The sequence below is a fragment of the Lathamus discolor genome, chromosome 4, assembly GCF_037157495.1.
Source record: "Lathamus discolor isolate bLatDis1 chromosome 4, bLatDis1.hap1, whole genome shotgun sequence".
In the NCBI taxonomy this organism is placed as follows: Eukaryota; Metazoa; Chordata; class Aves; order Psittaciformes; family Psittacidae; genus Lathamus; species Lathamus discolor.
In genome coordinates this window covers 47997341-48063205 of record NC_088887.1, presented here as the reverse complement: position 1 = coordinate 48063205, position 65865 = coordinate 47997341, and the positions used below count along the sequence as shown (strand labels likewise).

Here is a 65865-nt window from a genome sequence, read left to right as displayed (position 1 = left end):
CTCCCCGCCACGGCGGCGCCGCTGAGCTGTCCGCGTCTCCCTAACCCAGGGCAAAGGCAACAATGGCCACGAGGAAGGCGGAGCGAACCAAACGCGCCCCGCTCACCGGCCGCAGACACCACCGCGTGCCCGCCGCTCCGCCCCCCGGCCAGCGCTGGCGGGACTGCACCTCCCGGCGCCCCCCGCGGCAGGCCAGACTACAACTCCCGGCATGCCCTAGGAACGGGAACCGCGCGGTGCACGCCGGAAAGCGCAGTCCGCTGCTCCCGAGGGACCCCCGCGTGCTCCCGCCGGCTCCCGGGGGAGCAGTGGGCAGGGAGGGCGGTGACCTCTCACGTGAGGCTAGGGACCGCGCGGCGATTGGCTGCCGCGGGGACAAGGGGCGGGCAGGCAGGGAGAGCTTCCGGTGTGCCTTGGCTCTCTGCAGCTTGTTTGGATGCTGCCGTCACATCATGGCGACGCGCGGAGCGGAGGCAGCGCGCGGAGGAGGCAGCAGCAGCGGTGGCAGCGGCAGCAGCGCGCAGGGACGCAGCCGGCGCCAGAGCCACAGCGGAGAGGAGGAGGCGGTGGCGGTGGCGGTGACAGTAGCAGCGAGCGGCGGCCAGGAGGTGAGGCAGCGCGCAGCCGGGCATGGTGGGAGGGCGCTCCCGCTCCCCACCCGGCGGCTTGTGGTGCCTCGCTCCCCGCCTCCCCCGTCCCCACGCGGCCTCGGCGCCCTGCAAGCTCTTGGGGCTCGGGCAGGCCGTGCCCCCGCCGCTTCCATGGCTTTCGGGGGCCTGGCACGGGGCGGGCCAAGCTCCTCTCCGCTTCCCGCGGGACCGGACTCGCGTCGCTGCAGCCGCGCGTGTGTCTGAGGGTCGGCATTCTCTCGAGGAGTCGCGATCGCATTTCCCCGGCCGGGGGGTGGCTCCAGCCGCTCTCCATGTCCCCCTCCCGGGGGTCGAGGGGCGGTCCCTGCCTCGAGCGCGCGGCGGGCCTTTGGCGGGGGGAGGTGGGGGGAGGGCGGCACGTGGCGGGGCCCGGTTTGGGGGGGGGACGGGGACGGGGGGCGGGTCTGGGAGGCATTTGCCCGCCTGCCGTTGTCCCCTCACGGTGGTCCCGCTGGCTACAGGTGCCAGGCGCCGTGCCGGCAGTTGGCGCTTGCCAGTGCGGACCGTGTGGTTGAGGTGCGAGGCACGCTTGCCAGAGCGGAGGCTCTGCCTGCCTGCCGCGCGGTGTGTGTGTGGGGGGGGTGGAAGTGTTTCCTTATCTTTAGAAATAGGTAAAAAATGGTTCTTTCTCTCATTTTCTTTCTTCTACCGATGCGCCAAAAGCGACGGTGTTCTCGGTGGCTTTACAGTAATGTCTTGTTGCTTGTCCATATAGGAAAAACCTAAAATATGTGTGCAGCAAACAGCAAAGACTTAAAATGTGCTGTAGTTGAGCCGTGACATCACCAACACGCTGCCTGATGTGACAGAACTGCCACGGTCATCTCATGTCCCACTTCGTCATCTCACCCTGTGTCCTTACATAAATCCAAGTGTTTTTTTTTTTTGTGGGACCTTTCTTCTGTGCTATGAAGGGTAAAAATGTCCCATAAATAGTAACTTGGTGGTGGTGGTTGTTTATTTTGGCTCTTGGAGAGAGATTTAGGAGGCTCTGGAGCTAGTTTTTCCTCAAAGAAAAACCATCTCTTGTGCTGTGTTTTTTTTTTAAGCTCCTTACTGGGAAGTGGCTTGTGAGTAACTTTAGCATCTGCGATGAAAGCAGGTGCTGATGATTACAACTAAAATACAAATAAAATCCAAAACACACAAACAAACCAGCATCTCCACGCTAGTTCATATACCCGCAGTCGAATGGAATTGAGCATTTTAAAAAGGTGAAATGTGACAGGGAATATTAAGCAAATTTTACTTCTAATTTTTTTTTTTTTTCTGTGAGTTAAAAATCCTTAAGCAGTCTCTTGCAGTGTCCCTCCCCCTGCCTTGGTACAGGGGAGCTTCTTTATTTTTAGGTTCTTTATGACCTGTTTGCATTGTGAATTCGGAACTTGTCTATCCTGCTTTTTCCAGAAATGTAATGTGGATGACTAGAAAGCTATTAGGTTTATAGTGAAGAGGAAGTGAAGCCTCATTGGTGGAAGTGATTCATGCTATATAAAATATTTTCTTAATTAGCACCTGTCTCAGCCCCTTGCATTAAAAAAGGACTGATGAAATGTGTAGCACTTTGCCCTGTAAGTACCCTGAAAGTTTCCATTTAAGCTTTGGGTTCTTCCAATATTTTTTGGGGTTTTTTTTCCCCATAGAATTACAGGAATTATTTTTAATGTCTTAAGGGAAAGCAGGGAAGAGATGGTTTTAATTACTTTTTTCAGAGCACAGAGGAAAAAGAATGATACAAAAGAAAACTTTTTTTTTTCTTTTTTTTTCTCCTTTCATTTGAGGTTGCTTGAGCTATTTTTAAAAGCAGGAATCTCTTCTGCATCATGAGGTTGATGAAAGTCAGAGGAAGAAGCATGGAAGGGGTAACAGAAAAATAAGGACCAGAAGCAAAGGTCATGTAAGAATGTGCTTGAAACAATATTAGAGACTTACTCTTAGATGTAAGGCCAGCAGTGTTAATAGCGGTCTGTTAACATTGACCTTGTATTGACTTTTATAAAGATAAAATACAGATTTCCACAGTAGGTATTTCTTAATCGTCTTCCTGCTGTGTTGGGACTTACTTCCAAGCTTGCAATGCTTTGAAACTAATGATGAGCAGTACTGCAGGTGCCTCAGTCCAGTATTTTGAAAGTAGGTAAATGAGCACATAGAACATAATTTTTAATGTAATGACAGAACAAGGTGAAATGTTTGTTTGAAGTGACTTTCTGATCTCACAATTAAGATTGTAGTTTGGCCACCATGTTTTCAGAAAGGTATAATTAGACTGAATGATCATCTAGGTCAGTGAACACAATGTAGGGAAATATTTATTGCATGGAGAAATAATTTTAATAAGCTAGTCTTATGGTCACAAGCACCTGAATTATTGTGTCTAGACCAGTGGATGAAGGTGCACCTGCTGCAAATTCAAACCCAAATTCTGTGACATCCCAGAGTGCTACTTCTTATGGAGAAGACATGATTAACATTGCTACCAAGAATGACTGTTCTTTTAGCACAATAGTTATGTTAAATGAACTCTTCTTGAATATCTATATTGAGGAAAAGTATATCACACAAATGTTTTCAAAACTTTTCCTGCATTAGCATATGAGTAAATTACTGGGATGCAGGAAGCATAACATTTGCTATAAACCATAAACGTTTATGAGAAATTACATCTTGCTGTTACAGGTGTTCTTTGGTTCTGTTTGTTTGAATGCAGTTGGTCAGGTTAAGGGTTATAAGGCTTTTATGCCTGGTTACATGTGTGGTAGGTTTGAGGATGTACTCAGCTGAGTGATGTTATTTTAATGGACTTTTCTTGAGCCTGATGCTGAGCAGTGATTACATATTTGCTTATGTATTTAGGTTGTATTACCGTTGTGAAGATCTGTTTTGTGTACATACATTTGTTCTAAAACTTCCAGGATAGTATTTGAAAGTATTAGCAGTTCTGAAGGCTAAGGTTGTAAAAGTCTTCTCAAAGTGCAGGCCATCTGCTACTATGGGCACTGTAACAGATGTTTTGGCAGATTAATACCAGTACTTCTTTTTTTTTGTTAGGGTAACTTCCTAGCATATAGGAGAAAATAGATGTGGGTGTAGCACTGCTTATGGTTTTATTTTCAATAAGAGATACAGAGTTTCAGGAAAAGAGACTGACTATGTGTAGGCACAGGAGTATAAAATACAGGTACTTGAGTACATGTAGTAGCAATGATAAGTACAGTATATATCAGCACTGTTACTGTGTTATGGGCTCTTGTAGGTAAGAGAACAAAAAAGCAAGTCTTACTAATACTTTTTGGCTTGGTAAGGAAAGTTCTGCCAAAGTGTATGTTTTGTCCTTAATGTGCAATGCACGTTATTGAAGCAGAACTGCTTGAAGTAATGTTGGCTTAGACTCTTGTGATCATAGCCAGTTACATAAATAGGATACCTCTCTTGTACTCTCATCTTTTAGGTACTGAGAGTTTTCTTCATGCGCAACTTTTTTGATCTAGGTACAAGTTGAGAGAACATAGCAAAGGACTGAATGAAAACTTGGGGATGAGCAGGGGTGATGTTAGCAGTAATTTTCCTGCAGGGCATCCTGAAGTTGTTTGACTTATGACTGTCTTAAATAGCTTGAAGATGATACACTAATCCAGAAGTGTCAGCATCTTTTAATAGCTGGTTTAACAGCTGGGTTGATGGCAAGTATCTTGTTTTGTAATGGTAGAGTTTTGAACTTTTGTAAACAATTTTGTGATCTAAAAAAGTCACACGTTGCGTATACAACATACTTTGTCTCTCACTAGACATCTTTCTAGGTACATAACAATTCTGGCCCGTCAGATTATAGGCTTCCTATCATTAAAGTTGGTTAGAAGCAGCAGGTTGGAAGCCAGCTGGAAGGTGGGGAAGCATGGTAGCAACTAGAAAAGGTAGCGGTGATTTCAGTAGAAGGTCTTTGGCAGGGTGGTTTTGTTTCTATTCAGTCAGTACTGAATCAGCACTATTATACAATGTGCTGTTGGAAGTGCTGTGTTCTAGCTGGAATGTTGAACTGAGAAGTTCACTAGTCTGATGAGCACCCATTTGAAAAGATAGAGGTAATAGGTGGGGGTGTTCTAACCATTGTCTTAGTAAGGGGAGGTGAGGGGGGCAATTTCAGTGATAGAGAATGGCTTAGTACTTAACATTCTCTGTGTGACGTTTATTACTGCTGTATTCCAGCTTGAAGCTTTATACAGATCAAATCTGAACTACCTATAGTAAAGTGTTTAAGAATAATACTGAGTGTTGGAAGGCTGTTCAGACTTCTGGTTATGTGTTAAGATCTCAAGTGACAGCTAAGGGGGAAAATTCTTGGTTAGTCATAATTGGGAAGTCATCTAGCTATGAAGTGTTGTGGCTCTGGTCAGGCAATAGCAGACTTCTCTGTTTAAAACTACTTTCTAATCTAAGTTACTAAAATCCTAATGTATTTGTGTTGTGTCCCTACTCTTAGTTTTGCTAGAACTTACAGACCACAACTTGATAGAATTTAACTAGGTTTTTTAAGTTGGTTTTGGTATATTATCAGGGTTGCTATAGCTGCTGGTAGAACCAGTTCTTTAAATACAGTATTCTAGCCTGTGGTCACCAATTTTTTTTAATTGTATTTAAGATGAGAATATTTGATATTGTTACAAAATCTCTCTACTGCCACAGTGAGCTTTGGTTTTGCAGCGAGCGTGTTTGCTTGTCACTAAGCTTGGATTTCTTCCATTTTCACTGGAAAACCAAAAGAAGGTTGTCAAGTTTAATAGTTTTTTCCACTATTGCTATTATTTTCAAAGATATTTGAGATGTATGAGATGCTTGTACATGAATCTTTTTCTTCAGTTCAGTATTCTGGTAGGTTATTTCTGCCTGCTCTGTTAGACTTCAGAGAATGAGCATGAAGTTCTGAAAATCCTTGTTGGTTTTTTGACAAAGGATGGAGAATACTCAGAGTTAAGAGGTTGTTATTGTCATTACAGAATTGGACTGACACCTAATTTGACTGCTGCAAAAGCCCTGCTGAATTAATGAGGTGGTGGTGTTCACTCTGTGAAACTTCCAGGTGCTGTGGAATATGCATGCTAACTGCCAGCTCTGAATTGACAAGAGTTGAGGTTACTGTGATGGTTTGCTAGCAGAAGTGGGCATTTTGTGTCTTACTGTTCACATGTATGCCCTCACCAGTAATTGTTCGGGTTTTTTTGTTTGTTGTTGGGGTGGAGGTTTTGTGTTTTGGGGTTTTTTTTTCTGTGTTTTTTGCCAGAAATAGCAGAATTTTCTCAGATGAAAACCAGTGAAAAATTCTGTGTTGTTTAAATTTGAAGCAGTGCTTCTCATGACCATCATCTTGCTGACAGTGTTCTGGTACCTTAGTAGTCAGTATTAACTATTTAACTGGTGCTTTTTGTTTAGTTCCTTGTGCTCTGGCTGTGATTCGATTGACTTTTTATAGTGACTCTCGTTCTTTGGCTTCTTTCCAACCATCGTGCTAGCACTCTTAGTTGGCAGGATTGCCTATCACTGTGCTGTGAGCAGGACTGAGGTACCAAACTGGCTATGAACTGTTAGAACAAGCTGCATGAATGTTGTGGCTAGCACAAAAGAGGCGGGTATGAAAAAGGGGAATGAAGTGATAGCAAGAGAGCTGTTGCTGTTCAATGTGGATCCACAAACAGAGCCAGTCAGCCTTCTCAGCTGCCTGTTCAAGTTCCTGGCAATTTTGTGCTCTGCTTTCAAAAGTTTATGGGAGTCTGTTTATGGATTTCAGAAGGTCTGGAAATACTGTGCCAAACCAGAAATTTTTGAGTTTAGAGCAGACTTTCCCTACCTTTTGCCAGGCTTCTTAGGCACAAGTATTTGAACCAGAAATTCATGTCCTATGTAATAGAAAAAGTGCAAGTTTCAGCTGTTGTGTTGGTAGTGCAATTCTGCTCTGTTATTACATTGTGATCTGATACCTCTGATCTTTCCTGCCTTGTCAGTCTAATGTAACATCGTATCTCTGGCTTCTGTATGAATCGTGATTTTTGGAGATCTGTGCCATGTCTTCAAACATTGATATCTATGAAAAGGATAAGCAAGCTCTGTTGTTTTCACATTTCTTGTCGTTTTTTAAGAAGAATCTTGTTTGTTTAGCTGACCCTAAACTTGGGAGGGGTAAGCCTTTCCCATGCCAATGGAAGCCCCACAGTTTAAGACCAGACAGGAAAAAATATGCATCTTACAGCTCTAAAAAGTCAGCTGTTAAATCTTCAGTTTAGTTATTTTTTATAGCAGTTGTATTACTGCATTACCTTTGCAGGCATTTATCAAGTATTTTGTCTTGCATTACTGGAGAATAAAATTGGCAGTGTGTTTTTTTGTGGGTTTTTTTTTTTTTTTCCCCATAAACCACATGCATCACTTCCACACTTGTAAAAAGCTGTGAAAGTGAATCTTCCTTTATAAGTCAGAAGTGGCTCCTAAATGTGTATGCAGATTATTTGCAGTTAAAAAACTTACTGTCATTCATGAAAGATAGATACTATGTGAATTCCATCATTCTGAATAATGAATCTGCCTTGAGATAAGGTCTAAAACAAGGGACTTTTATTTGCATGTAGAGAACAGCTAAGCTGTCATAAAATTTTTTACAATATTAACACGCATTTGTTTAATGATTTTTAAATAATTCTTTGAAGCACGCTGAACAAATTTGGGGTTGAAATATATCTCACAATATAATATTAGTGTTGGCTGCGTTCTTTTGATGTTAGCTAATTCCTTTTGAAGAGGAAAGGAGTACATCTGTGCAGAATGCAAAACCCAGTACAAACTCCAGGTTTAGGATTGAGGACATTTTTAATATTAAAAATATAATATGAAATAAATTTGTGCTTAAACAACATATAAACATATTAACAACATATAAACATTCTGCATATAAACGGGTCTTGCTTTTATAATTTCTTGTGACTTTAAGAAAATTTACTTTCTGTTCACTGAAAACAAATCAATTAGAATGATCACTTTGGTAGTGAAGTGAGTTCAGCTCTGCTTATTATACTTTCACCCGTGGATGCATGTTGTATAGTAGAATTGCAAATGGACAGCAAAAAATACCACCCCCAAGTACTGCCTGGAGTCCCAGCCTCTATACTGTAACAAAACAAAAAAACCACCCAACCGTACACCCTTGAATTTCTCTTGTCAGCCTTAAATGTATCTAGAAATTGAGAATGTTGTTCTGATGGTTGAGAGAGGGGTCTGGTAGCTGCTAAGTAGTATATAGAGTGATATTATCAGGTGTTCTGCTCCAAAATACTGCAGTTCTAAAACTGATGTTTAACTTTTTGGTTAAATGATTAAACCTTTGAGTGTTTAGGAAATCTTTGGAGAGAAAGTTGTTCAATTGAGCAGAAATAATGTATTGTTAAAAATCACAGGCAGTAGGACTCCAAATCTGAAGCCAGTTAATACTTACTTTTTTTGATGACTTCATAGATGTAAATTTTAATATTTAAAAAATGGATGTGCTTCCAGTTGTGTTTATAATTCTTGTTAAAACAACAGATATTCTCCGGTCATGAGCTGACACTCTTATTTGGCATTCTGATTGAGGTAGGTTGAACTCTTACCCTAGGTGTGTTATCAGTGTATTTCTGTGTATTTCTTTAGACTTCGTAGTAGGTTAATTCCCTCCCTGCCTCTCCCTCTTTCTTGCAGTGTATCTCGGGTTATTTTAGAACTGGTATCTTCCACTTTTCTGGAACCAGTATGTAATAAAGTTGGTTTTAATAATGTTGTCCTCCTGTCTCAATTTATGTACCTTATTTCTCAGATAACAGTACCTAAAGCTAGTTAAACTCCTGCTGAGTTTTAGGTTTGGTATACTTAGTGTTGATTTGTGAGATTTTGAGAACTATGGTGGGAGAAGTGTTTGCATTTAAAATTGTGTGCTGAGATGATAGCCGGTTAGTTTTGGAGCTTTAAGAACAAATTTCCATGGGAACTTTTTATTTCTAGAGCATAAACATCTTTGCAATTACAAGGTATCAAATTTGTTTTGTAAAAGAGTGCTTAGTATTTTGGACTGTTGTATGCTGTTTTCTTCATCACTCTTTAGGCTTATTCTATCTACAGTTATTTATATACCTGCCTTAACAACAGCGAATACCAATTTGAATAAGGATGGGATTTTACTTTTACTTGTCCATGCAAAAGAAAGGTGAAAGTCTTCATTTTAAGTATAGTTGATTGATTGTTTACTTCTTGCTTTCCCTTCTGAAGTTGGCTGTTGGTGCCATGGAAGAAGTTGTTTCTCAGGAGATGGGAATGAATAACCAGGATCAGCTGGTGAAGAGCAAGTGTGATGAACTGTCTGACACGCCACTGCAGCATGCACAGTCCAACTGTTGTGGCCTGGAAAACACAGGTTCGTTGGAAGAAGCTGAGTGTATCACAAAGAACAGAAAGCACCCGGGGTCCACATGCTGCTCTCAAGAGTCTCGTGAGGAAACTCCTGGGAGAGAAGAAGCCCGTACTGATCCACCTGATGGCCAGCAAGATCCAGAGAGTGAAAAACACAAGGAGAAAACTCTGGGTATGTTCTCTTCAGCATTTTGATTTTTAAATGGCTTTAAAATTTTCATAAAATAGCTATGCATTTGCTCTGTCTTTGTCTCAGGTTTACTCTGTAGCCAAAACTTGTCATCTTTAACAAGATATTCTGAGAAAATGTGCACTTCTGCTTAAGAAAAGACAATTCTTAATGCATATGTAAGAATCCTTCAGCTGGTAATGCTATTTTAATAGGAACTTCAATAACAACAATAATAATAATGTGGTAATTACTAATCAGCTTTTTTAACATTCTGGTTGTTGGATTAACTTTTAAATTTGAGATTGTGGTGTTCAATGCTACCAAAACACTGCTGATATTTAAATTCCGGAACCTTATTAAAAACACTTGTGTGAATATCCTTTATTAGCAAAAAAAACTTAACCTTTCAAATTTTGCTCTTTTAGATTTTTCTTTTTATCTGTGCTATTAAAAATATATATACAAATATTTTTGTGGTTTTAAGGTTAAAGTAACTTTTACTTTTTGTAACTTTATCCAAGTTATGTAATGTCACATAGGCAAGACAAGTTCTTACTGTGATGGCTTTCCATTTGTCATCTGTTAGGATTATGCAGCTATCAAACCAGAGAACAACTTAATTCGTGCTAATTTCTCATGGATCTGTATTTTACTTTTCTAAAGGTAGGCTCTTTTCTGGTACTTTTTTCTTTTCTCAATATGGTGGTTTTCATCCAATTCATAGGAAAAGAAGTATTGTTATTAATGCAAGCCTTGAACACACTTTCTACACCAGAGGAAAAGCTGGCAGCTTTGTGCAAGAAGTATGCTGATCTGGTAAGTAATTTGTAAAGACAGCAAGAGTTATCCATGTGTTAATATTAACTATGGAATGCAAGAACTTCTAATACAGGACAGTAACAATTTTGAATATTTCACAGTGTTGGTAGGGGAAGAAAAAGCAAGCTCAGGCTTATTGTGGGTATTACTTCAGCCAAACTTGCGTGTAGTCATTTTGCTTCTACATGACTACCTAAATCCAAAGAAAAAATAAGTTATGATAACTTTTTGATAACTTGGCATTGAAGCGTAGCATTAGGATTAACAGAGAAGTTTAGAGTTTCTTTAGGGAGTAATTATTTTCTTAGTTTTTGTCTGTCAATAATGCTTTTGTGCTAGCATTTTATAATTTATACCCTTTAGGATAAAGGGAAAGAACATATTGGGATAATGAGATTTGGAGGAGCAGGGGAGGTTAGGTTTAGGTTTAATTTTGCTTTGTGCTTTCTGATTATGCAAAAGAATAGATAGAAAAGTAACATTTCTCCATTAACAAACCAAAAAGTCAAAAAGTTAGCAGTGATTGATCATAAAGTGCATTCCTATCCCTAGTAGGAGAAATGATAATTTATTTTCTAAATTAAATTATCATAAAACTGGGGACACACACACATGACTCATGAGTTCACTTTTCAGAATATCCCTGGAGACAAAATTGCTTGACTTGCTCATCTTGACAGGAACAAACAAGAATGGAAAGACTGGAAATACTCTGTGCATGCTTTCCCACCGTATTTGCAGTTACAAAATGAATGTAAAACAAGATAACTGAGGAGTTTGACAAAAGCATGAGATTTTTTCCTTCTGTAGATGTCAGGTGTATTATATACAAAGGTGGTTTTGAAAATGACGTAATGGCTGCACCGCACAGAGCATAGCTCTTCTGAAATAATTTTTTTTTTTTTTTCCTTTGAGATTAAGGATGTCTCCAGAGCTTTGAGGATGAGCTGGCAGGTAGTCTTTTTATTCGCAAAGGCAATACTAATTACTTAAGAATAGACATAGATTAGTTCTGTTTAGGAAATCCTAAATCCTCCTTGGAGATCTGTTACATTTTAGCTTTTTCTCTGGTCTCTCACATGCATGTTCTTGTTCATATGAGTTAATTTCCTTCAAAACCGGCAGCTTCTATGAGAAGTCACTTTCATTTAAAAGAGATACAATAATACTTTCATAGTGCAACTTAAGGATGAGGAGCCAACCTAAAAAAGGGGTTTGATACTGTGAGAGGAAAATGTGGTAAATCAGTTCTTATCAGCTGTTGCTTGTGCATGTGATGCCTTTTCTATTTGAGCGAGCAACTCCTATGTCAAATCACAGTGATGATGATGGCCTGCATGAGGGGCTAGGTTCGCATGAATTCCTTGCTTCTGTGGAAAAAAAAAAGATCTGCACCATCTTAATTTCGAGCTTTCTTGTTGAAGGCAATCAGGAGAGAAACATGTTGACATTGTTTTTTCCCCTTCCAGGAGAGGATCCATAGGTAGCATAAGCATTCACAGTCCATAGTTAGTCACCTTCCTGGAAAACCAGTTGCTTTCCCCAGAATGCTCAGAACTGTTGGTACTTTGGGTGGGAGGTTTTCCAGGTGTAGCAATAGCTGGTTTAGCTGAATGAGTCTTAGAGGTACTCTGTTTCCCTCAGAAAGTTTAGGTTGTGTTCCTTTTAAGTTGCATTCTTTTCTTCATTATAGCGGTGGTGAACCACTGGCACAGGTGTCAGCTTTAATGCCAGCAGAGGTTTGAACTGTTTATGACAGTGCACCTACAATGCTTTTTTTCTTTTTTTAAAGATTCATCATCTTTAAAGCTCACTGTCAGGTTTTTCAGTGGTGTCTCATGAAAAGGACTGTACAATAAAGGTAGGAATGCCTCTCTCCTGGCAAAAGATCTTCCACAATTTTTTTTTTTTTTTCCTAATTTGGAATCTATCAGGAGATCAATTTGTGATGCAGGAAGGTTTGCATCCATGGTGATAGGTCTCACGCTGGCATACTTTTACAGGCCTGAAGTTTCATAGGTATGCAAACAGCACAGCCACTTGAAGTGTTTTTTCTGGCCACCCAAGAAAAGGGCTTTTTATGTTTGAATATCAAAATATTCCCTTAACATTCCTTTTCTCCAAACTAGATTAAATATACATTTAATTTACTGTTGTCATGAGGTGCTTAGTGGTATTTATTCTTTCTTCTGTGCATCAGCATTATTTTGAGCTCTTTCAAAAAACCAGCACTGTATTATTATTCTGTCATGGTGATGTTCCTTGTTGTCAGCCTTCTTTTCCTGTGGTGTCCCAAGGCTGAGGCACTATCTAATAAGGAGCAGTGTTAAACTTAATATTGTTACCTTCTTTACAACAGAACAGACTAAATAATAAGGTTTCTTGGGGAGCCCAAAAATCCTGTGTAATGGAACTTACTTTCAACTAGATATTAATGCAAGAAAGTTCTATTCACTGGATATTCCTAGAATATATTTTGAAGTCAGCACCATATACATAGTTTAACGCTGTCATTTACAGTCTAAGGAGCCTAAAGAGGTACAACAAAAAATTTGCTTCAAATGGTTGAGACTACAGAACTTTTAAGTCATCAGAGTCTGAGCTGTGCAGCTTTAATAGTACTTGATTTGTCAGGACTGCTAGTTGTATCTGTTCCATTCTGAAATACCTTAGCATTTTACAGACTTGTATCAATTACTGCGTCCTCTGGTAGGAGCTCCTGCCGACAAGAAAGAACTGTGCACACATTTCTGTGGATTTTTGTTTCTGATACTAGAGAGAGACCTCTTGGATAAACAGCTGTGTGTACTTTGCAGATAAGACTGGAAAATGCCGTGACCTGTTGAAAAGCTAGTTTCAGTTGGTTTTTAATTGTATGTGCCACAACCTTCTTTCTCAGAGCTAGTTCTAACCTTGTGGCTGAATGCAGGTTAATGGCCCATCAGCAGGCCCATGGTCCCTTATCCTCAAAGGCTAAGTTGGAATTTGTACATTTCCATCTTCTGTCCTTACACATTTAGAATTGTCTGTAGGATGATGGAAGTTTCTTTTTAAGTGTCAACTTGAGTGTCTTAATGAAATTATTTTACTTTCTTTCATCTGAAATATGTAAAAGTTTGTTCAGTCTGCTCATCTAGAAGAATATAGTTTCACCTATGTTTATTTAATAAATATACTCTCTAATGTTAGTTGGAGGAGAGTCGAAATGTTCAAAAGCAGATGAAGATACTGCAGAAGAAGCAAGCACAAGTTGTGAAGGAGAAAGTCCACTTGCAGAGTGAGCATAGCAAGGCCATTTTGGCACGTAGCAAACTGGAATCTCTCTGCCGGGAGCTTCAGCGTCATAACAAGACTTTGAAGGTTAGTTTATATAAATTACAGTGCTAGTGGTGGTGGAAATCTGACTTTATTGGCTACTGCTTAAAATCAAGGCTGCTGCTTTTTCCTTACTACTTTGCTTATTATCTGTCCTCCAGAGGAAGAGTGTCATGTGACATAAGTGTCCCTGATTTTAAGGTAAAAAATGTAGGTATAGTTCAGCTTGCTTCCCCCCCCCCCCCCCCCATATTACTTGTAATTTTTGACATATTTGGTTCTGGGAGCAGTGCTGATGACTGCTGGGGAAAAAAATAGCACAACTGAAATGTAATGGCAGCATGAAATGGCATGGTATTAAAAAAGGCTTAATTCTGTCAGAATATAATGGATGGGAGTATAATGGAAGAGAGCCAAGATATTCTTATCTGTGATCACTGTAGGAAATCAATGCTGGTTTTAACATCTGGGTAGTTCTTACACTTGCAAAGGTATTAATGTAACATCTTGTAATACCAGCCTCTGTGTAATGTGCAGAGTGGTAAAGAAAAGATTCTTTAGAAGTTCTGGAGTTTCTCTATGTACGCACTTCATATGGGTAGTCAGCACGACATACTATGCCTTATATTAACTCTAGTACTCTAGAACTTGAACCTGTACAGAAGTTTATTACTATCATTGTTTCTGACTCAAAAATATGAAAAAGATCCATGGTTTAGCTTGAACACATTAATATTCTCTCACAAAAGGAAGAAAACATGCAGCAAGCACGTGAGGAAGAAGAAAGACGGAAAGAAGCAACTGCACACTTCCAGATTACACTGAATGAAATTCAGGCTCAACTGGAACAGCATGGTATACATAATGCCAAGCTCCGCCAGGAAAATATTGAACTGGGGGAAAAACTGAAGAAACTCATTGAGCAGTATGCACTGCGAGAAGAGGTGCTTACATTATGCTTCTAATGGAATACTGTTATAGTTCCTTGACTGTAAAGATCAGATAATTATGGGGGAGAAAACCCCATAATATTTTACAGCCATCATGTATATAAATTATTCCTTTTACTTCACTACTGTGAAAAATTAAGTAACTGTTGAGCCCACTATCTGTCTTTTCTGTCTGGTTTTGCATATCTAAATTCAAGATACATTGAAAAAAAAAAATATTTCCTGGTGAAAATGGTCAAACAGAAATAAGTAGTCTAGAGACAGGGAAATCTCTGTCTTTAGAGTTACTCAGAACTCAGCTGGGCCAGATGTGAGCAACCTGATCAGACATTGAAGCTGACTGGGGTTTGAGTGAACTAAAGCTTCCAAAGGTTATTTCCAACATAAGTATGCGTTTGAAGTTCTTCTAAATTATAAATTTACCAGCATAAGAGTTATTCTCTGTTTTACTTTGATTCATTATGGTTGGGGGTTTTTGGGAAGTTCCTTTGTGTATGTAGCTGCTCTTGTTGGCACAGAATCAAAGTAAGCTATCATGCTTTAAGACTATATTTGGACCAGTGATATGGAAATGACTATTACAAGACTAACTAAGCTAGCTTTAATTGGCAGTGGCATGTAAGCTAGCCAGTATAAGCTACAGTAGTGGAAAACAGGCAATTCTTGTCAAAGAGAGAACTGACCTTCAAGGAGTTCTACAGCTAAGATTAGTTTGCTAGTTTTTAACTGGCAGAGGAGATTTGGAATGTAGTTATTCAGTTGTTCTTTTTCTTGGGGATGGGGAGGTTGGTTGGTTTTAAACCTGGAACAGTTAGAAAGCTTTCTCTAGACTAGTTCCCACCTTCAGGAGATGACATGGGGAAGAGAAATGGTAGAAGGACACCTCATGCTACTTACAGATGTATGTAAGACTGCAAAATTCAGCGATTCGTGGAATTTCATCAGCTAAATAAACTGTTGTTGCAAACTTTGCTCGTTTTGAGCTTTTTTAACAATGAGGACCAGTGCTTCTAGAACTAACAACTACAGTAAGGATTAGCGATAATGCACCATCTTTAGAAGAAAGGATATAGACTACTTGTTACAGGACTTTTGAATGTTTGGTTTGAAGTGACTTACAGCATTGTACCTGTTTAATACAATATGCATCTGGCTTCTGTGAAAGACAAAAAAAGCGTAGTTACAATGCATGGACATAGAGGAGAAAAGGCGTGTAAAACAGTCTTTGCCTGTGTTTCTTTTGCATGAAACTTGTAAACAATATGCATTTCCCCATACATGTACATTTACCTTAATTGACCCGTGCACTGTTTATATTTGACTGATATGATTTCCTTTCTTTAGCATATTGATAAAGTGTTCAAACATAAAGAACTGCAGCAGCAACTTGTGGATGCCAAACTTCAGCAAACTACCCAACTTATTAAAGAAGCAGAGGAAAAACATCAGCGAGAAAGGGAGTTTGTAAGTGAATTCTCTGTAAAGATAAATAACAAAACCCACCAAAACATATTTTTCATGATTCGAAACAGATTCAGCAAATTCAGGGGACTGTCTATTGAAAGTTAGGATAGATTTCAACAGCAAGACTGAGATTTAAGTTTTGTGTATGTGTAATGCCTTCAATATTAATGTCTATATTTACAGGCAAGTAATGTTATTGTTTGCATTTTCTCAGCAAATGGGCTGGATATTACTTAGCTTTTTCTTTGACTGGGAAATGTCTTGAGCTGAAACACCAAAGGTGTACTCTTGTGGTTAAGAGTTGTAACTTCTGGTTTGATGCTATAAGAAATAACAAGTGCAGAATAAAGCGTAGGCTTTTTTGTCTGTCTCCAAAATTATGGCTGATGTTTTATTTACATGTTCATAATCAGCGATTTACTTGCAGTCTTCCAAGAAGTTTGCTTCAAATTAAAAAGTAATACTTAGGTGAAGTTGTGGTTTGTTTCGGGTTTGGGTTTTGGGTTTTTTTTTCCCCAATGTTCCTTATGTATCTGTAACTTCTAGACAAAGTCTTGCTTTTCCTGTATTATCTTAAAATTATCATCCAGTGTGGGGTTGTTCTATATTTTTAAAACATAATTTTGGAATCATATGCTGATGAAAATCTTTTCAAAGATGAACCTACAAAATGGTGTCAATTTGAAGCAAAATTGGTTTGAACTAGACTGTAAAGGCTATTGTAAAGGCAATATCAGTGACTGGAGAAATGGAGGTAGAAAATAACTGTTTTGTAACCTAATTTATAAATTGCATACAGTTTGTTAATGAACTACTCATAAATTTAGCAGTTTAAGCTTGTTGCAGAAATAGAAATGTTGACTTATGCTACCAATTAGAAAAATGTCTCAATAAAAATTTCTGTATGCCAGCACTCATGTTTTAAAAAAGCTCGAGTGAGAAAACATGGTTGAATGGCCATTAGGTGATGTTAATGTTTGTTTCTTTTTCATCATAAATGAAGCCATTCATAGGAGTACTTTCTTCATTATAAGGCTTTTTGCATTGTTGTTTGTTTGTTTTTTAGTTGCTAAAAGAAGCTACTGAGTCCAGACACAAATGTGAACAGATGAAGCAGCAGGAAGCTCAGCTGAAGCAGCAGGTATTTTTTTGGTTTTGTGGTTTGTTGGTTTTTTTTATGGAGTAGTCTTCAATACACTTGTTCTAAAAAGAAAACACCAAAGTATTTGTGACTGTAGTGAACACAATGCAACATACAGAAAAACTACGTGCTATCATTCATGCAGATATACATCATTCAGATGTTATACACTACTTGTGAAAATTATTTGTTGTTTTCTAATTGTCTTTAATTTCCAGTAGTTAACTCTTCAGTCGTGAAGTGTGAAATGTAAGTTGTAAAGACATTTTTGTACTTGCTGTTTAATACTTCTAGAGAGTACTGTAACTGGGAGGTGCTAAACATTGAATTGCTGGAATTAGTATACTCTTTAACTAATAGTGCTAGTATTACAAAGACCAGAATATATGAAAGTTTAACAATCTATTCATTGTGGTGGCTACTTCACCATCCTTTGGCTTCTCTGAAACTGTTGTTTTCAACAATTTTATTTTGCTGGAATGAATCATGTTTGGTTTTAATGTGTTTATATGTATGCATGTGTATATATGTACACACATAAAATGTACACACACACACGTGTATATATGTTTATATACAAATATATACATGTATCTAGAAAATTATATGCATATATATGTGTATATATATCTATGTATGTGTATAGATAGATACACACACATCTGTTCAGAACCAGGGAGGCCCTTGTGACTGTAGAGATTTTCACCCAGGCAGGTTTTAGAATTTATTCCTTACTGTTTCCATCTCATCCTGTTGTAGGGGACTGGGAGCAAGCAATGCCACATTTATCTCTGTAGTTACTCAGATTTAGTAACCTGAGTGTCTCTGTCCACGAAAACCTGCTATCTTCAGATTGTTTTCTTGCTATAAATTCTACAGCAAAATCTTCTCTGTTGAGTGGGGAAATAACCTCCGGTTTTTGCACTTTGGTTCTGGATCACCTGCAGTCGTTGTCCAAATGCAAGCTCAGCACGTAAGGCAGAGGGAAATAGTTGGTTCAGCACATACATACATAGCATCTGAGAAGCCGTAGCTATTCCTTTTACTGTATACCTCTTAATGCTTCAGTTTTGTGAGGCTTTGTATTAAGTCTCCTTGCAAGCTCTATTTCATTCCTTTTTCCATGCTTACTGTACCTAATTCTTTTCCAGGCTCTCTCAACAGTTCTATTTCAAGTGTGTGTGTGTATTTGTGCAGTTAAATGTAATCATATGCACACCTCTCCACTGAACTTCAATACATTAATATCCAAATTATCCTAAGTATTTTTTTGCCATGCTTAGTCTTTTATGATTTTTTTTTTTGGTAGTTGATTACCCTTTATTCAAAATGCCACTGCCTTTTTGTTACGCATTTTAATGGTAACAATGTGTATAGCTTGTAGTTCCCTGGGGCTGACAGATTTTTCTGTAGAATAAGATGAGCTAGAAGGTTCAGTTACAGTAACGACAGAGTCATCGTGTACTGTTGACAAGCCAAGCTAATTCTTGTTATGAAGTTGCCTCTAATACTAGAGCAAAATAAAATATTTGTGTTCTGAACGGTATTGTACTTTAATCCTCAATGTAAGAATTGAGAGAACTGGTTATTTTTCAGTTGGACTAGGAAGATGGTCATATATTCTTAGAACATCAAATCACACACTGATATTATAGGTTCTTTTAGTAAGAACCATAAGGTTTTGGGACCTGTTTTTTTTTAAAAACAGGTTATGTTAATGAATATATTTTCCAGTTCCTTCTTGATTATTGGCCTTGTGATGTAGGGCAAGAAAATTTTCTGTCATTGTAGATTAATATTCTTCACTTGTTAAAATGTAAGCATTTTCACTATTAAATTAATTCCTTGTCAGTACTCTCTACCCATTCTTTTTGTTCAGTGGGCAGATTTTGTAATTGTGAATGTGTATTTGATTTCTGGAATGAATCGTATTTATTTTGTCCTAGCCTTGGTTGTTACCTTTGGCTGGTTATGGAGAGGTTTTCTGAGTATGATTTCACTAACCATGTACTGAATTTCCTGTATCTGTCCAGATTTTTTAATTATTTCTTTTTCAGGAGGGAAGCAAAAATGATACAGTGATGAACTGTGATGTCTTCAAACATTTTAGTCCCCTTTCTACTTAAGAATATATTGCTGTTCTATAATCATAGAACTCTCCTTTATATGCAATTTCAATAGCAGGTTTTCAGACAAGTTCTGCATGCTTCTCAAATGGAAATCATAGGATAGTATAAAAAAATGTTTTAATCCTCTAATATTTTGAGTTTAATTTTGCCTTGCACTACATTTTTGTATTTGTATACAGCTGTTAGGATTAATGTTCCTGCCTCTTTTTCCAACAGCTTTCTCTTTACATGGATAAGTTTGAAGAATTCCAGACCACCATGGCAAAAAGTAATGAACTCTTTACAACCTTCAGGCAAGAAATGGAGAAGGTACTTACAGGATTACCTGGTTTCATAAAAAGTAATATAAACATGCGTGCTGTTACTGGGATGCATTTTAGATTTTATAACAGTGTTTGCCTTCTGAAAATATGTGAAATATTTTGACAGTTAATTTGGATCATAAGGTAGGGCTTAAGAATTTGTCATATTATGGAAGAGAAATGGTTTTGGAGGTTTTTTAATGGTTTTTAACACACATAATACCTAAATCCTAATTTGAGTGTTTTATTAAAGGCATAAAATACTTCTCAGGCTTCTTGGCTGTGCTTTTTTAAAACTTCTTTCCCTGGAGCTCTGTATTAGTTGTACTTGAAAGTTGCTAGTCTGCTTCTTCTAAGGATCAGTCTTGTTTTCTTTGAATGCAGAATTTGTATGTGCGGGGTTGATTTTTGATCAGAAAGACTTCCCTGTAAAATAGCTTGTTCAAACTGAACTTGGAAAGTAACAATAAGAAGTCATATTACTCATGTAAACCTACCTACATTGCAACACAAGCCACAAAATTAAGTCTTCTATTTGTCTCTTGCAGATGACAAAGAAGATTAAGAAACTGGAAAAGGAAACCATAGTGTGGCGTACAAAATGGGAAAATAACAACAAGGCTCTTCTGCAAATGGCTGAAGAGGTAACTACCATTTAAGCAGCAGTATGGCTAAACTAGAGTCTGTGTCCTGGAGAACTTCATACAATTTCTCAGTTTTAAAGAACTGAATATACTGCACAGTAGCTGCCTCTTGGTTTGTCTGCTGTATGGTTTCTATTCTGTAAATAGTACTGGTGGTCTTAGTACACAAAAAACCAAAAGCTGATTTATAAATCTAAACTCATGATGAAATCAGCCTTATCTTTTCTTGCTTACTGTTTAATCATGCAAGCTGAACAAATTTACTGTATTTTAATATGCCGAGCAAAGTTCAGTCAGTGCTGTGACAGAAATAAATTTTAAATATCCAAGACAGACATGAAGGCAATAACACATGTAAAGAATCAGTTACTTTTCTACACTGCTTCTGCTTTTGAGGTCATGAAATGCCATTACCTACCTAATTGTAGTCTAGTAAAAGAGAAGCGTGAAACAGTTTTCACAGAAACCGTAGGCGTACAGTTCTGTCTGCACTGTCTAAGGTCTAGTTTAAGTATATGAGGTATGATCTTGCTAGGCCGTGCTAAGTCCTATAGGTTTGCTATGGCACTGCTTATCTTTCTCTGTTCTTTTAAGGAGCTAGTTAAGAGAGCCAGGACTATGGTACCTGCTGACTTGGATTTTGGATTGTAGATTTTCCCCATTTATGCCCCACTGCTCCCTATAATTGCCATTATTTGGGTTGTAAATGCCTTGTATCAGGATCCTTACTGATACTCAGCCCTCACAATTAGCATTATGCTGTTATATAGGTATCAATTGCTTGTTGCTGAAGGTGTGTTTTGCCACTCCAGCTTAGACAAGCCATCTGTAGTGGTCAGGCATTCTAAGGAAATTTGCTCTGGAATTTGACCTACTGGATTAATTAGAACTTAATATTCAGGACTAAGTAGTAGTCAGTCATTTAACTTAAGGAAAAAATAAACAAAAACCAAAATCAGTGTGATCACAGCTTTCTGTCTTTTGTCCTTCAGAAAACAGTAAGAGATAAAGAATACAAGGGCTTTCAAATAAAACTGGAGCGCTTGGAAAAGCTATGCAGGGCTCTTCAGACAGAGAGGAATGAGCTGAATGAGAAGGTGGAAGTCCTGAAGGAGCAGGTTTCTCTCAGAGAAGCAGATGTGGATCTAGCTGTGCAGGTGTTGCAGTCCTGCACGCTCAATTCCCATGAGGAGCTGGGAACTCCGACCGACACAGAACCAGGAATCCAACCTGATGTGGAATCACTTGTGGCAAATAATTCCGCAAAGACTGTCTCAACAAGTCCTGTTCCTGGCACTGAATCTGTAGACTAAAATGAAGTGTAAACACTGTATTGAGAGATATATTTTGTGTATAACTTTCTCTGTTGGTGGTAACTATTTGGTTTTGTGGTGAAAATTTTCTTACTTTTTCTACCATATCTGTATTTTCTTAGAACTACTGGACTTACGTGGTACAGGAAGCTGCATAGCAGCTTTAAATAGCTTAAACTATAAATTTTCCACAACTGTGTTGCACATCTGCCTCATTTTTTTAAAAGAAAATATTTTTCCATAAAAGGATGCATGTGCATTTCCTCCCCACAACACAAATCACTGTCATGGAAGACCGTGTACAGATATAACATCGTTCTGGGGAAAATAGTGACAGCAGGTCACTTTTTGGTTTAAATAATAGCATTCTGGTTTTGTTCATTGATTTGCCACTCGATATACTAAAAAATACTGATTTCCCAATAAATTTATCTGCATTAGGGTGTCTAATGGCCAGTAAAAAAATGTCAGCTTTCCCCTCTAGTATGTTTTCATATATATGAATGGAAAACTAAAGGTCCAGGACATAGTAAAAGATGTTTAAAGGCTTTTACGTACTTTGTGGTATGAAAAAACAGCTTTGAAATACGTCAATTTGCAGCTGGTGAAACAGGGTGTACAACTTTGTGCAGACTTCTCAGGGTTGTGTTGTAAAGGCTGGTTTGAGCTATTTGCTCTATCTGTGAACGTGCTAAATATAAATACATGGAAAAAAATGCACAGCAATGTTACTGAGTGGGATTTTGCCGTTGTGTAGCCTATTCCACGGGTGTTAGTTCATGTTCTTCCCTCTTAGCTGCAGTGTGTCCATCACATGGTTAACCTGACTTGAGGAATCCATTGCTGCCTAGACAAATCTCCGGATTATCTGAAAGGCTGGAAAATAGACATCTACTGCTGGAGGCATGGAAGACACGAGTCTGTAGCATATAGGCTTTCTCTAACAGCCTTGTATGCAATGTATTTAAGTTAAGCATGTACTGGTTATAATTGAACAGGTAGATTCAAATACTTTTCTTGAAGTACAATATGGAATTTCTTGCACGCTCAACCTGAAAGCTGTACCAGTTAGCAGGGTGCCTTCCCAGTTAAGTTATCTGGTAAAGATGGTACTTCAAGTTCTTACCCTTAACATACCACAAGAGAAGCTCCCTTGTTAACCATAAAAAAAATTTCCTAGAAAAATTGATAGCCATATTTTGACTTTTGTCCTGAAAGAAACTAGGACCAACATTTAACTTCTGGCAAGGCAATGTGTGAAATAACTGCAAGCTACCCGTAACTTTAGTTCCCATGTATTTACTTTCTAGTTTTGGTTGCTGTAATTTTAGGAAATACGAACATGTGTAGCCTTTTCTGGTACTTAAAGTTCTTTGCACTTACTTGGGAGAGGTTTTCTGAATCCAGCACATCTCTTAATGAGCTTCCCACCCTCGTTGCCCGTGACCATTTAGTGGCTGAATTACTTGAATGTTCAAGGCTGCACTGAGCTCCTGATCCTTTCGCTGTAGTAATACACGTTGAGATATTGTAGCTGTCTCTGAGAGAGTAAGGTTATGTAAGGCCTAATAGATGTGTTTTAGCTCATACCACTAAGAGGAACTGTGCAAAACTGACACTTCTTAAATGGTGGAGCAAATGGGAAGCTGGCCATCTTCTAGATTTTTGCAAGGTTTGTGTTTGTGGTCCAAGCACAATGCAGGAATGAAAAGAAGGTAGCAGTGAGCAGTCAGTCACATTAGACTAGGAGCTTTGAAATGTTAATCATGCTAACCATATGGCATAAAAAAAGACTGGAAAGAAGTATTTCAGACTTGCTTTTCAAATTGCTTGCTTTACAGAATCAGACTGTTTAAAAACAAAAAAAAAAGTAGTTGTGAGAACTGGTTTTCAGCTAACACTAAGCATGAAGTAATTTTCCTGAGGAAAAGTGAAAATCTTTGTATCTGAAGCATCATACCCTTGGCAAGGTAGGACATACAGTTTTCTATTTTTACAATCTATTATTTGAACATTTGTATCTCTAACAATTCTTTCTATAGTGCTTGTTCTATATGGAGGCAAGAGTGATTTTTTGCACCCTGCTGCAAGAATATTTTAAAGGGCTTTTAGAGACACGACAGATGTATAGAACAGCAATACAAATATATTTGTTATTGACTTAATATGTGAATGAAGCAGAACACCCCAAGTGATGAAAGGCTTTTAAAACGGGGATACCCTTTTCTCTTTACTACCCTTAACATACCCATATCATATTGACTTATCTGGCCAAAGTGAGCTATACGTTGCTTCCTGAAACCAGTCAATAGTTCCATGCATTGCTTAGAGAATGTTGTTAAAAAAATAAATAAAAAACACAAATTCATCTAAGGATAAGCTCAGCGCTCTAACTGATCTGCCATACAGCAGGCTATTGCACTGCCAGTCTGTAGCCAAATGGGCTCCAGTAGGGTTTTTAAGTAAACTGGTATGAATGCCTTTCTCCCACTACCATAAACTGTTTAACCTGGGCTGTTAAACTGATGTGGCCAGAAATAAGTATGTCTAATTGTCAAAACTCTGGGGCCCAAATGACAGTTTCACCATGATTAAGCTGCAGAAAGCTAAATGGGATGTGATTCAAGACCCAAATGTGTGTATACGTACACAAGTAAGTTAGGGCTGTATCTCTAATGTTTTGTCCTTCCTTTCATTACACCTGGTTACGTTACAGTTCAATTCTCAGGTGTTGCAGAAAATCTACCTCTTTGGACTGTAGATGGAAATAACTGTGAAAAAAGTGATGCAGAAATCTAGTTTGTGCTAAACACACTGCTTTATTTTTACAACCCATGTCTGCTTTCATGAGGAAAAATGATAAATGAACAGGCAGTCTTTGTTTTGCTTTTCAAGAACATTTTGTAGAGATTTTTCACTAATGTGAATCTGAAATTTTATCTACTCAATTCTGTATAGATTAAGTAAATAAGTATGCTTAATATATTGGACTCCGAGTTTTTCTTTAACATCATATTCATGTCTTCTGACTGGATCTACTGAGCTCATTGTATTTGTTTGCAAAAAAAAAAAAAAAATCAGAAATGAAAATTAAAAGATGTTAAATTTGAGTTGAAGTGGATTGTTCAAGTGCAATGCCCTGAGAAGGTGCTGCCACAGGGTTGTGTTGGTGAGTGGGGTATTACTGGTGGAAACTGCACAAGCTGAGTACAGGAAGCAAGATGGGGGGCAGCTCAGGCCATGGAGGGCAGGTGCTCTGCTGGGCCTATAGCAGCTTGCTTTGATTTCTGTCTTCTGTCCCCAAAAATTTACCTATCATGGTTCAACTGCTGCAGTATGAGAAATACAGGGTTCTGTGTTAAAAATCAGGTTCTCTAGTAATGTCATCAGGTGCTCCCCATTCTGTCATGTGGCATGGGGTCCTCTTTGTTACTAATGCACAGTTCCCTCCTGGTTTCCTAATAATGCTAAGTGCTCTGTTTGCCACCTTTGGCATATTCCCTAACATTTGGCAACTTCCCCTAACTTACGAGAACATTTTTGGGGTTCAGTTTTCCTTTACATACACTTTTCCTCTAGGTAGCACATAGGATTGTTTAACAATACACTGTGATGTTCCCTGTGACTCTTTGAAGATGCTGGGGGGGGGGGAGAAGAGGGTTTATTTATATTTCTCAGCTTTTATAAAATGGGTATCTTCAAAGAAGTGAACAGTGTAGGTTCTACACCTGAGCCTTTGTCTATTGCTGTGTCAAGTACTGAAAATCCAAATGCATTGCCTGGTCTCCACTGCAGTCCTTGCTGTACTTGTTTGCTGCTCCAAATATTCCCTCGCATCCGAGACTTGTTTCCACAAAAGGCACTGCTTCTGCCCCTGCATAGAATTGTAGGATCATAGACTGGTTTGGAAGGGATCTTAAAGACCACCCAGTCGAACCCCCCTGCCATGGGCAGGGCCACCTTCCACTAGACCAGGCTGGTCCAAGACCTGTCCAGCCTGGCCTTGAGCACTGCCAGGGATGGGGCAGCCACAACTTCTCTATGCCCATCTCTACTATTTCTATCCTTTGTCATGGTACATACTGATGAATTCCAATCTGCTGTTAGTAGTGCCATGCATCTCCCCAGTCTTCCTAAATTCCTAATGAAAACTGGTCAGATTTGAAAGCTTTTCCTGGAGATAAATTTGGTTATGCATCACAGTTAATAGCTGGGAAATTTGCCTTTTTATTAGGTGCTAAGTCTCTTCTGTTCATGTACACACACACCTATACATTTGAGCAGTACTTAACTCTTCTTGTGAAGAGCAGCTCAGATGTGAGAACCTCTCTCACCACCTGCATTTCGGTCCAGCTACTGGAGTATCATCTCCCTGGCAGGTGGGCAAGTGTGTTTGGTGCTCATTAACAAGGTAGTTGTGTTTGCACCTTTAGTTAGTTAGTTAGGGTTTTTTACATTTACATTTTGAGTATCCACCTTTTTGCTCTTCTTCAGGCATGTCTTCTTAAGAGAAGGGTGTATTTTCTTCTATCAATCAGTCTAACTCAGACTCATCTAACTATGCTACTTGTTACTGACCTTGCTGACTGTGGGCACCCCATTTAGGCTTGAACTTAAGTGGTTTAAGAATATTGTGCTACCTGTGAAGACTTAACTTTGATTTCCTTTTAAACTGCTATCTTCTAGCTTTGAGGTTGCAGATTATTTTGGATTTCTTGCTCAAACACGGATCTGCAGTGTGCGTGTTGTGTGGACTGTGGTAGTTGACTCTTGAAGCAGGTTCCCTGCATAATTCAGGACTTTGCAAAGAATATGGCTCCTAAAGCTCTGACTTATGGAAATAATTTCTTACAGTATCTAAACATCTAAACACCCTGTTTGCTCAAGCTGAGGGGATGAGTTCAAGTCCTCATTCAAGTCTTTTTTAACTTCATTCTAACTACAGCCATGTAACAGATATTCCATACTGATGTAGTTCACTGTCACTTCCACCAGGTTTTTGCCTTGGTGTCAAGAGTCAAATTAATTACCTCAGTTCTGCAAAGTCCAAGATATGTTATGCTATTTAAGCCGTGTGATTTGGTGGGTTGGTTGGTTGGCTGGGGGGTTTTTCCCTACCACCAGTATTCATATAAAGCCATTTAATCTTTATCATGTTGCCTGTCTTATAAATCCTGCTCATCAGAGCTTTTGCTGGCTTTGATTGTGCTTCTGCTCTTTCCTGCCAGGAGGTTACTGACTTCTCCTTAAGCCTTTTATATGGCATATGTCTTTTATGCAGGCTTGAATTTTGAAGCAAAGAATCATTGCCTTTTAATAGAGGGGAAGAGTAATTACACAGCTCCCAAACATCAGGTCAGCACTTGTTACCCGTACTGGGCCATGCTTGGACTGGGGGAAGCTCTGGGTTTGAAATTCACAGGACAGAAGGTGATGTTGAGAGAATGAAGAATAATCTACCACAATGGGCTTTTTAGTGGCTGGAAAGCAAAAGGTCAAAGCAGGAGCTGACTAAGCACTTGTTCTCTGTAGAGAGTTTACACAGCCAACAAAGTGCGCTTTGTTCCGCTCTTTCAGTGCTGAAGTGAAAAGGTACAGTGTGCACACCAGTAATATAGTATGAGTAAGAGCATAACCGCATGGCTGTGTATCAAAAATTGCCTGGGATCAAACAGTTGACACTGTTAAGAGTCTCGCACACTGCAATAAAAAGGAAATGCAGTTCTTCACTCACAAGAAAGAAAAAACCCTGAAATCGCTTGTCTCACTGAAAACAATTGGAGTCAGTCCAGAGGAGGCCACGAAGATGACCGGAGGGCTGAAGAACCTCCTCTGTGGAGACAGGCTGAGACAGTTGGACTTGTTCAGCCTGAAAAAGAGAAGACTCCAGGGAAACCTTAGGCAGCTTCCAGTACTTAAAGGGGCCTATAAGAAATCTGGAGAGGGACTTTTCACAAGGGCGTGTAGTCATAGGACGAGGGGGAATGGCTTTAAACTGAAAGAGGGAAGATTTAGATTAGGCATTAGAAGTTTTTCGCTATGAGGGTGGTGAGGCACTGGCACAGGTTGCCCAGAAAAGCTGTGGCTGCCCCATCCCTGGCACTGTTCAAGCCCAGGTTGGACGAGGCTTGGAGCAACCTGGTCTAGTGGAAGGTGTCCCTGCCTGTGGCAGGGGGATTGGAACTGGATGATCGTTAAGGTTCCTTCAACCCAAACCAGTCTGTGATTCTATGAGAAGAAATGAAGGAATGTTACTCTCTCAGCTTTGTTGTTAAACAGCTATCAGTCTTCTAACATATTTCCGTATCAGTAAGTAACTTAACCACTTGCAGCTCCTCACAGAGATATTCTAGTTTTCAAGTTCACATTCAAAGGTTCTTAGAGAAGAAAATAGTGGGGAAAAGAAATTGTCATGCACACCAGTAATGTGCCTTGTCTTTATAGTGATGAACCAGCAGAGTATACTGCAGTGCTGGGAGCATGCTGCTCTCCAGCTACCCACCCCTCTTCTAAAATGCTCAAGTGGTCTGAAGAGATAGCGTAACTGAAGTTTTTATCATTCAACTTCAAAAAACACAGGTTCTGTTAAAATAAAATAGGTTTAAAATGTAGTTTGTAATTCCGCTGTCATTCGTATTATATTTCAGTACAAAGATGAAGGAATTTAGAGTTCCTTGGTGCAGGTTGAAAAGAGAGAGAGAAGACAGATACCCTTTACACTCAAAAATTGCATCAGATACATATGTGTTGAGCACAAATGAGGAAGTCACCCTAAATTGTCAATTTCTCACTTTAAATTACTTTCCCTAGTGTTTGTTATGCCGGCACTTCTGGAATTAGCTAATACAGAAGAGGTAGGTCTCAAAACTCTGCATACAGCTCCCTTTAAAAGAGAGTTCTGTAGGTGGAAAACCTGCTGGTTTTTCATCTCCCCAGCATGTACCAGCCTGCAGGAATAACTTAATGAATTAAGTATGCTCCGTAAGTATTGAGTAAGTACACCCAAAGTTATTCTCGTTTAATGCAATGAATAAATAACTTGCTGTAGCCATTGTCCAGATAATTTTTTACTTCAAATTCCATTGTATTTACTACTAGCAGCAGTATATAAGTGGTATCTACTTCCTATGGAGGTTACCCAATATTCATAGAATCATAGAATAGTGAGGGTTGGAAATAACTCCAAGATCATCTAGTTCCAACTCCCCTGCCATGGGCAGGGACACCTCACACTAAACCATCCCACACAAGGCTTTGTCAAACCTGGCCTTGAACACCGCCAGGGACGGAGCATTCACAGCCTCCCTGGGCAACCCATTCCAGTGCCTCACCAGCCTCACAGTAAAGAACTTCCTCCTTATATCCAATCTAAACGTCCCCTGTTTAAGCTATAACCTGTTACCCCTTGTCCTGTCACTACAGTCCCCAGCATCCTTATAGGCCCCCTTCAGATACTGGAAGGCTGCTATGAGGTCTCCACGCAGCCTTCTCTTCTCCAGGCTGAACAGCACCAACTTTCTCAGCCTGTCTTCATATGGGAGGTGATCCAGTCCCCTGATCATCCTCGTGGCCTCCTCTGGACTTGTTCCAACAGTTCCATGTCCTTTTTATGTTGAGGACACCAGAACTGCACACAATACTCCAAGCAAGGTCTCACGAGAGCAGAGTAGAGGGGCAGGATCACCTCTTTCGACCTGCTGGTCACGCTCCTTTTGGTGCAGCCCAGGACACATTTGGCTTTCTGGGCTGCGAGCGCACACTGAAGCTGGCTCATGTTCATTTTCTTATTAACCAGCACCGCTAAGTCCTCCGCAGGGCTGCTCTGAATCTCTTTGCCCAACCTGTAGCTGTGCCTGGGATTGCTCCGACCCAGGTGTAGGACCTTGCACTTGTCATGGTTGAACTTCATAAGGTTGGCATCAGCCCACCTCACAAGCGTGTGGAGGTCCCTCTGGATGGCATCCCTTCCCTCCAGCGTACCAACCAAACCACACAGCTTGGTGTCATTGGCAAACTTGCTGGGGACCCACTCAATCCCACTGTCCATGTCAGCAACTAAGACGTTGAAGAAGTCCGGTCCCAACACCAATTCCTGAGGGACACCACTCGTTACTGGTCTCCAGCCGGACATCGAGCCATTGACCACGAGTCTTTGTGTGCGGCATCCAGCCAGTTCTTTATCCACCGAGTGGTCCATCCATCAAATTGATGTCTCTCCAATTTAGAGACAAGGATGTCGTGTGGGACAGTGTCAAACACTTTGCACAAGTCCAGGTAGATGACGTCAACTGCTCTACCCATGTCCTTCAGTTCCATAGCCCCGTCATAGAAGGCCACCAAATTGGTCAGGCAGGATTTCCCCTTAGTGAAGCCATGCTGGCTGTCACCAAGCACCTTGTTGTTTTTCATGTGCCTTAGCATGCCTTCCGGGAGAATGTGCTCCAAGATTTTGCCAGGCACAGAGGTGAGACTGACTGGTCTGTAGTTCCCTGGGTCATCCATTTTCCCCTTCTTGAAAATGGGGGTTATATTTCCCTTTTTCCAGTTGTTGGGAACTTCACCTGACTGCTATGATTTTTCAAATATGATGGCCAGTGGCTTGGCAACTTCATTCACCAGCTCCTTCAGGACTCACGGATGGATTTCATAAGGTCCTATGGACTTCTGTACATTCAGGTTTGAACCAGTTCCTCTTCTACAGTGGGCCTAGGGTCTTCATTCTCACAGTCCCTTCATCTGCCTTCCAAGACTTGGGTGGTGCGGTCAGAGCCTTTGCTGGTGAAGACTGAGTCAAAGAAGTCATTAAGAACCTCAGCCTTCTCCAAATTCAGGACAGCCAGTTCTCCCGATAGCTTCTGGAGAGGACCCATGTTGTCCCTAGTCTGTCTTTTATTTGCAATGTACTTAAAGAATCCCTTCCTGTTATCCTTAACATCCCTGGCTAGGTTTAATTCTAACTGGGCCTCAGCCTTCCTAACCTGGTCCCTAGCTTCCCAGACAACATCCCTGTATTCTTCCCAGGCCACCTGTTCTTGCTTCCACCTTTTGTAAGCCTCTTTTTGCCTTTGAATTTTCCTCAGCAGCTCCTTATCCATCCAAGGAGGTCTCCTGGCCCTTCTGCTGCACTTCCTTCTAGTTGGGATGCAGCACTCCTGAGCTTGTAGCAGGAGATCCTTGAATATCAACCAACAGTCTTGGCCCCTCCTGCCCTCCAGGGCTATATCCCATGGAACGTTACTGAGCAGGTTCCTGGAGAGGCCAAAGTCTGCTCTCTTCAAGTCCAGGGCAGTGAGCTTGCTGCACGCTCTTCTCACTGTCATGGGGAATCTCAAATTTGACCATCTCGTGATCGCTGCATTCAAGGATGCCCTGGAGCGTCACATTTCCAACCAGCCCTTCCCTGTTGGTGAGCACAAGGTCAAGCATGGCACCTCTCCTTGTCGGCTCCTCTATTACTTGCAGAAGGAAGTTGTCTTCCACACAATTGAGAAACCTCCTGGATTGCTTGCGCCAGGCCGTACCATCCCTCCAGCAGATATCAGGGTGGCTGAAATCTCCCATGAGAACAAGGGCCTGCGAGCATGAGGCTGTTCCTATCTGCCTATAAAATCAAAAATCTTAAGGCACTCAGACAAATAGGCTTAAATAGGACAACCTTACAATGTTTCACAAGTATACTGCTTGGGCAATAACAAAATGTATTTAAAGAAAAAGATTTGCAAATTCAAAGTCCCAATGGTCCCAGCAGCAGGTCTCACTCAGTAACAAAATGGTTGGTTTAAGTCAACAAGATGTAGGCTGATTCTTACATACTGGCCCTGCAACCTGGCTGTAGGACCAGCTGTCCCAGAGGTACCGAAACCAGGCTTGTGCAAGGTTGCCACAACTGAAGAACTCTATGTGTGCACACATGTTGTTGTTGTTGTGGTTTAAGCCCAGCCAGTAACTCAGAACCATGCAGCTGCTCACTCCCCTCTTCTCCCTCCACCTCCTTCCCTGCTTCTGAGAGAATGGGGAGGAGAATTGGAAGAATGTAACTCCCATGGGTTGAGATAAGAACAGTTTAGTAACTAAGGTATAACACAAATCACTGCTGCTACCGCCAATGATAATAATGAGAGGGGAAATAACAAGGGGAGAGAATATAAAACTAGAAAAGGGAAGAGGAAAAAACCCCAATAAACACCAGTGATGCACAGTACACTTGCTCACCATCCACCAACTGATACACAGCCCAACAAAAGCAGTGATCTGGGCCTCCCATTTTATATACTGGACATGATGTGATGTGGTATGGAATACCCCTTTGGTTAGTTTGGGTCAGGTGTCCTGTCTCTGCTTTCTCCCAGCTTCTTGTGCCCCTCCTCACTGGCAGAGCATGAGACTGAAAAGACCTTGATCAGGGTAAGCAGTACTTTGCAACAACTAAAAACATCAGTGTGTTATCAGCGTTGTTCTCAGATTGAAGCCAAAACACAGCACTGCACCAGCTAATAGGAAGGAAAAAAACAACTGTTAAAACTGAACCCAAGGACAATTGTGAAAGAGAATTCAGACTCAGGGAGAAGAAAGCAGTATAGAGGTTGCATTTACTGCAGTACTTTGAACTACATTAAAGATAAGGAAATTATGCTCTCATTTTGCTCCATAATAAATTATCCCATCCTGCCACCTTTTAGCTGTACAAGCACAGATACTGAGTGCAGCCATGAGCCCTGGCTAGCTGATGCCTCCATGCTCTATAGGGAAATGGCAGGGCTTGGTGGGACACTGAAACTATCCACACCAACAGTGACAAGGCATAAAGCTCCGGCTCATAGCTCCTGGCAGTTCAATGAAGGAAGCCAGGAACACTGACAACCACATCTTATTTTAAAAGGTAGATCCACCTGTACAATAGCATTCTATCGGCACTAATAAAATTGCTCTGGACAGAATGCCACTATACTTTTGCAAGTATCTATCTGATTTGGTTTTGTCCAGTTAACCAGGATGCAACACACGGTAATTAAAAAACCAGAATGCCTTTAGGCTTTTGTGAGTGAACAAGCAGCAATCTGCCCAGGTTTTGCCCAGGTGCTTCAACCATGTTCTGCCTTATACAAGAGACCCCTGTTCTGACAAGAATGAAGTCAGAGAAGCTGACATAAAAGTTACAAGGACATCACGTGGGCCTCGAACACCGAGCCACCAGCTTCCAGCTTCCCAAGGGGACATTGAGATGTTTCTGGAGCCAGTGGGACAGATGTTTCTGGCAAGTGGGACAGCTGCAACAGGAGCTGCTGGCACAGCAGCTGCAGGGACTCTGTCGGGCCACTCAGCAGCAGACCCAAAGCCCCTTATATACCTCTGCTAGTCAAAACAGAACCACACTTAGCAAATGCATTCATCTCCACTTCCCACACACGGCACTGTAGTGCTTTTACACCCATGAACGCTGGCTAGACCAAAGCATGGTTAACCAGACAGCAGCTGAGCTGTCCTTCAGCAGCACTGATCTTTCATACCGTCTAGTACATCCTCTCCAGCTGCCACCTGCCTGAACTCCAACAGCATCTCAGCCTTCCATGGGAACATTTGGATGCTTTTGCACCTACCTGCATCACGTTTAGAGGAACCATTCTGGAAAAAGCTGTGGAAGGAGACATGTCTATGCACGATGACCCAGGGCCTACAGCGCAGGGGGTGGGTCCCTGTAACAGCAGGCAGAAAAATAAAAAACAAGTAGCTGAAGGGCAGCAAAGAGCTGCAGTTAGTTGCTCACCCATTTTTCCCACTCCCATTTCGTTAGTGAGGCAAGGCAGTAAGAAGATGTAAGCAAACAACCCCAATTGTAACACATACACAAAGCTGAAATCACCAACTACAGGGAGGAACTGCACTGTATGTGCAGGTGCAAAGCAGACGCAGATCTCCTTGAACCCAGCCCTGAAGAGAACCAGCAGTGGGAGTTGTGTAGAGCCCACAGATGCTCTGGGCCTGGAACAGTCACCACTGTGCTCTCTGGGAAACACTTTTGTTTTTCCAATAGTAGCCAAGCCACTGACCTTTTGATTTCCTACTTTTCCAAGAGCTGCATATGTCAGAATGCATATCAAAAGGACCTAACGAAAACCCATCTCTGAGCTCAGTATGTCTAACACATATCATTTGCTGTCACTTGCAAATAAAATTAGCATCCAGAGCAGCCCAAGCTCCCCATAGAAGTCACTGTGGAGCCCTTCCTGTGAGGTGAAGAAAACTGCTGGCCTGCTCGTACATTGCAAGACTTTGTCAACAGACGTTGACTCTCTCAGCTGAATGACACCTAGCTAAAATGGGAAGTTCCCAATACCTTTGCTCTACAGCTTCCTCACCAACCCCTCACAGCACTGGCCTAGGACCATCTGCTGTAGATAACCAAAGCATGGTGCATGCCAGAAAGAGGTTGGTTCTTTTTGTGACATACAGGCAAGCTCCTTCCTGAGGAACAAAATCCTGAACTGATTTTGTTCCTCAGGCTGTTTATAGCCAAGTTCCAGATTACAACCACTACCTCTGCCCAGAAAGGGCTAACTTCCACTGAACATTCCAAGACTGCAGTACCAGTACCCAGCACCTCTACCCAGTTCTCTCCGGAAAACAAATTCACGCCCTTGTCATAATTACCACTGGCCCCTGCCAGAAGCAGGCCAGTGCCCTGCCAGCTTCCAAGCAGCATTCACCATGACAAGCTCCCTTCTTCCTCTGCCCCAGTTCTGCTGCCAAGCAGGACTCTGGGTAAGGAGCATCCCCTCAGCTCAGGTCAGCTGTCATCCACAGTATCTTCCCTGCCTGGTGGTGTGCAAGCGCTGCCCAGCCCTTGCCACAACACAGGTGCACTACCAGCACCATTCTAGGCATAAACCCAAAACACAGCACCATGAAGGAGTCTCCATCCCAGCCCAAACCAGTACAAGCAGCTTGAGCTCAGCAGCCTAGAGACTTGTTAAAATCCAAGTAAAAGGGAAGTAACATTTTCAGCATCAAAAATCAAATTTTCAGTGTCAGTCAAAGTCTTCCATTTCTTTTGGCTTGAGAAAAAAGATCGGGAAAGCCAACAATTAATTTAATCAAGGCCTGTCTTAAGTAACTAAAAGCTTTAATTTAAACTCCAGTTAGACACTGACTTCAGACTTGTCTGTCTGACAGCTGCCAAGGTGATCCATAACTTGTTATAACCAGAATAAACATGAAGATATTTTACTTCGACATGATCCAAATTCTCCAGCTTTTCAATCAACCCCAGCTTTAGAAACAAACTATATGTTTGTCTTGTGTTTGTTCAGATATTAATGTATTTTAGACACCTGCCCAATAGCCTCACATCATTTTAAACAAAACAAAGCTACAGGTGGGCTCTAAGTGAACACAGGCAGGACCCAACTGGGTCCACTGAGAGGACATCACCATCTCAGCACCTAACACAAGAAAATGTTAGAAGACAGCACTTCCACCACCGCCCAAAAAAAAAAAAAAAAACCCAACAAAAAAAACCTCACCCCAAACCCAACTCACTCACAGTTCTTGACTCTGCTCAAGAGCTGAGGCTTACAGGTTTCTCACAGGTCATCTCCATGTATTCCCCAAACCTCTTTCTGTGCCCATTCTGTTTGTAAAGGATTCAAATTTCCAAGTTTTTCACATCAAGAAAACTCATCTCCCCAGACCCTTAACTGTGGGCTAAGTTACAAAAAACTACAGATCTCTATATCCATGCAGAAATTCAATTATATTCAGGCGAAATGGCAATTCACCATATATCAATGGACATTAAACACACCAAATATTTCATTTAATATTTTATTTATGCAAAGCCAATCCAAAAGTGTTGTGTAAAAGTGAAAAGCTCTTTCTACATATTAATAAAAACTCTATCTTCATTGCACTTTGTGTGTGGGACAAGTGAGGATTTGACTGTTTTATTTACAAGAACCCACAAGTTTGTTTAAAAATATACAGACATAGGTATTAAGTCATCCTTATTTTCCCTAAAAGCTAATTGCTGTACAGTATACAATTGCTCCAAGTGCCCAAATAAACAAAGGTAGCCCATGACAACTTGACTATACAGTTTTTGTGCCTATGAAGAATATTCCCGATCAGATGCAATGCTTCTGCCCAGTGCTTGAGTTGGTTTTGGTTTGGTTTTCTGCTTTTATTTTTTGAGTTTTTTCCCCCTCCCCTATGTATACAGTAGTCAAATTACATTACTATGTAACAACCAGCATTTCCTTAAGGAAGAAGAATTATGTTCCTTGACCCTCCAGTTCGGCTGCTGCTATATCTGGTTCTTCATCATTGTAAATGTTTTCTGCCTAAAGACACAAGATATTGTAAGTGGTAAACACAGTGGGTTTTAAACAGTCTTCTACAGTTCATACAGAAAAAACCTGATAATAGCAAGGCAGCATAGACATCACTCCTGCCTTAAAGAGACCCCCTTGCCTTTTCTTAGGGGCAGACAAATTAAAGATGTGTACACAGCAGCCAGACTTCAGCAGCTGTCTTCCGGTACCATTTTATTTCTGCAGCAGAAGCATTCACCATTTAACCATTAGCCTTACTACAGACATTTTACTTGGACTTGTTTCAACCTCAGTCTTGAACACACAAAACAAGTTAAAGAACAGGCATAAAAACTGGAAGCCTGACCTGTAACGTATGCTGAAGTCTGTTACTTTTTCTTTTTCCTGACTTAGATTATTCCCAAATTACTTTATTCCACATTTGTAAGATAACTGATCAAACACCTGTAATGTAAAATAATATGAACTAACTGGAGAGGTAAATGGCATCTTGCTTCACAGTGAGCATGTGGGAAGCTGGATTAAGAACAGGTCTTGGCTAGTATTGGATACAAGTTTTCAACTGCCACGATTATTTTAAACTAGTACCTAGGTCCTAGGACCTGAGAGTCAAAAATTAGCATCAGCTGTATTTATTCAGGTTGGCTTAGTCCGTTTTCTTTTGAAACTCTTACTTTCCAATCAAACAGTGTAGGAAGTACAGGGGACAGGCTACTTTCAGTCACTGAAGCACAGGCTGCCCTAAGAAGAACAAGCCATTTCAGTTTCATTTCTCCAACAAGCATTGGAGCAACTCTGGAGCTGCTGTGACACTCACCATTTGCCATATCTGCATTATGTTGTCTTCCGATACAGAACAGATAACCCAAGGCTCATTAGGATTCCAGCTGAAGTCTGAAATTTTGGCAGTGTGTCCTCCATGAATAAACTGGAAAAAAGAAAAAAAAAAAAAAAGAAATCACATGCTTCTTCAGAGAGAAGTCTGTTAAACCCCAAGATTCAGAAGCTAAATGTCATGCTAATGACTATACAAAGAACAAAAAACTGCTACTAGAGATTCACAACACAGACAAAGGTGCATGATGCCAATACAATTGCTGAGAGTGTGGTTAAGACAACAGTTCATATTATAGAAACAACTAACATCCTCAGAACGGTGCCACTTCACATAAGGTTGGGCTATGAAATACAGCCATATATCCATTACCTCATCTAATTACATGAGCACTTACACAGTTACAGAGGAAATGGGGAAATCGAACTGTAAGCATTTTTAATTATTTGTTTCCTAAGGAAGCAAACCAGAACATAAATCTTTGTACTCTCTACATCAGTAAGGTTAGCTATGGGGGACCTAACTGGTCTATTTCAAGATAAACAATTGGAGGCCTTGGCTTTACTGGCACTTAGTTATAAGACAGTACAAACAAGCACATGGCCAAACTGTAAACATGTTCAGCAATGAGTATGTGCAAATCATGTCCAAGACAGCTTTGAAAAAAATCAAAATCCATTCCAAATGCAACAGAGGAAGACTACTGCAAGTTAGCGCAATGGACTGAAAACTAGGAAGGTGGAAAGATTTATGAACTGCTGCAGATTTAGTAGCACAGTCATAACGCATCCTACTGCCACACAGCATGTCAGCAGACTGCAACCTGAAGAGCAGCATACCAGCAGCTCAGGAGGCCCATCTTCTGCATCCTCTGCAGACTGTTCTTCACCAATTTTACTGTAAGAAAATAGTTTATACTTTTTATTAATAAATAAAATTGCATCCTACATCAGTTTAACTCAACAGTTCCTAGCCTGTTTCTCCAGTATTTGCTTTTGCTATTGTTTTTTCTCACTGTCAAATAACTGTAAGCCTCAGGTATAAGTCATCAGCTGTTTGGCATTACCAATACTGAAAGAGAATCTAACTTGTGAAGCACAGGGAGGCAGAAATCACTTTTTAAAGACAACAGAAAACAACTCATCAACAAGAAAAAAATGTTACTTCTCTGTGAGGTCAAGTACTGCACTGCTTCAACTGTATACCTGCAAGACCAGGTACAAGATAAGCAAGTAAGGCAGGCTAGAGAACAGCACAAATCTAGTCTACCAAACAAAGCATGTCTGCAGCCTTTTTACCATCTGTTCATATATACTGAAAGAAAGGAATTGCTCTTCACCTTAGATCCCATACATTAAGCCGACGATCAGTACCACTTGACGCAAGAATTGTTTCATTATGAGGAGACCAGTGAACCTGTTGAAAGAAAAAAGGTTGACTGGAGCAGTTACTGACTTCTAAAGTATATCCTGAATGACCATCACCAGGTACCGGGCCACTAATTTTCAGTAACTATACTGAATTAATCATTTCCTTCCAGCACAAAAAATATCCTATATCGCCAGAGTGCTTTAAAGTCTCGAAGATTTCTCAAGTTGAATAGCCAACCTTACTTCACTGTTACAGATATACTCTATCATGAAGTTTGATTGTCTAAAATTCAGTTACTTGCACCTACTAAATAGGCAGAGTTCACAATACTAAATTTAAACCAAGTCCTCTCTACAGAAACAGATTTTAGAAAAACCTTCTACGTGTACTGACAGTACCTGCAAACGCCCAGTACCTTTTTAGCAATCAGTTGTTGACTACCTGCTTCAGAGTCAAGTGAGAAAAGGCTGTAAGAAACTGTGTGGTAGTGTCTGTATTTGTTGAACCAAAATTCACTATTTAATATTTAACAGACTTATTTATTGTGTTTGGTCGCCATATGAAAATCTACTTGATCTTGTTCATGTCAGTATGTGAGAAAAGTTTACCCACCTGAAAAATTTCATCTTTATGAGACTCAAAAGAATGGAGTTTCAATTTTAAGTTTCGAAGATCCCACAGAGCCACTGTCTGGGAAAGGTAACAAGAAATTGGTTTTACTGTAATGACTATAGAGCTATCATCTAGAATACTCATGAATTTAAAGTATACACAAGTAAAAACCTTGTCAGCAGAACCAGTTGCTAGAATGAACTCGCTGTAAGGATTGAAGGACAGACAGTTGACCTCGGCTGTATGAGCATCTACAGAATGACTTGGCTTGGATGTGGTATTAGATCTTGTGTCCCAACTGTTGCAATGAAGGATTTGTGTAGGGGGGAGCAGCAGGGAGGAGAGAGCAAGAGTGAACAAATGTAAGTTTTCACAGGAGGTTCTTTTTCACTACACATTAGTTTAAGAGACTGTGCTATTACTCAGCCTCAGTTTGAAGCTACAGTTTTTATTTCATAACCCATCAGTTTTTTGTATCTGTTATACATGAGCAGTCAGTACCAGGAAGCTGACATATGTATTAATCACATTTTATTTTCAAATGGTGCAAACACATTAAATGACATGCAGATTTCAGTGATTCTGCAGCATTACTGCACTGAAGAGCTAAATGAGGTCATTCCAGAATTCAGATTTTTTCCCCCCAAATGCTCTGGATTGGCTGACAGCCGGCACCATCCAGAAACTGCTTAACCCCAACTTACATCATGAGCTTCTGATCATCTGCCACAGATCCAAACAGAGATTCATGGAGTAAATGCCATGCCACATCCTCAACCACTGCAGAGTGCCCAGTAAAGATCGCTTTTGCATCAACAATTTTGCCTTCTTTTGGTCCGGCACTTATATCCCATAAACACACAGTCTGTAAATAAGAGACATATTCGATTGTTACATAGACTGTGACTGTATTAGCTTTCCAAAAACCAAATAATCACATGGCCTATATAAACAGAGAAGATACTCCTAAAGCAGTTCCTTTTCTTTAAAAAGGAACACTTAATATGCCAAAAGTGAGAAGTGAGCCAAGTTCTTAATCAGTTTTGTGTGAATTCAAGGCACAAGGATTATTTATAAGGTCACAAAAGCAATTCACACATTTAAAGCCCACAAAGATATCTATAAGCTATTAGTTCAATTATCTTTGACAGTCTTACTAACTCATAGTCTAAAACCCAAACCAGTTTAAAGGGTGGCTATACAACAATTTCTTCCAGCAGACAACTATAAAAAACATTGTTCTTACATCACTAAGAACATTATGAAAATTGGTTGTTGATTACAGCCTAAGGTCAACTAACAGCCTTTATAAATATTATTAAAATACGTGAGAACTTCCTACCATAACAATATACAGCTACACTAACCCTGTTTTTCTCCAATTATCTATTACAGCATAAATTAAGAGGGGTTGGTTGTTGAGTTCGGTTGGTTTTAACCAGAATAAAAGATGTGGGTTTTACATGATCATCTGATGCACTGAGAAGATGTCCACTCAAATTTGAGTTCCAGGATAAGCCATAGCCTTCCTTCTGGTGCCCTCTTAATCTAAGGTCAGGATTACACTCTCCGCTTGGGTCTGAAAGAGAAAAAATGCTTTCCATTTAGCTTCACCTTGCACATCAATCCCCAAGAGCATTATTATCATCCAAGAACTTTGTTTCTGTTGCTGCTTGTATCAAGATTCTCTTATGACATTGAGCATAACCAGGCAGTTAAAGTCTCCAAAGATACGGTCCCTCTCATTCGGGTTACAGAACCCACCACCTCTTCTCCTAATGACAGTTAAATACAAGTTTACCTCTCAATGACAAGGCATTTTGCCTAAGTTCAAGAAGCGTGACCCACCTGATTTTGAAGGATGTTTAGTATAGTCAAATACCAACACATCAGCAGACGGTGTTTTTGTAGCAATGATGCAGGGATTCTGTGGCATGTAACGAGCACGGTTCACTTCACCTTCATGGTTAATTTTAATCTCTGTTTCAATTTTGCCAGTCACAGATCCAAAGCCTCCAAACTCTACATTTGTCAGAAGAAGGTCTGTTTATCACACCAGCCATTTTAAATGGGTAAAACAGCATTTCATGCCATCTTCCCCACTCCAAGAAACATAATCTGATAACTCATGCATGCCCACCTCCTTTCTCACTGTCATACTGCGCAGTATCAAACTGATCATCGTTGGGAATCTGGACTCTTGCAACAACCAGGTGGTTCTGTTCATCAGATGTGTGTGTTCCCAAAACCAGCCAGTGTAGAGCATAATCCTTTCCTTCTGGCCTGTTTAGAATAATAAATGCATGGAATAAAATTACATGCTCAGTTCCAGAAGTTTGATGGCTAGCATTAATACCACTCAGGGTCAAAACTTGTTCAGAGAGCTAGGAAAGAGAGACTCAGGTAAGAGGTCCTTTCTTTTGCTGCAAGAGACTTGTGCAATAAATTGAGCTTGACCCAGACTTAAGCAAGCCAAAGATACAACCAGCAAGGCTAGAGTGAGCCAGAAAACATTGCCACTATGGCTTGAAAGGGACAATTAACAATTTGTATATAGCTAAAGGTGACATTAATAACTACTTGTCTTTAATTCCCAAGGCAGTAACACAGTATTGATTTAAAAAACAATCAATACTACTTTCTATAAAACAAATACTGGGGACAAACGGCAATCTACTTTAGTTACTTCTCCTAGAAGCTTTTAACAGTTGTTATTTTACTTCAGAAGCTCATTTTTAAACTGTACAAATCCTAGCTAATTAGAAATTTCTCTTCTGGTGGTTAACTGTAACATTTAGTAATATGTGAAAGGCTGGATGGACAGTGCCATTTATCTCTGAAAGGAAAAAGTGTGAACAGTCAAAACCAAGCAGCTTCTGCATTCTTGAAAGCAGCAAACTGAATCCAAACAAACAGGAATCACTTAGGCAATCACATACCACTGAAGGTATTACTACACCACTTCCAATGCATCATCATACATGTTGAGGAGGAAAAGAAAAATATGAAATGAAACAAAACACACAATGCACACACACTTACTTGCATCAGGAACAGATGTCCCATCATGTCAGGTGCCATACAAAGAGACAGTCCTTGCCTTTAATGGCACATATATTTTGACACTGGAGATATTATTGGAAATACCAGGTTTTAAACTGAACATTAAGTCAATCTGCAAAATACGAGGCAAGCAGAAGTGTTCCTCATAAGGGCTCCACACCCTCCAATCCCCAGTTCATTTTCTCCATGCTGCAACTAGTTAGCTCGTATCTCTCAACATCTTCCCCAAACATTCTGGTATACTACATGAAGAGATCATCCAATCACCAAGTACAACCTCACACTTGTAAGGTGGATTTTTTAAAGAGGAAAGAAACCATCCTCTGATTATTGTACAAATTTTACGCACAAGTTACTTTAAAACCTAGCTATATCCAGTTTACAACATGAGGGACCTGGTCTTTGTCTGCTACTTCAATGGAGCACTGCGTGGTTACTGCAATAATCAAAATAGCTATTGTATGAACAGAATCTATCCCCACCTTCACTATTCTTTAAGAAATTAGCCAGTGAGACAATAATTTTTAGGGGGAGGTGGAAGAATGGGAAAATTAAAATATGTGAAGTCATCAGCAAGCCAGGGACAGAACCAGGATGTGAAGCACCAGTCTTAGAACAGTATCCTCTTAAATAAGTCCAGACTTAAACAAAAAAAGACACCTACTATAGCTTTTACAAACCAGTAATCTATAGTGCACATGAGGAAAAATAGGCTTCAAGAAAAAGCTGATTTAATACCTTGATTTCTCTAATCAGCAGTTAACTACAGGAAAAGTGTTATGTCTCATACCACTAAATTGAGAGATTTCCCTCCTCACACCTCACAACATCTGCTGTGCTAAGCTTCGGTAAAGAATCAGCTTGTAACTTTTCCCCTCATAGCTTCTGCATACCCAAACAAGCAAAATAAAGCGTTATAAGCTCACAAGGAGGAGTCTAACACAAATTATTCTCACCTTGTGTGGTCTTTATCGTTAAATTACCATGGTTAACAGAGACAGAGCAGTGGAACAAGCAATTGCACAGAGCCTCAGCTCCTCCTGCTTTGCAAACTGAGCAAATCAGCAGCTAAGTCCTGCGCCTTCCTGGCGCCTTCCAGGCCTCTCTCCCCTCTTTCTCACCTGGTCACATCAGGTAGCCACTGCACGGTGAGGCTGGGCCACTCCAGTGCATGTGTCATCACCAGATCGTACAAGAAGGGGGTGTTTTTCTTCCAGATCTTGTACTCCTCGCTAATAACGCGCTCCTCCACCGTGTCCTCCAGCGCTGCGGGTGGGAAAGAGAAATGAACCAGGCGCTCGGCGCCTTCCGCCGCTGAACCGCGGCGCGGAGAGGGGGAGAAGAGCCTGCCGACACGGGCCGCGGCTACACCAGGGCGGGGACGGGCTAGCGACTGGGTCCCAAAGGGGAGGCCACTGGGAACAACGGCCCACCCTCACTGCCACCCCGTCGGAAGCTCCTTGGAGAGGAAGCCCGGAGCGCCTCCACGGGGAGCGGGAGCCTCCTACCTTCCTTGCTCGCCATTTTGGGTGTAAGCGGCGGCCAACGGCGCTGAAGGGGGAATAAGAAGCGCAGGAAGACGAACCCCGCCAGTGAGAGCGCCGCCACGGCGGGGCCACCCGGCTTCTAACCCGCGCCTCACGCCACCGCGCATGCGCCGCCGGCGCTCCCCGCAGCACCACCGCCCACCGCGACAGCCAATGGAGCGGGCGGAGGCCAGCGAGCATGCGCGCGGGGCGGGGTTGTCCTAATGGGTGGGAGGGAGCGGGAGCTCTCTCCCTGGCCCTGCTGGCGCTTTGGCCATGCCGTGCCGTGCCGTGCCGTGCCGTGCCGTGCCGTGCCGTGCCGTGCCGTGCCGTGCCGTGCCGTGCCGTGCCGTGCCGTGCCGTGCCGTGCCCTCCCCTCCGCTCCCCTCTCGTCCCCGAGGGCGCCCAGGCTCGGCCCCGGGGGCCCTGACGCTGTGCGTCTGAGCGGCGGCCCCGGGTTTGCGGGGCGGGGCGGAGAGAAGAGAAGGGTGCAAGGAGGAAGAGGAGGAGGCGGAGGCGGGCGGCTGCATAGGCGCGGGATTGCGGGCTGGGAAGAGGCATGGGGGCCCGGCCGCGCTGCTGCCGCGAGGGGGAGCTGTAGGTAAAGCAGCGCCGCCGAGGTACCTGTAGTGTGAGCTGATAAACCCTGGATGGTATCAAATACTTAGATATTAGGCCCGCTTTTCAACGAGAAATGTGAAGGTAAAAAGGCTATAGAGGACACATGTGAGCAGTTGCTGGTTCTCTGCAATGGTGCTGAAGATAACAGAATTGCTTAATTTTCAAGAGGAAATTAATGTTTGAACTATTTGTTAGTTGCAGTCAGGGCGTGGAAGACACTGCATTGCATTATTGAACCCTCAGTCATAGAATCACAGAACCGTTTGGGTTTAAGGGACCTTAAAGATGATCCAGTTCCAACCCCCCTGCCATGAGCAGGGACACCTTCCGCTGGACCAGGTTGCTCAAAGCCTCTTCAGCCTAGCCTTGAACACTTCCAGACATGTGGAATCCACATAGTATCTCATAAAGCCATATAAAATCAGCCTTCTGCATTCTGGTTTTGTATAATAGTGTCAGTGGTATTGTCTGACTACTGTGGTGAGTGACAGCTTCATTTAAGCAGTCACATACAAATTAAACATACAGCTTTACCACCATGCCTGCCCAGCGTTTCTGTTCTCTTGTTCAGCTATTGCTACCAAAAGACCATTTAATGTAACTGCTTTGTGTTCAGTTTAAATAAACTGCTTGCCACAGGTAACAGCCTGTAATGGGAATAGAGGCAGGAATCAGGTTAGATTCTCAAAATCCCCTTAAAGATACAAAGGAACTTTTTGCCTCTGAATTGCGTGGTTTCCTATTGTGTTGTGACTTACAGTCTTAAGATGAATTCCTGCGTCAGTATTAAACTCAGGGAGAGGAATTTCGTATCACTAAAGCACATGTGCCTTGAGTCCCAGAAGGGTAGGAAATTAGCTCTGTAGGGGAGCTCACCATGCTCAACTAGAGATAGTGGCAGGAGAGGGAGTGAAACATGCAGCTGATACGAGCCAGTTTTTCATTTCCGTCTGTGAGGACACTTTTCATGGACTAAGCCTTCTATGGTCTGGACTCCAGTTTTGCAAACAAAGAATCCAGTTATGGCAAATGTTTATGCTGAGTAGAGGCTGGAGAGTGAGAGGCTGGTAATGGCAGCCAAAGGCTGTAGTATGGGGAATCAGGGAAGAAGGCTGAGGTCCGCACCCAGCTCCTCAAACAGGAAGCCTTTCCTAATGAACCATTGCTCTTCTGGCCAGAATGTTGAAAAAATCTTTTTGGTGAAGTTAAACAACTATATATGAATCTTCTCCTTAAACCTGCACAAATGGGAATTAAAGCTATGCATGGCTCATTCAAAATGAGAATCTTGTTAAATTAATCAGAAGCTGCAAAATCATCTGCGACACAGGAGTGCAGGGGTGAGTGTGTTAACACAGACACAGAGCCTTGATCATACCAGATGTGTTACCAGCTTGCCTTTGGCAATGCATGCTAGTTGTTTTGGTATTTGCTGCCAAGTATGTGTCTACTCCTACAAAGTGCTGAAGCCTTCCTAAAATGTTGGAGGGTGAAGACTGAACCTTTCAGAGTCTGTGTGTTGTTACAGAGCATGCATAACTTAAACCTCAGATACTGGATAAAGGAAAATCTCTGTCAGGCTTCCTGGCTTTAAGTGACCTCAGGCAGCTCTCACTGAAGGGTGATTACATGGCCCCTTGAAAGACCGAGTCTGTGTGAGCATTTGGGTGGGATGCTGTTCGTAGCTTTTTCTGTGAACAGCAGTATCTGCTGCCATAGCTTATCTGGAAAATTATGTGGGAAGTGTGAATTAGTTTTGGAAAACAATACACAAAATTATCCTCCAATGATGTCATGTAGGGCTTGGCTGAATTACAAGTGAAGAGAGGGATTGCTCCATGAATTATTGCACTCTGTAGGATCTGCAAATTGAGTTGGAGTCTTAATAGGCTGCCAGGACTAGTACTAGCTGTGGTGGACAAAACCTGTCATGAATAGATGTCAAAATAGCTGGTAAGTGACCAGCACAGTTCTCTTCTTGTTAGCAGCTATACTTGCACACAGGCACACTTTCTTTTAATTTAAATCCACACGCCAAAAATCCTATTAAGTGCTTTTCTCATCCTGGAAAAGAGAATTTATAAACAGTACAGCTATCAAAGAAGGCACATCATCAGCTCTCAGGCTGGTTATTTGCAATTCATCAGCATGGTCATATCTGTGACCACACATCTAAAACACATCCTTTGATTCCCACACTTTGTAAGGAAAGTAATTACCCAAGGCCATTGTTCATCACTTGCAGGATGTGTAAAATGTGCAATAAATTAGTTTTGAAGTAAAAGAGTGACTTGAATTGTAAGCTTTATTTTATTAAGCTATACTTCTTTCAAACCTAAGCATGAAATACTACATTTTCATTTCAGTAAAAAAAATCTATCTCCTGCATCCTCAATTGTATGTGCTGCATTGTGCTTCAAAGCGCCGGATATACTTATGAAGAATTATATGCACTTATTAATTTTCAGCTTGAAGACATGTATGCTGATTTATTACCCTGCAAATAATTAGCTGGCTTGCCGATGCTTCTGTCTCATACATTATGCAGAGCTGATGGATGTTCATAGCACAACTCAGCAAGTAGGTATAGGTATTACTGGGAATGACCATCTCAGTCAGAAAACTGTTTAAATAAAATTAAGTTTGCACAAACCTCAGAACTGCCTGTTGGAAAAGTAAAGTAGCAGCCTCAGCATTTATTATTCTCTAATATATTTGCTGTCATTCCATAGTCTCAGCAGCTTGTTTGGGATAAAGCATCCTTTTCATTAAACAGGCAGGTAAGAAAAGCACACCTCAATTTAATTGATGCAAGCATCCATTCACAATTTCTTGAAATGTGTCCATGTTTATTTTCCCCACTGCTCATCCTATTTTTGTTTGTATTTACATAGCAATTATTATCTCCCCAGTGTAAATCACACCTAACCAATACCCCGCTGTCATGGAAAACCTTGAGCTGTAGCAGAGTATCATCATCTTGGACTTTCTTGTTCTCTGTGACATGCAGTTTGGGATTTGTCTAATGACAGCATGTCTCTGACAGTTCACTTCTAAATCGGCTTGGCTGTGTTTTATCCTGATGTTCAACATATGTATGCTGCATAGCCATGTGCAAATGATACTTTGCTAGGCATAAAGTACATTTATAGTCAGTGCTTAGGGGAAGGCATGACTAACTCGAGTTATATCCAGCACTGGAGACAAATACTCCTCTTGCACCTTAGAGGTGGCATTGTTTCCGCTATTTGGGTGCTGTAGTGGGAACTAATGATCGACTTGTTTTGGATAACCAGCACTGTGACGCTTTCAGCTAACCATTATAGATAGTACTGATTGTACTGTAGATTTGTGCTGCAAATGAGAAGTAATCTTATAGCAGCCTTGTGCTTTCCTTCAGTATTCAGGAATAGACAGTGGTTTATCTTTGATGTAGAATATGTTCATGTTGGAATGTACAAACAAAGCTTGTTTTGATATAACAAAGCCCCTCCCTTCCTCTCCCAAAATAACATTAGTGCTAGGCTAAGCCCAGACTAATAAACCCAACCCTGCTGAACGCTTTTTTGTTGCTTGCAGTGGACACAGCAGCATTCCCTCAACACCTAGGTGGGCTGGGCTGTTTCTGTGCTCTGCAGCATTTGCTTAGCATTTTCTAAGCTTATTTTCAATAATTCCATATAGAAGGCAGACAAATTGTTTGAGACATTGATATGAACATTTATGTGACTGGCTTGGTACACTTTTATTAATTTTGCACATATTAGTGGAACTGGTGGAATTATTGAGGAGCAGGGGAATATGTGAGTAGTTTTTAACAGGCCATCTTCTGAAATAGTGCTGCAATATGTGCTGGTTTGCATGCTATACATTTCCAAGAGGATGTCAGATGTGCTTTTATTATATAGCCTGCTACAGTTCTGTAGCCTGCTGGCCTGGACAGATTATTGCCCATATGTGGAGTTTGCAGACCTGTAGGGATATTAAAAGAAATGGCAGGGAATATTTTGCTCTGCTTAAAATCTTTTGGCTTTTTGATAGAAGTAACAGACGTGCAAATTTGCACAACAAACAATCTATTTTCTAAAAGTACGAATGCTTACATGATCGCCAGCAGGGGGATTTTCAATAAAATGGAAGAAAACATTTGACTTCTGAAACTTCCAGCATTGGGCTCAGTGGAGTTCCTCATTGCTTGCTGCCCTGGCCTCCTTCCTTGTGATCTCAGAGCAGAACCTTGGGGAGCGGGAATAGGGTAGTTCCACTCCTGTGTCCGGGTCACAGGAATCAGAGGAGTCGGTAATCCAGAAGCTGCTGTTTTCAGTTATGCGGAAAGGACTTGAGGCAAACTACTACTCTCAATGATGTGCTGAAGCATTGTGAAGCACAGGGAAGTCTAAGCTTTCTGTGCCAAGGAAGGTGAAAGGGAGATAATCCATTTCCTCTTCATCTTCTCCTCCAGGGCTTTAAAGCTTCTACAAGTATTCAGTGAAGGAAAGTGATCTCTGCTCTTGCGTTCTAATCTCTCCCCACCTGAGCTGCCTGGCCTTCTCTTTCAGAGACTTCTCTGAGGTCACCATATGGTTTCTTTCTTTGTTCTTCACTCTTACTCTTTTGAGACTCGAAACAATTAATAACAGCATTAGCTTCAAGGTTCTGGAGAGCTCAGAGGTGAACCCACTGAGACAGGAACTCTGCCAGGCTGTTTTAGCTCACTGATCAGTTTCTGTGGTAATGAAGATTTTTGTTTGTTTTGTTTGATTTACTCTGTCATCATGGCAGAACACTCTCTGGAGCTGTCTTTGGAAGCTCTAGAGATCTTGAATTTTATATGCTTCTTTCCAAGTGTTGTGAATACTGAGAACTACAGTACTGCATAGAGTATATAGTAATGGATAGGTGTTATGTCAGATGGGTGTACAGCTTTTTCCTTTGGGAGGCAAAGGCTAAGGCCAAATTAACTATGGATTCACCGTGTGTCAGCAACATCATGTAAGGGAAGAAGGAACAGGCGGATAGAAGATCTGCTGAGACAAGGCTGGTGCCTGCTTACGTTTCTGCAGTCAGTTCTGAAACTGGTGGGTACCCAAGTGTCTTAGGAGTACCCAGCTGCTGTATATGCTAGCTACTCACAGTGGTGTCTGCAGCTGAGGCTGCAAAGCCATGTGTTCAGAAATGGGAGAAAAGAAAGATAGCAGCACTGATCTGTCAGGTCAGAACTGTACTTGTAGACATTCTGCAATTAGTAGTCTGTCTTACATTCCCTGTGGGCTAGTTTGGAGTTCCTCATGCTGTTAATGCCGTTTTGCAATGCATTTCAGAGTATGTTTGTATGAACAGCGTAAGCGAGTCTAAGTCCATAATGCTACCAACAGCACAAGACCTGCTCCTCCCTCTTGCTAGCCACGCTAGCCCCCCTGCCCTTGTGTCAGTGCTAACATTCGTGTGGTCAGTGGGGAGCTGAATCAGGTTCCCAGCCTAGTTGATTTATTTTTTTTTTTAGCAGAGAAGGTTTTCAGCCAGATGATCAAGTTGAACATACTCACTGCATGTCCTCCTGGTCTTAAACCTGGCATGATGTGGAGGAGCACATGGCAAATGGCAAGAGCAGGGATGGCTCCATTCATCTGGTTGCAGATTAGTTTGCAACAATTGTTAGATTGCACCACAGGTCATGCAAATCAAGAGCATTAGCTTTTTATTGCTAATCTGGAGTGTTCAGTTCTCTGAGCAGCCAGGTAGTATAGTAGTGTCTCTCTGCCACTTGTCTGTCTTCTGCAGATGAGGAAACTGAGAAAGAAGGTGAAAACTTTCTTCACATGCTTTCCTTTGCTGGCATGGGAGGAAAGCTTTAAAATTTCTACTTAGTTACTGGTATAAATGTGATACATAACTAGGACTTCAGTGGGCTACAACTGAGCTAAATATGAGTACAGGGACTCCCAGCATTATGGGATACCACTGAGACTTTATTTGACACGCATTTAAAATATTCTTCAAAGAGGTTTCTGAAAGGAAGAAGGTTTTAACAAAACTGCTGCTTTGCTGAGAGGCAGCACAACTGAATCAAATTAAATAAAATGTGAATTTTAAAGGCATCTTGTGATTTGAGATACTGAAGAAAACCTCTTTAAAAAGTGTCTGAGATTGAGCATCCATCAACTGAGGAAATCCCTAACACTAGGGTCTTTATAGAAATCTAAGCTTTCATATTTGAACTATTTCTCCATACAGCTGGAAATCTAATGTAAACAGGGCCTAAGCAACTTGGCCAAAGTGATTTAGGGAATCAGAACTGCTGACTGCTAATCCTAGCTCAGATTTCTAGCCACATGCCTGGAATGCTAACATTTGGCTTTATTGTTTTGTGTTTTCGTTTAGTCTCTGCTGTGAGGTACATTGGGGGAACAGTAAAGCAGGGACTCTTAAAATAACACCTCTGCCTTCTTTCTTAAGAAGGACCTTCTTTTTTGCTGAAGCTTAGGACAAGTACAGACTCCATGATAACATATTTCTGTGTGAGAAGTCATTTTTGGCTACTCTGACTTTAAAAACCCATGCACATGGGAAGTTAAGGAGGGTGTGAATAACCTGGTTTCTTTTCTGGAAGAGTGACGCAGATGCAATATATTGGATGCCAGGATGGCTTTGTTATTAATTATGTGTTACCATTACATTTGCGTACTGCAGTCTCCGGTCAGTGCCTTATTCTGTCAGCACTCTACAGACACCATAGGAAGATGTCAGTTATTGGCCTGAAGATCTGTTTTACTCTTAGATTTTGAGAATAAAACAGTTGGATACAGGAAGATGGGACTCTGCAAGGAGACAATTATTGGTGGGCAAAACAAACAGTTCTCATGGTTACAACCTGCCTGGTAGAAGAGATAATATAGAAAGAGAGTTTGAAAGAGACACAAAATGACTTTGTGAATGCTTATGGGAGAACAGTGCTCAGGTGAAACAAGTAGGAACAAAAGGGGTAGATAACTTTTAAGATTTTTTTTTTTTTCGATTTAGTTTACCTCCCAAAGGAGTTGCTCCACAACTCTGATTGTAAGTCTTCTGGGGTTAAAATTAGCATTTTAGTTTGGACGAGAAGTGAACTTTTGAAGCAAACCTAATTGTCTCCACTTAGTGCACATTGGTTTACACTGCAGACTGGTCACAGAGCACGTGAACTGGGTTCTTTTTGAGTCAAACTAAATCAGAAATATGTTCCATCTGCCAATGAGGGGGTCAAACATACAGAACCAGGCAAGAAATAACATAAAATAATTAACCACACACACTAATATATTTAGCAGGAAGTCAAGGTCCTCAAGACCAATTGCTTTACTCTACAGATCCACTGCTGTTGCATGGTGCTACTTGCTATTGTAGAAATAATTTAGCTTGTTTCTTTTTTATTTTTATTTGAAGGAATACAGCTACTTGATAAACTTTCAGGTGCTCTTTGCTTATATTTCTTACGTATGCTGATATCATCTATAATGCCTCAGTGGCATTTGCTCAGGTGGCAGTATATCCTATGCTTAGTATTTGCAGTGAAATTGCACCTATTTCAGGACAAAGTTTTGCGATTCACAGGAAGCATCTTGTCAGCTAAAATGGTGTATTAAAGGTAAATCTCAAATGCCTACTCAGCATTTTGGCAGTGGCATGTATGGAAACAAACAGTTAAAGATAGTGAAGGTCAGGTATTCTCTCTTAGGGGATTTTGACTTGAAATGTGAGAATTTTTAAAAATATGTTACAGATTTTAACAGAACATTTGGAAACACTTTTCCCTCTTTCCCATGTGTGACCATAGAATTATTCATTAGTCTCTCCTCCCCACTTACTTGGCTCTGCAATGGAAATGTCTAGGGGCAGCATACTGTTGATCTTGTATGTGTTTTATTAAGGCCTAGCACATTTTCAGATTCTACAGAAGAGTTCAGAAGAGAAACATTCTGGTAATGTGGAGCACGAAGAGATGAGGTGGTGGGCAGAAGTGTGGCAACATTCCCCTGTCTCCATACTCACGGCGAGGGAAGGGAAGAATTAACCAGAAGTTGTTAAGGGGAAACACAGCACACTCTCACAATCATCCACAGGGAAAAGGAGGGCGCCAGAGCGGTGAAGCCTCTTTTTGATGTTAGACTTGACTCGGACTGGTACAGCCATCCACAGCCTCTCCTGTAGTTCTGCGTCTTCAGGCTTATATATGTGTGACATGGTGGTCAGAGAGGGTGGTCACAGAAGAATCCTAGTTTCACTGGGACTCAACTCCTACAAGAATGAAGGACAATAAATTTCACAACCTGTCGCCACAAATGCCAGGCACATTTATTCAACAAAGCCTTTGCAGTACAATATAAATAACATAGGAACTTAATAGCAGAAAAAAAAAAAAAAGTTGCTAAAATTAAAAACACAGAACCCTCCTCCTAAGAAGGGATAGAAGAATACTAAAATGCATGTTACAAGCATCAGGTCATACTTGTAAGTCATTCTTAAAAGGACTTTAAAAATGTGCTATGAACATGAAACCCCTCTATTGTAATAGAGGGGTTTCTTATAGAATCTTCAAAATGCATTATATTTGAGAATTATTTCTCTGAGCAACCAGTAATGGCATTAAGTGTGGTGTTCATATAACAGTACAAAATTAAGCCTGTGTAAAGATCTGTTCCGAGTGGGTTAGGGCAGCATGTGGCAATATGCCACAATGCCATATTTTCTCAGCCATGAGCTTGCCCCTTTTTTTCTGGGATGATAGCAGCTTGCAGGAAGCCTGGAGAAGTGCTATAGCAGCTACTGTCTCAGAGGAAAGCAAGCAATCAGCTGCTGCCACCAAAGGCTTGCAAGTGCTGGGCAGCAAGCTGGTTTGGGAGCTGATGCCATACATGAAGGTGCAATGCTATTCAGGATTCCCATTTATTTGTGTTTAGAATGCAGCAGGACCTTGATAATGCCTACTAGGTAATCTTTCTGCATAAGGCACAGATTTCCAATGGATCTTGGACCAGACCGCTGCTCACAGAGTCATGTCTGATTACTTAAGAAATCCTAACTAGCAGACAGCACTTGTGTTAAAAGAGAAAAACCCCAAACTCTTTTTGGCACGCTTGTTGCTGCTGAGCTAAGAGCAAAGAAAAAGAGGAGACTCCTCACAAATGTTAGTAAATACACTGCATAGCAACTAACCTTTGGTTTATTGCATAGAATAATGCTGAAATACACCTAGGGGTTACAGCATGCTGCAAACTAATTTTTTCATGAGAAAGTAAAGGCTAGAAGCACTCAGAATAAATCTGTGCCTGCAGCTGGGTGAAGATATACCTGGCTAAGCCTTATACCAGCAAGTGTTGTGGAGTTCTGTGGAAGTGAGCAATTGGGTATATTTTTAGATTTTTTAAAGATATGAAATATCTGGGGGTTTGTGTGTGTGTGCACACTGATTTCCACCAATATTGTCAATTTCTTCCCAAAAAAGAATCAACTGTGGAAAGAACAAGCAAAGAAATGTGGAAGAAGCACTGCTCCCATAGATAAAAGATGTACTTTCTCATGGTGTTCCCAGTTACTGTTTGTAACCCCCCCCTGGTTCTGGCAAGGGGGTTCAGGTACATCCAGGGACTCTGTCCTTCAGCACCTTTAATTAGATGTTAAGGGGTGTTCTTTTACTTAGGGACATGCAGATGAAGCAACTCCTTGTTTTGACAAAGCAAATTAAATGAAAAAAAAAAGCTTAAAAATGTGAAATTTATCCTTCCCATGAGCTAAATCAAGTGCAAGCTTTTCATATTAAATATGGACTATAAGGGCTTTCATCTGTAACAGTATCACCAGAATCACTACTGTGACAATGTCATCTCTGTCTAACCTGGACCCCTGAGTGACACAAAGTGGCTGTACCCCCTCTAACCAGACTCTTCTGTGTATTACTTTACTGAATATTGCCTGTGAATTCCTGTTCTCCCAAGAATGGTTATCTCTAGTTGTACAGAAATTTTTAAATCAAGTGATCTGACCTAGAAGAAGGCAAAGCATGAAGATCGCATGAATTCATGTCCTCAGCTATTTGTACAGCCATTTTGCCTTACAGAGCTGTATGACAGAATCATCTGAACTGGTCACAGCAATTCAGAATGTTGATTTGCAAGGGAGCAACAGAGTTACCAGAGCCAACTCTTACTCTGCATAAGCAATCATGCCATGTATTTCCATACAAATTTATCAGATTTCACTTTCAAAACAATTAACTAAGTTTATCTTGCTGTTTACATTGGAAAACCTCCATTCGTCTACGATTGCCCACATCTGAAATTGCTGAATGAAGTGTTGTGAGAGCAGAATCAGGATTTCTGAGCCATTCTGCTCAAGGGAACAACAAACCCATTACTTAAATCCATAACACAGTATTACACAAAGAGATACACAGTCCATGTAGGTTGCTAGTGCAACAAAAGACAATACAAGATTTTAGACAGGCAGAACGTGATTTTAATTTACAATCTGCTAAATAAGTTGATTCAGTCTCTGATGTCCACATACTTGCAAGCACTATGATGTATGCACACTCAAGCTATTTGCCAGGATCACCTCTATGTCATATGGATGGCAACACAACAAATAGTTTTCAAGTCCTCATTATATATTTTGGGTTTCTTTCCACCAGAGTCAAAAAATAGGGTTTGGACAGGTTTTTGTAGTCTTTAGGAGTAAACAGTTATTATGGGGCAATCTTTTTGCCTTACAGTCTTGTTTATTTTATAATCCTTTATAATCCTTCAACAAGGTTGCTGCCCATTCTGTTTGCTTCTTCATCTCACATATTGTTATGATTATAGTCTGTTTTATTGCTGAGATAACAGGAAGAAGAATGGCTGTTCCACTGTGATACAGCTTTGCTGCTTTGCTCCATTGTTTCTTCTGGTGCTTTAGTATGCACATTTCCATCCAGGCCAATACTAGTATTTCTGTTACATGGCTTTATACACTGTAATGGCTAAAACGTTTTTCCACCATTCATTGTAAAGAAACTTGCAGTACATTTAAGCGTACTTGAGTATTGAGGATCTGGGGATATGGCCCCAGAAATCCTTGTGCTACGTGCAAGAGTTTCTCTCCAGTGCGTTACCTCAAGAACATCATTTGAACATAAATAATTATCACTCTGGAGAGTGACTTCTTACAAGGGCATGTAGTGACAAGACAAAGGGAAATGGTTTTAAACAGAAAGAGGGTAGGATTAGATCAGATATAAGGAAGGCGTTCTTTACTGTGACTGTGGTGAGGCACTGGAACAGGTTGCCCAGAGGAGCTGTGGCTGCCCCATCCCTGGCAGTGTTCAAGGGCACGCTGGACGGGGCTTTGAGCAACCTGATCCAGTGGGAGATGTCCCTGCCTGTGGGAGGGGGGTTGGGACAGGATGAGCTTTAATATCCCCTCCAACCCAAACCATTCTAATCCTATGAAAAATTTTATTTGTTCTTTTTTCTTTTATGGATAATATTTTGTCATCTGGAATATGGAATTTGTTGTCCTGGCTTGAATCAGTCTAGCGGAGCTCTGTCTTCAGCAAATGCATCTATCCAAGTAATGAAGGACGGTGTATCCAAAGGGAGTAGTATTTCTTTGATGACTCTTACAAATTATTACTTTATTTGATTAGGTTTATTAAAGTGGCTTGCAAAGAGTTGGTAGTCACTAAAATTACAGAGCGCTTAAGAAAATGTTGGTGCAGTAACTAACAGTGACCAACTGCACAGTTTAACTGCATTTATTCCCTTGGTTTTGCAAAATGGTAGTTTAGGTCTTAGATACACATCCAGTAAAGAAATAAATGCGATGATACAAATTGTTATTGACCCACTCTTTGCTTTTGTCCTTTTGCCAGAGGCGAATGCAGCCACATTTTCTACATTCTCCCCTGTTGAAGCAGTAAAGTAAAATGGTCCTTCAGCCAGTTTGATGTGAAATCTGCTAGTCTAGTAACAGAACCCAAATTACTGTGAAAGGCAGTTGATGCTGAGCTTCCAGATTTCATATGATACTGGCTTAGGAACACTTAAACATTACTTGTAAGAGGTTTGGAAAAGATAACTGGGGCTGGCCTGGGGCGGGGGGGGGGGGGGGGGAGGGGGAAGGTTTGGCAACATCTTAAATCACTGCAACTATTTCTTAAATGAGAAATCACACAAGCCTAGGAATTCTCGTCGGTCATGACAGTAATTACTGTACCACAGCTTTTTGTCATCTGTTACAAACCCCCTGGAAGTGCTGATAAATGTGTTCAGAATAGACAAGCTGCTCACTTTCATCTTTTCCAGAAGTATGGCCATTAGTCACTTGGGAGACAATTTAAGAGAAGTTTGTCTTTTCCACTGTATTGAAAAGAAGATACTGTTTGATTTTTCCCTTGAAATGTGGCTTTCAAAATGTTAAGTCAGAAAATCTGTGTGAAGAATGCAAGGCTAGAAGTTCACTGATTCCAAAATTTAATAGATGCTATTTTTCTGTCCCATAAATTCAGTCATTCTCTATGAGAGGTAAAAGAATGTGTAAATGTGACTTCCCCAGGATTTAACACATTCTAATTGATTGCATGGAAAGGCCATCAAACACCTTCACAAAAACACAGCTAGAAGGAGAAACATTCACCAACAAAAAGGCACTAGACCAATGAAGTTTTGAGCTTAAGTGAAAAAAAGAGGTGCTGTACTTCCCATTCAGTATTAGATATGCACAGCATAAAACCCACAGAAAACTGAGGAGGAAAACTTGTCCCCAAAAAATAGCAGTTATCTTCCACTGCATTTTTAGTGTGGGAACATTGCCAGGCAGCATCAGTCAGCAGCCTCCCGTAGCATTCTCTGCTTCAACCAGACAGTCTGAAAACCCAAGGAATGACTTTGCACTCGTGCTTGTACCAAGAAAGCTGCAGGAAGTTTTCCATCCTGACTTAGCACAGTCAGTGGTAATAAGAGCTGTATTTGTCAATGGCTTTGCATTACTTTCAATATCATGTCAGTTATTCTTGCTCCTGAGGTTTCTGATGGCAGCACTGCTGATGCTAGAGCTGCTAACAAGACTGCAGCTGAATCACTGTGAGCAAAATTCTTCACAGTGCACCAGACTTGAGCTGACTCAAAATAGAAGTGATACACTGTCATCAAGAAGTGCCTGCCTGTAGAAAAGCTATCATTAAAGCTGGCCAAAATCTGCCCAGTGTGAACAGCTATGCTTCTTCTATCTAGCTGAGGTAGAATCACAGAATCATAAAATAGTTTGAGTTGGAAGGGACCTTCAAAGATCATCTGGTCCAACCCCCCTGCAATGAGCAAGGACATCTTCAATGAGATCAGGTTGCTCAGAACCACATCCAGGCTGGCCTTGAATGTCTCCAGGGATGGCACATCCACCACCTCTCTGGGCAACCTGTGCTGGCATTTTACCACTGTCATTGTAGATTTTTTTCCTCACATCCAGCCTGAATCTCCTGTCTTTTAGTTTAAAACCATTACTCCTTATCCTGTTGCAACAGGCCCTGCTAAGAATTCTCTCCCCATCTTTCTTACAGGCTCCTTTTAAGACTCTTTTCAATACAGTAGCTTTGTATTGAAGGCTGCAGCTACTTGGACTACGCACAATGCACACCATCAAGGGTGGAAATTAGAAAACATACTCAGTGGGATATTTTTAGTGGTGCTATAGTCACAGTATTCACCTTTCCTTCACCAGCTGTGGGAGCATGGTCAGGTCACATAGCTCACGCTATCTCTGCCCTGAAAGCAAAGACATAAACTATAACTTAAGTAGAGATACGGAAGCTAGATTGAGGCTAGCTAGAGAGACTATAGATGGTGGTGCCATAGAGGTCACTAGAGGCTGCAAAGCCCATTTAAGAGTCCAGCTAAAAGTTTGTAGCTGGTGACACTGAGCTGCTGCAACATCTTTCTCCAAATCATCTGCCCAGAAATTCATAGCAGACTGGCCCTGAAAGCTGCAGTCACATACTGACTGCAGTATGGGCACATACTTTATTTTACTCAGGAATTTTAGTGGTCAAGCCGTCTATGTATTCATCAGAGCTGACTGGAAATCAGAAACTGTTAGTGAGAATTTTGTATCCTCTCTCCAGGGGACTCTATTGACAGAGGATTATTCTCAAACTACATAAGGAATAAAAGTGCTTTTTTCTTCATTAGTACATTCAGCTGTCCTGGTGAATAACACAACATTAGCAAGGCATTCATAATTCTGTAGTAGTCATTGTCCACACATGGAGTTCCTCTGAAGAACTAGCCTGCAGGTTCTCACCCTGTTTTACTCCACACTCATTTGCAGGTTCCCCAGTTGGAAGGAGGTAGATCACTGTTACTTCTCAGCCAGCTCCCTAGAACTTTTTCATTTCTTCATAAATACCTTGGTATGGTATTAGATCTCTCTTTTGGCAGACCCCAGCTGAAGGCCTGTGCCTCTTCTGCTGGCACTTCAGGACCATTCTTAAATTTGCCTACTCCCTTGCACCCACCAGCAGTAAAATTTTTGTGCTGTATGAGCTGACTTGCTTGAGAGCTGAAACCCATTTCTGCATCTGAGCAGGCAGGTATTTTGGAGGAGAGCAGGAGACTCTTATCTCATTTCAGATCCCTGTAGCCTTCTTCCATCTCCAGAGAAAGACTCTGCACTTCCATTCTCATCCAGTGCTTGCCAGAGCTGGATTGGCACTCCTACTCTGCAGCAGTTAGCCAGAGTGGCATCTCTTACAGTGCTGCCAGTGTGACAGCAACAAGGACAACAAACACCAGCAGCTTATGCTCTGCCTTGTGGGGAACAAGAATGCCAAGGATCTGGCTGGATCCTAACAAAGCCCTGCTCAGGCAAGTGCTGACAACAAACAGCTCTGGAGCTGCACCAGCCCTGCTGAGCCAGCTCTGAGGAGAAGACTAGCCCACTGGCAGGGCCCCTGCAGGCACCCTTCAGTTGCACTCCGTAGAGCATCCAGCACCACTTCATGCTAAGAAATGGATAGAACACCTGATACACTGCAGAATGTGAATTCAGCCATCTGTGTAAACACACATAATCGGTCTTTTTTGCTGGCCATAAGCATTTATAACCTACATACCTGCTGAAGTTTTTAACCTTTGCATTATTTTCCAGTGATTTTTATATAGAAATTATTTAAAGGGTAATGATAAAAAAGTTGCAAAATGATACCAACATTGATTTCCACCTTGCCCCCAACTGCCATTATCTGGGGTCTCAAGTGGAAACAACTTTGCCTTCCTCCCAACACCCTCTCACTGCCCTTGACAGGAGGCATTTTTATTTCATGAAGACAGCCATACTTCAGTTAAAGGTGTCAAGTGAATTATTCATGAGCTGCTTTATCTCCAAAGCATTCTGGCTGCTTTATCTCACTGTAAAATTGTAAAAGAAAATTAAAGTTTTTTGTGGAAGTGCAGCTGTTGCTTTGAAAAGCATCTGTTTACCAACTAATACGAGGAGACAGCAACATCCTCAGCTTCTGCTGTCAAGAGGCAGAAGTAAAAGACCAGCAAAACTGGGCAAACATACACTGGAGAGAAATGAGCATAACTGATAACATCAGCACTGTGAGGAAATCAATATCCAGATATTTTTAGGCACCTCATTTTCTGCAATTAATGTCTTGAGCAGTATTGAAAAATGGAGCAGCTGAGCTTTTTCACCCCTCTATATTCCCATTTCTTTAACATATGATGTTCTTTACTGTGAGGTATTTCATTGCAGACCAACTGTCACTTACCACAGTATGTTGATCTGTATCACGAGGAAACCAATACAGTTAGCATAGCTATACATGAGTACAACAGTCTTTGCATTTCATCTAATTTCAGAGCCAAGATCCACATAGGCTGATTCAAATACAGAAAAGAATTCACTGCAGCACTGTGGGCCTTATTCTTACTTCACTTGCTACAGTTATTTAAATTCGCACAGATGTTGCAAAAGAAAAGATGGTTTTCTTTTTTCTTGCTGGTATTTTAGCATTGTGGAAGTACAAGTAAGCTATATTTAGAAATATTGGTAAAAAATTACCATGTCCTTAGAAGCCAGAGCAGACTACTTAGGAGCAGCTTGCTGAACTTACTACAGCACTCTGGAGGCTTGTGAGAGCAGGCACACTGCAAGGTTTTGCCCTTTACCAACTCCATCCTTCAACCTTGTGGAGAAAAGTTCTGGTTTAAAAGACAAGTTACCATGATTTATACTTTCACCTCTTCTTTATAACCTTATTGTGAAGTATTTTCTCATAATCATTTAATCATATAGAAAGTGCATCTCTCTGTCTGTGCATATTTTTACAGTCTACAGTCTGTTTGCTGACACCAAGCTGTGTGGTTTGGTTGATATGCTGGAGGGAAGGGATGCCATCCAGAGGGACCTTGACACGCTTGTGAGGTGGGCTGATGCCAACCTTATGAAGATTAACCATGACAAGTGCAGGGTCCTATGCCTGGGACAAGGCAATCCCAGGCACAGCTACAGGTTGGGCAGAGAAGAGATTCAGAGCAGCCCTGCGGAGAAGGACTTGGGGGTGCTGGTCGATGAGAAAATGAACATGAGCTGGCTGCAGTGTGCGCTCACAGCCCGGAAAGCCAACCGTATCCTGGGCTGCATCAAAAGGAGCATGACCAGCAGGTCGAAGGAGGTGATCCTGCCCCTCTACTCTGCTCTTGTGAGACCTCACCTGGAGTATTGTGTGCAGTTCTGGTGTCCTCAACATAAAAAGGACATGGAACTGCTGGAACAAGTCCAGAGGAGGGCCACGAGGATGATCAGGGGACTGGAGCACCTCCCGTATGAAGACAGGCTGAGGAAGTTGGGGCTGTTCAGCCTGGAGAAGAGAAGGCTGCGTGAAGACCTAATAGCAGCCTTCCAGTATCTGAAGGGGGCTTATAAGCATGCTGGGGAGGGACACATCATTAGGGACTGTAGTGACAGGACAAGGGCTAACGGGTTAAAATTTAAACAGGGAAAGTTTAAATTGGATATAAGGAGGAAATTCTTTACTGTAAGGCTGGTGAGGCACTGGAATGGGTTGCCCAGGGAAGCTGTGAATGCTCCGTTCCTGGCGGTGTTCAAGGCCAGGTTGGACAGAGCCTTGGGTGACATGGTCTAGTGTGAGGTGTTCCTGCCCATGGCAGGGGGGTTGGAACTAGATGATCTAGAGGTCCTTTCCAACCCTAACTATTCTTTGATTCTATAATTCTATGATCTGCTACATTCCATCATTATTTAGTAAATATAGCTGAATATTAAATAATTCATTTTTACATTTCATTTGTCAGTCTTTGTTCCCATAACAGGACAGAAGTAACATTGTGTAGGCTATCTTACTTGTGACATTTGCTAATTTTGGGACACTTTATTTTTTAAACCTCAATATTTATTTTTGTGTACAATGTTTTATCTAGAATTGTCCTAATACGACGGCGTCTTTCCTCAGATACCATCTTCAGTTATCAACCAAAGCAACATTTAAAAATGTGATCATAATCTTAAAGGCTCACACATAAAGATAAGAAGATACATAATCAGAAATAGATTACTATCTTCAGTGCAGAAGTAGATTGCAATTACTCCTAATTAATTCTGGTGCTGCTGAGATTGGTGTCTGGTTTAATGTAGCTGCCTTGCCAACTGGATGATAATTTATTCCTCTGAAGATTTTTCTCAGTTTTAATTTAACTTATAACACAATATTTGGCTAATAGCTGCTATGGCAGCTATAGTGCTTTTTCTCTCTGTTATATGTGATGCTAAATTTCACAGATGGTCAGAAGAAGCTACATGAGAGTGTTTATAGGGCAGATCTTGGGAAAGGAAAGAGGGATCAATAGGCTGATTCTTTTCCATCAGTAATTGTTGGACTGAAGAAAGCAAGGAAAGAAAAAAAAAAAAAGATGGATCAACCAAGGATGAAAAAAACATTTTCAGTAATGATGTTATGAGATCCCTGCGCCCTGTCTTGAGTAACTTCACCAAGTGAAAGGTGACACCAATATCTTCAAGTCTTTGGAAAAGAACAACCTTTTTGACTAAGGCTTTCTGCCCGTGTTGTGAGGTATTCATAGAATCATAGAATAGTTAGGGTTGGAAATGACCTCAAGATCATCTAGTTCCAACCCCCCTGCCATGGGCAGGGACACCTCACACTAAACCATCCCACACAAGGCTTCATCCAACCTGGCCTTGAACACCGCCAGGGATGGAGCACTCAACAACCTCCCTGGGCAACCGATTCCAGTGTCTCACCACCCTAACAGGAAAGAATTTCCTCCTTATATCCAATTTAAACTTCCCCTGTTTAAGTTTTAACCTGTTACTCCTTGTCCTGTCTCTACAGTCCCTGACGAAGAGTCCCTCCCCAGCATCCCTATAGCCCCCCTTCAGGTACTGGAAGGCTGCTATTAGGTCTCCACGTAGCCTTCTCTTCTCCAGGCTGAACAGCCCCAACTTCCTCAGCCTGTCTTCATACGGGAGGTGCTCCAGTCCCCTGATCATCCTCGTGGCCCTCCTCTGGACTCGTTCCAGCAGTTCCATGTCCTTTTTATGTTGAGGACACCAGAACTGCACACAATACTCCAGGTGAGGTCTCACGAGAGCAGAGTAGAGGGGCAGGATCACCTCCTTCGACCTGCTGGTCACGCTCCTTTTGATGCAAAAGATGAGGTAGAGACAAAATAAAATAGTGCTCTCACTGGGGACAGTTGGTGGTCTCCCTTCAACTCCTTGTGGGCACCCACATATCCAGACAAGAGAGGAATGTGGGAAAACCTCATTTCAGAAACTCACTTTATTTTTTATTACTTTTTAATTAGGAATTCTGATAACTAAATTACTTTCCATTTGCATAACTCTGCTGAGTTCTTTCAGGATAAGATATTAGGATTTTTCTAAATCTATAAGCTCATCAAGAATTACTAGAACTGACACAAAAAAAGACCCACAAAAGAGAATCTGTCTTTCTTGCGAACATCACCAGCTGTAACATTTGTCATATGGCTTTGATTTATAAGTACTCCAAGCAGAAGATTGCCTCTGAACATCTGTTCACTGCATTTCCCAGAGAGACTGGTTTTGTACTGCAAATTTCAAGCATCTCCGAAATTACCATGCAATTCCAGCAACTTTGCTCCTCTTGCTGAAATGTTCTTAATGAGGACAACTTAGGAGAAATCTATTTGCCTGAAAACTGAAAAATGCCTACATACTTTTAAATTTCCTGCACATTTTTTAAATCTTGAAGGAATTTGCAAAACTCATACCCAGTCATCCTGCTCAGCTATTCTTTTTAACTTTCTTTTATCTTTGCATTTAATTTTCTTTCCATGGCATTTCTCATGACCGGAGAAGTTTTTTGACTTTTAGATGAGGACTTTTCATTTAGATGTCTGCTCAGGATGCACTCCTTCATTAAAGCTTCAATAAAAATTCACTAAAATTGAAAATATGTTTTAATGTTTGAGATCAGGCCTCACCTGGCATGCTCATTTACTGCAAATCTTTATAGTGCTATCTTACAGTAAATTCTTAGGGCATTATCCTGCACATGCTTAACTTTGCAATTGTGTAACCCTGTGTAAATTCAGTGTTATTTAATGGATTTTAAAGTGAAGCAAGTACAAAGAGATCTGGTCCTCAAGGTATGGGATTACCTGACTGTATTTACACAGCAAATGTTGGCACAATAAAGACTTGGTTATGCTACAAAGCATAGTAAAATTCAGCCCAAAACTCACTATAGCCATTCTCTGGTTTTGACTCTAAATCTTCATAATTTATTAAATTTTTCATATTGTTTTATCCCAATATTGCAAGATAATAAATATTACATTGATAGCACAAGCTTTTCCAGAAATGAATAAATTTTTCTGTACTTGCATTAGGATGTAGAGTTATTACAAATGTATCTTGTTTACCTTGAATGACCAAAAGAAAAATAAATTAGCAACCAAACCAAAACAAATTCCAGGATCTCTCTAAACAATTCTAACTCCTTCAAATCACAGAAACATAGAACTTTGGGTGTGTTTGGGAGGGAAGTGACCTTAAAGATCATCCAGTTCCAACCACCCTACCATGGGCAGGGACATCTCCCACTGGACCAGGTTGCTCAAAGCCCCTCCAACCTGGCCTGGAACACTGCCAGGGATGGGGCAGCCACAGCTTCTCTGGGCAACCTGTGCCAGGGCCTCATCACAGTCACAGTGAAGAATTTCTTCCTAATATCTAATCTAAATCTTCCCTCTTTCAGTTTAAAACCATTTTCCATTGTCTTATCACTACCTGCTCTTAGAAAAAGTCCTTCTCCATTTTTTTTGTAGATCTCTTTAGGTATTGGAAGGCTGCTCTAAGGTCTCCCCAGAGCCTTCTCTTCTCCAGGCTGAACAGCCCCAACCATAGCATAGGTACTCCAGCCCTCTGATCATCTTTGTGGCCTCCTCTGGACTCGCTCCAACAGGTCCACCTCCCACTTGTGTTGGGGGCCCCAGAGCAAGGTGCAGTACTGCAGGTAAGGTCTCAGGAGAGCAGAGCAGAGGGGGAGAACCACCTCCCTGCACCTGCCGGTCAAGCTCCTTTTGATCAGCCCCCAGGATTTGGTTGGTTTTCTGGGCTGCAAGCGCACATTGTTGGCTCGTGTTGAACTTCCCATCAACCAACACCCCCAGGTACTTCTCCTCAGGACTGCTCCCAGACCAGCCTCTGCCCAGCCTGTTTTTGTGCTTGGGATTGCCCCAGCCCAAGTGCAGGACCTTGCACTTGGCCTTGCTGAATTTCATGAGGTTTGCATAGTCTCACCTCTTGAGCATGTCAAGGTCCTTCCAGTGTGTCAACCACAGCGTATAGCTTGATGTCATTAGCAAACTTACTGAGGGTGCACTCAATCCCACTGTTGCTGACAAAGATGTTAAACAGTGCTGGTCCCAATACCGATCCCTGAGTAACACCACTCGTTCTCCACTTGGTATCGAGCCATTGACTACAACTCTTTGAGTGCAACCATCCACCCAGTTCCTTACACACCATGTAATCTATCCATTCAATTCATGTCTTTCCAGTTTAGAGACAAGGACACCTTGCGTGACAGTGTCAAATACTTTGCACAAGTCCAAGTTGATGTCATCAGTTGCTCTTCCCTTATCCACCAACACTGTCACCCCATCATTGAAGGCCACCAAATTTGTCAGGCACGATTTGCCCTTAGAGAAGCCATGTTGGTTGTCACCAGTCACCTCATTATTGTCCATGTGCCTTACAGAGTTTCCAGGATAATCTGCTCCATGGTCTTGCTGGTCAGCAAGGTGAGACTGACTGGCCTGTAGTTCCCTGGATCTTTCTTTTTTGCCTTTGTAAAAATGTGGGCTATGCTTCCCTTTTTCCAGTCAGTAGGAACTTCACCAGACTGCCACAGCTTCTCAAATATGATGGATAATGGCTTGCAATGTAATTGATGGGTGGATGAAATTGCCAAGTAAGTATGCTCATAAAATTATAATCAATACACTGGAAATGTTCCTCCCTTAAGCTATCTGTAGTTTTAGAGAAAGTAAGACTTGACAAATGTATATTATTTAAACTGTGTGGAAAGTAAAACAGTGTTCAAAAATACAACTGCTCAAAAATTCACTATGAACACAGGGAACCTAGTAGTGAGGGCTTCACTTTTGAGCCATCCTACTTCGAAATGGTTCTTCTGTGGCTTCATCAGATCTCTTTACTGCTTTCACAAGGCTAAGCAACATGGACACTGTTTAATCAGTTCGTACAAAAGCAAAACCACCAGTCATCCCTAGGAGTTTAAATTTAGAATGGCAATATTTTGTAAAACCTTTTGTCTCAAGCTGTGCATTTTTAGGACAGGCTAATCCTGAGTTTCACTCCAGTGTTCTTGCTCCCGAACAGAGGGACTGCAATATCAGTTATGAGCAGCATTGGAGCGGTGCTGTAGGAAATACTTGAAAAACATCCAACTGACCAAACACAAGAGAGTAGCTACACATCCTGTGGCCCAACCCTAACCGTTTTTCTAATATTAGGGCCAGGAGCTGTTGATGTACCACACCCAGAGGAGTAAACAGGAAGCGCTGCATCTATTGCTTTGTTCAGTAGTGCTGTGTGACAAGGGGAAACATGGGATACCT

At 41.2% G+C, this 65865-nt stretch overlaps 2 protein-coding genes across 4 annotated transcripts; one reads left to right on the top strand and one right to left on the bottom strand.

Annotated features, from left to right (window-relative positions):
* The first annotated feature begins 256 nt into the window (after positions 1-256).
* On the top strand, positions 257-24304 carry TXLNG (taxilin gamma). Of its 2 annotated transcripts, none has more exons than XM_065677387.1 (10): positions 257-608; positions 8934-9246; positions 9971-10062; positions 13255-13425; positions 14130-14324; positions 15675-15794; positions 16861-16935; positions 19281-19373; positions 19915-20010; positions 21003-24304. In XM_065677387.1, the coding sequence occupies exons 1-10, from the start codon at positions 453-455 to the stop codon at positions 21321-21323; spliced, it is 1632 nt and encodes a 543-aa protein (XP_065533459.1). In that variant the 5' UTR covers positions 257-452; the 3' UTR covers positions 21324-24304. The 2 variants fall into 2 exon arrangements, with proteins under 2 accessions (XP_065533459.1, XP_065533460.1); XM_065677388.1 differs by lacking the exon at positions 257-608 and adding an exon at positions 8207-8264.
* A 10825-nt stretch (positions 24305-35129) lies between these two features.
* Positions 35130-43197, bottom strand: RBBP7 (RB binding protein 7, chromatin remodeling factor). Of its 2 annotated transcripts, XM_065677385.1 has the most exons (13): positions 43040-43197; positions 42653-42797; positions 40609-40751; positions 40317-40490; positions 39932-40047; positions 39173-39333; positions 38640-38766; positions 38469-38546; positions 37825-37901; positions 37325-37382; positions 36468-36578; positions 36325-36391; positions 35582-35659 (listed from the first exon to the last, which is right to left on the bottom strand). In XM_065677385.1, the coding sequence occupies exons 1-12, from the start codon at positions 43053-43055 to the stop codon at positions 36368-36370; spliced, it is 1230 nt and encodes a 409-aa protein (XP_065533457.1). In that variant the 5' UTR covers positions 43056-43197; the 3' UTR covers positions 35582-35659; positions 36325-36367. The 2 variants fall into 2 exon arrangements, with proteins under 2 accessions (XP_065533456.1, XP_065533457.1); XM_065677384.1 differs by lacking the exon at positions 36325-36391 and having other exon boundaries at positions 35130-35659.
* Between the last annotated feature and the right edge of the window lie 22668 nt (positions 43198-65865).

Coding starts and splice junctions, on each gene's coding strand:
- RBBP7 (XM_065677384.1), bottom strand. Junction 40,491..40,608: donor GTATGACAGTGAGAAAGGAG/GTGGGCATGCAT, acceptor TGACAAATGTAG/AGTTTGGAGGCTTTGGATCT. Junction 40,048..40,316: donor TAAACATCCTTCAAAATCAG/GTGGGTCACGCT, acceptor TTTCTCTTTCAG/ACCCAAGCGGAGAGTGTAAT.
- TXLNG (XM_065677387.1), top strand. CDS start 453: ATGGCGACGCGCGGAGCGGAGGCAGCGCGCGGAGGAGGCAGCAGCAGC. Junction 15,795..16,860: donor ATCAGCGAGAAAGGGAGTTT/GTAAGTGAATTC, acceptor TTTGTTTTTTAG/TTGCTAAAAGAAGCTACTGA. Junction 16,936..19,280: donor AAGCTCAGCTGAAGCAGCAG/GTATTTTTTTGG, acceptor TTTTTCCAACAG/CTTTCTCTTTACATGGATAA.